A 71,166-nucleotide genomic window follows, 5' to 3' on the forward strand; every position below is an offset into this window, starting at 1 on the left:
CAGGGCAGGCCAAGATCAAGCACTGACTGATGACCCTGGAGTTCCTCAGAGGGGTCTACTCTGCACAGTGGACATCGGTGGAAGGGCTGCACACAGGTCTCCTCGACCTGTTGTCGAGCAAAGCCCCCCAACACACCAGCTGTGCCCACACAAAGGCCAGGCCCCTGGACTCCAGCCGCTGACCTGCTGTGGGTCAGCCGAGCTCTAGAGCTCTGCTTCCGACCCCGGGTCCACAATCGACAGCTCTTTCCCAGGGTAGCAGGGCCATTAAAGAGGGGACAGCGCGCTCGGCCAGGCCGCCCCGCGGTCCCGAACCACCCCGAATGCTGAGCCAGGACAAAGGGCCGGTCCAGACCACGAACGGACACTCGGGTGGCTCCCGGCCGTCCCCGCAAACCGCGCGGGCCTGGAGCGGCGACCCCGGACGGCTGCGACCCCCTGCCCTCCGCGCTCCTTGACCCCGACCCAGCTCCCCCTGTCCTCACCTCGCCCGGTCCCCTCGGCCCCTTGACCCTGTGAGCCACGACCACCCTCACCCTGCGCGGCGGCCGCCGGGAGAAGCAGCAAGAAAAGCGCAGCGCCGCCGAGTGTCGGTCCCCAGCGCGGCGTCGGCCCGCGGACTCCGCTGGACGCCATGGCGGCTGCGGCCTTGACGGTCGACCGTCGTCTCCTCAGTCGTCTGGACGCGCCCCACCTCGGACCCAGGCCAGGCGCCTTCGCCCGGAAGAGCCGCACGCCGGAAGTGGGCGGGGCGACCGCCGAGCCACACAGCAACAGTGGCCCCGCCCATCGCCCTCGGGCCTGCTCCCAGCTGTTGGCGATCGCGCCTCAAGGTGTGCGGCTCAGTGCGCCTGCGCGGCGGGAAAGCGGCCGGCCGCGGGATCCGTGCGGCTCAGTGCGCCTGCGCGACAGCGAGGGCTGGTTCGGCTGGGGCTCCCCCGCGGCCTTGGCACACAAGGGGTGCAGCAGCTCTCCAGGAGTCAGGAAGTGGCGCTGCTTCCTGGATTGGTCTCGCTGGCGGTGCAGAACCAGCGCGCTAGCCCCCCACTCCCGCCCGACACCCAGATCCTCGCACGCCCCTCACCTCCCCGGGGCTCGGCCGCGGCTGGCCCTCTCCTGGGAGGTCTGCAGGCTGCCGCTCCAGACCCGATGGCCTCAAGAAATGATAAAAAATGTATATTGCAAGAGTCCAGTTGCTTTCTTGTGTTTGTGTTTGAAAAAGTACAATGTGGCTTCGGGGATGGTACAGGGAAACCAGAGACCCATCAGCTAAGTTTCCGGGGTCCCTGACTTGTGGCTTCCTGGACCAGTCTGGTAAGACCACCTCCCCTGGTAGAAGCAGTGCTGAGATCAGGGTTGGAGCTTCTGTCACAGGGTGGGGTGGAGGTTGTGGGGCGGGGGGGGGGGGGGTAGAGTCTCTGTGAATGAAAGTGAAAAGTCACTCAGTCTTGTCCGATTGTTTGCTACCCCATGGATTCTAGTCCATGGAATTCTCTAGGCCAGAATACTTGCCTTCTCCAGGGGATCTTCCCAACCTAGGGATCAAACCCAAGCCTCCTACACTGCTGGCGGATTCTTTACCAGCTGAGTCACCAGGGTTGCCCAAGAATACTGGAGTGGGTAGTCTACCCCTTCTCCAGCAGCTCTTCCCATCCCAGGGATTGAACCGGGGGTCTCCTGCATTGCAGGCAGATTCTTTACCAGCTGAGCTACCAGGGAAGCCCAGAGTCTCTGTGATCTTTGATCCCATTGAGGATCCAAGTGTAACTTACTGGGTCGTGTCCCACCACTGTCCCACACCTACCTCAACCCTGACTATTGCTGTGAAATCTGGGGCAGCGGCCCTGTAGTCCAGCATGGAATCTAACTGACACTGGGGAAATAGGTGGGGTGCAGACAGATGGCCTGCTACCATTTGAAGCAGGGTATATCTGTTCCCTGCCAAAGACTGAAATGGAGCCAGGGAAGGAAGGAGCGCTGAGTCCTAGCCACTAGACCACCAGGGACAGCAACCAATGACAAGGCCCTTGCCCAGCAGCTGTGTAAAAGGAATTTCCACATAGAAACAGAAAGTAGTGAAACAAGTCTTTATTAGAAGGAAAAAGAGTATGTGTGGATGGACACATAAGCAGGCTCAGAAGGAGATTTGTGGCCTCGAGGAAGCTTGAATCACTTTTACGAGTGTTTCTTCCTGAATTTCATTTGGGCAATCATCTTGCTTTGCCTGCTGCTGAGTCCATATTCGGTTTATCTCAGGGTGCTCCTGTGTGTGCTCACCTCTTAACCAAGATGGATTCCAGCAAAGAGGCCTGTGGGTAGGTTGACAACACATGCTATGGGGTGGCACCCCCTCCCTTTTTGACCTCCAACGAGCCTTTCTGTGCATGTCTAGTAGGAGAGTTCTTAACTTCGAGAATGAGGAATATGTCATCATTTATCTTGTCCTCCATCATCCTGCTATTTTGCTGAAAGCTTCAACTTCCATTTTAGGTTCAACGAATTTTGTTAACCAAAGAAACCACTCGTTATACACAAATAAATTAAATATTTAATAGAGAATTATCTAACTTACTTTCAAAATACTGTTGAGTGAAAAGATGCACAAAGTGAGAGTTATGAATTAAGTTTTATTTGGGGTAAAATGAGGGCTGCAGCCTGGAAGACAGCACCTCAGATAGCTCTGAGAGATTGCTCCGAAGAGGTAGTTGGGAAGATCAGTACATAAGATTTTGGTGCAGGAGGAGTTCAATGCAACCAAGCGCTTACTTTACAAAAGGTTTTCTACTAGGCATGAGGAACTGATGTCACCATGAAGGGATTCAGTGCTTTTCTAGATATGAAGAGAGTCAAGGACTGGGGTCATGAAATCAGTTTCTGAAAATACCTCACTATCTAAAGACCTGTTCACCAGTTTCCCTGGAGCCAGAGTGCCTCACTCTCCACTGTGATACTCTTCGGAGGTGTTGAAGATCAGCAGCTGCTGCAGCACAGGGTTCAATCCCTGCAGAGGCAGATGGCATTTGTTACTGTTATTGTCATTGTTAATTGTTGTTGCTCAGTCATGGCAAATGACCTTGGCAAGTGCCAATTTGTAATCGACAGGGCTCTCTCATGGTCATGCTGCTGCTGCTGCTGCTGCTGCAGAGTCGCATCAGTCGTGTCCGACTCTGTGAGACCCCACAGAGGTCGGCAGTCCACCAGGCTCTTCCATCCCTGGGGTTCTCCAGGCAAGAACACGAGTGGGTTGCCACTGCCTTCTCCAATGCATGAAAATGAAAAGTGAAAGTGAAGTCGCTCAGTCGTGTCCGACTCTTCACGACCCCATGGACTATAGCCCACCTGTCTCCTCCGTCCGTGGAATTCTCCAGGCAAGAGTACTGGAGTGGGGTGCCATTGCCTTCTCCATCTCGTGGTCATAAATTGGACCATACTTTGGGAGGCATTTCATGATCATTTCACCCCCACATTGCTAGGAAGGCTCATTCCTAGTTCTGGAGAAGATTTTGCTGACAGGCCACTCAATGTGCTTTTACTGGACTAGGTCTTAATAGTCAAAGATCTCTGGACACCTGTCCTCTAGTTACGGTCCAGAAAAGTATAACTTCTCTGCATCTTCCAATACTGTGAGCTATACCATGACAATCACATTTGATCAACTGCTTCAAGTCTAGTCCTCATTATTTTCATTTGTGGCTCAGTCATATACTTGGTAATACAAGAAAAAATAATCTTGTAAAACAGGCAAAATACAAATAACATAGCTAATAACATTAGTGGAATTATGAGTAAATATTTCAGCCATGAGTCTCCCACACCAAACCTGTCATTTTGCTAATCTTTGTGAAGCCGCCAGGTATCCCATTAAAATATTTATCCAAAAGTCCTTTCTATAAATCTTGAAGAGAAAGCATTTTTGCAAAAATTGGTTACCACTGTGACAACACTTTAAGATAGTAACTAAAATTATAACTGGTAACATTTTACCAAGACATATCAGAATTTTAGAAACTAAGACTTCCCAGATGGTGCTAGTGGTAAAGAACCCATTTGTCAATGCAGGTAGGTGTAAGAGATGTGGGTTTGATCCTGGGTCAGGAAGATCCCCTGGAGGAGGGCATGGCAACCCACTCAATATTCTTGCCTGGAGAATCCCATGGACAGAGGAGTCCAGCGGGCTACAGCCCATGGGGTCTCACAGAGTCAGATACGACTGAAGCAACTTAGCAGGCACATAATTTCTAGGATATTTTTATTAGTAATATTTACCATACTATAACCTGAGGAGATTTATTGCTCGTTTGACAATACTTCCCAAATAATTTGACATACCAAATGAAACTGATTAGTTTAATATCTCTCTTTGGGATGTTTCAGGGGCCCTCTGAAGCATCCCAAAGTTACTGAGAAGTCAAAAGTGTTTCATTAGTTTTTGACTTAGGAAGTTTTGTCAATAAATATCAAAAGAGTTTAGAACATTCGGTCAGATAGGATCATAGGTCACGGTGACAATAGCTATTTACTTAGCCAAAGTAACCAAAAAAGATTTCAAAGGCAAATAAAGAACAGATTATTTAAGAGGTAAAGAAACTTAAATCTGTTATTAAAGGCAGTTCAACATCTGAAGAAAGCATATCCTCTTAATGGAGAGAAAAGTCAAATTCAAGTTTTTACACCAACTTACTTTTAAATTCATTTAGAAGTAAACTTAATTAAATTTATTTTAAACTTAGTCTGTCCTGACCCTACCCAAAACTCTTTGCTCAGGGTCCACTATCCACAAACCTTCGTATCATTTTCTGTACACATTGATTTGTTCTGACATCCTGAAACAGCCACTTGTGAGTCAGACATACTTCCTTTTCCCTTCATAAATGCAATCCATTCCTCATACCTTCTTTATCAAAAACACACAACCTACTTTCCTTAAGCAACCCAAAACTGACCTTAACATTGGCATTCTATAGATTGGTGAGCACAAATGTTGTTGTTCAGTTGCTCTGTCTTGTCCAACTCTTTACAACCCCATGGACTGCAGCACGCCAGGCTTCCCTGTCCTTCACTGTCTCCAGGAGTTAGTTCAAACTCATGTCTATTGATTCAGTGATGACATCCAACCACCTCATCCTGTGTTGCCACCTTCTCCTCCTGCCTTCAATCTCTCCCAGCATCAGGGTCTTTTATAATGAGTTGGCTGTTTGTATCAGGTGACCAAATTATTGGAGCTTCAGCTTCAGCATCAGTCCTTCCAATGAATATTCAGGATTGATTTCCTTTAGGATTGACTGATTTAACCTCCTTACTGTCCAAGGGACTCTCAAGAGTCTTCTCCAGCACCACAGTTCAAAAGCATCAGTTCTTTGGTGCTCAGGCTTCTTGATGGCTCGACTCTCACATCCGCACATGACTACTGGAAAAACCATAGTTTAATTAAACAGACCTTTGTCGGCAAAGTGGTATCTCTCTTTTCAATACGTTGTCTGGGTTTCTCGTTGCTTTTATTACAAGGAGCAAATGGCTTTTAATTTCATATCTGCAGTCACTGTCTGTAGTGATTTTGGAGTTCAAGAAAATAAAATCTGCCACTGTTTCCACTTTTCCCCCATCTGCTGCTGCTGCTGCTGCTAAGTCACTTTGGTCGTGTCCCACTCTGTACGACCCCATAAACAGCAGTCCACCAGGCTCCCCCATCCCTGGGATTCTCCAGGCAAGAACACTGGAATGGGTTGCCATTTCCTTCTCCAATGCATGAAAGTGAAAAGTGAAAGTGAAGTCACTCAAGTTGTGTCTGACTCAAGTTGTGACCCCATGGACTGCAGCCTACCAGGCTCCTCCGTCCATGGGATTTTCCAGGCAAGAGTATTGGAGGGGGTCGCCATTGCCTTCTCCAGTCCCCCATCTACTTGTCATGAAATTATGGGAGCAGATGCCATGATCTTAGTGTTTTGAATGTTGAGATTTAAGCCAGCTTTTTTACTCTCTTCTTTCACTCTCATCAAGAGGCTCTTCAGTTCCTCTTCACTTTCTCCCATTAGGTTGGTATCATCTGTATATCTGAAGTTGTTGATATTTCTTCCTGCAATCTTGATTACAGCTTGTGCTTCATTTTGCATGATGTACTCTGCGTATAAGTGAAATAAGCAGGGTGACAATATACAGCCTTGGCGTACTCCTTTCCCAATTTGGAACCAGTCCTTTTTTCCATGTCCGGTTCTAAGTGTTGCTTCTTGTCCTTGATACAGGCTTCTTAGGAGATAGGTAAGGTGGTCTTGTATTCCCATCTCTTAATTTTCCACAATTTGTTGTGATCCACACAAAGACTTTAGCATAGTCAATGAAACAGAAGTAGATTTTTTTTTAATTCCCTTTCTTTGTATGATCCAACGCATGTTGGCAATTAGATCTCTGGTTCCTCTGCCTTTTCTAAATCCAGCTTGAACATCTGGAAGTTCTCAGTTCACTTACTGTTGAAGACTGTCTTGGAGAATTTTGAGCATGACCTTGCTAGCATGTGAAAAGAGTGCAATTGTGCAGTAGTTTGAACATTCTTTGGCATTGTCCTTCTTTGATATTGGAATGAAAGCAGAACTTTTCCAGTCCTGTGGCCACTGCTGAGTTTTCCAAATTTGCTGGCATATTGAGTGCAGCACTTTCACAGCATCATCTTTTAGGATCTGAAATAGCTCAGCTGGAATTCCATCACCTCCACTAGCTTTGTCTGTAGTGATGCTTCCTAATGCCTACTTGACCTCACACTCCAGGATGTCTGGCTCTAGGTGAGTGATCACACCATCGTGATTATCTGGGTCATGAAGATCTTTTTTGTACAGTTATTCTGTGTATTCTTGCCACCTCTTCTCAATATCTTCTGCTTCTATTAGGTCTGTACCGATTCTATCCTTTACTGTGCCCATCTTGGCATGAAATGTTCCCTTGGTATCTCTAATTTTCTTGAAGAGATCTCTAGTCTTTCCCATTCTACTGTTTTCCTCTATTTCTTTGCATTGATCATTGAGGAAGGCTTTCTTATCTCTCCTTGCTATTCTTTGAAACTGCATTCAGATGGGTATATCTTTCCTTTTCTCTTTTTGCCTTTTGCTTCTCTTCTTTTCTCAGCTATTTGTAAGGCCTCCTCAGACAACCATTTTGCCTTTTGCATTTCTTTTTCTTGGGGTTGGTTTTGATCACCACCTCCTGTACAATGTTACAAACCTCTGTCCATAGTTCTTTAGGCACTCTGTCTGTCAGATCTAATCCCTTGAATATATTTGTCACTTCCACTGTACAATCGTAAGGGATTTGATTTAGGTCATACCTGAATGGTCTAGTGGTTCTCCCTACTTTCTTCAATTTAAGTCTGAATTTTGCAATAAAGAGTTCATGATCTGAGCCACAGTCAGCCCCCAGTCTTGTTTTTGCTGGCTGTATAAATACTAGTGATAATTTCTAAAAAACCTTTGCTTTCTTATAGAAAGCATCTCAGGATGGCACCAAGCATTTTTCAACAGCCCAAAGTTCCTCTGGAATTTTCAAGAATTTCAAGAATTTTCAAGAATCAGTGTTTCAGAATCTTATTTTCTTTGGAAATGACCTAGCTATTCAATAAGCTTTTATCACTCAGTTTGGCATAACCCTAGAAATTCAAGTCACCAAAATCTGTAGAGACTATTTTAGACAGACATTCCTAAAGTATAATTATTCTTAATAGAGTTTATCTAAAACTCCTATCTCGTTTACATTCTTTCCTGAGAGGTTTCTTTACTTGAGTTACTTTCTTTGCTGATAAACTTGTAACAGATATAACAATATTTAGCTTATATTAAACCTAGGCACAATGAAAATATTGTGCTTAATGTTAATGACTCTTAGACATGTTTGTATTAGTTAGATCAACAAACAAACATTGACACCAGGTATTAATTTAATACTGAATAGTTCCCAGTTCACACGAACCTGAAATTAATTTACGTTGATTTCTCTTGTATTTAGAATTGTTTGATTTGTAAGTGCTTACTTTTCTTTCTGCCAATTAGATTATAGCTCATTTACAAACTAACCTCAGCAGTCACCAATATTATCCAAAGACAAAGAAGCGTACCGAGACACATGTACATCCAGACACAAGAGATCTCATAGCTTTGTTTTCCAAACTTAGTTATGAATCTGATATCACAATATAAAGCTCACTACTTGTAAATAGCAGTTGGAATAAGAAAATTTTAAAAAGGCTTCATTCCCTTTTTTTCCTTCAGTTTCAGGATTAGAGATGGTCTAGATAAGTGATCCAGAGAGCTCTGGTCTCAAGGCATGATAGGAGTTATTTCCTCAGGGCAAGGATTCTAAAGAGATAATTTTTCCTTCAAACTTTCTCTGGAGGCTAAAGAATTTTGTGACCACACTGTCAAAAAGCAAATTTATTATTCTGTGGTCATACTTTCAGAGCCAAATTTTAGGCCAGATAGTGCTCAAATTGGCCCCGATAACAAGGGCAGACTGGCTGATAAAATGTTGTCTGTCCCAAAAGGGATTGTCCCTCTGAGAGGTGGGGGTCTTAGTTAGATCAGCTCCGGGCTGTTGAATACAGGGTAAAAGTCTTAGGCATAAGGGAACTTCAGTCTATTTTCCCATCCTATGGCAATAAAGATCTAATATTATTAGGCCATTCTTCCTTGGCATTGGATCATAATGTATGGGGTGATCAGTCATTTAAAATCTTTCCCAAAAGACTCCCAGGTGAGAGGTAGAACCTGAGAAAGAGTGCTTCCAGTTTTAGCATGAGCAGTTTGTACCAGATGTCTGTATGCTCAAACCAACCCAAACCAGAAGCTTACCAACCAGAAGTCACACTTCAAATAAAACAAAATGCAAAGAGATGCCCCAGAAGTCAATAGCCAAATGACATAAATCTCAAATGTGACTTCCCAGTCCCATTAGACCTGTGACCTGGCAGAGTCAGTGCTATGTGGCATTTTTTAGTTCTGATATAATTTCAAGCAATTTTATTTGATTTCCTGCAAAGAAGTTACTCTGTCGTTTCCTCTTTTAGAGCCTTCTAGATAATAAAGAAAGCATTCCATTCAGTCTGTTTGATCTTATGGCCAGTATTTTCTAAGTGTGTGCAAAAATATCAATTTTGGAATATCAAAAGAACTCCAATTTGGACATTTTTGTTGAGAGGTCCTTTAGTATAATTTCTCCAGTTAACTACATCTGTTAGTCACCCAATCATGTCTGATTCTTTGTGACCCCATAGACTGTAGCCCTCGGGGCTCCTCTGTCCATGGAATTCTCCAGTCAAGAATACTGGAGTGGGTAGCCATTCTCTTCTCCAGGGGATCTTCCTGACACATGGATCAAACCTGGGCCTCCTACACTGCAGGCAGATTCTTTATCATCTGAGTCACCAGGGAAGTCCAGTTAACCAGGTACTTGCAAGTATAAGCCTGTATATATTGTACATAAATCTAGTTGGGATGTTAATCAGAGGTTGAGTTTCTGATGCCCTTCGTTTCTGTTTTTGAGATACTGTTTTCCATTTTAAGTTGAATTTGTCAGGGACAAAAATCACTAGAGAAATTGTGGGGTGGGCCTGTGTGCTGCCTGTTAGCTTAACTCCTCCAGGAGTCATCCCAAAGTCATTTCAGCCTGTTTTACTAATCTCAGATTCTGCCTCTGGCAGTCCAAGACAACTGTGACTGCTCAGGTTTCTGAATGGCCAATTGTTATTGTGACCTCTGGACAAACAAGTGTTTTAATTAATGAATGGGTTTCCCCACGGGACCACTGCATGGTATGAGGACTAGACCTCCACCACTTCTGTAAATTTCTCAGTCACCTGAGAATACTGTAACCAGCTGGGAGGAGACTTGTCCCTTTTCTTTGTTCTCCTCACTTTTATCCCGACAAATTCTATAAAGGCAGCAGAACTGAGGAAAAGTGACAGATCAGCCTCTTACCTAACCACTCAGTCCTCTGCAACAGAGCGATGTTGGTATCTTTCAGCCAAGCCCCCAGTATTTCTGAATTTTTTTCAGTTGAGCCCCCTGAACCCAGTACCTTTCCACTGGGTGGGTATTCCTGTGGTATCTTTCAACCAAGCCCCACACAGTGTCTGGACTATGAGTGGGTATTGCTCTTGTTCAGTTGCTAAGCCATGTCTAACTCTTTGCAATCCCATGAACCACAGCATACCAGTATTCCCTGTCCTTCACTATCTCCCAGAGTTTGCTCAAACTCATGTCCATTGAGTCAGTGATGCCATCCAACCATCTCATCCTCTGTGGTCCCCTTCTCTTCCTGCCTTCAACCTTTCCCAGCATCAGGGTGCTTTCCAATGAGTTGGCTCTTTGCATCAGGTGGCCAAAGTGTTGGGAGATTCACCTTCAGCATTAGTCCTTCCAATGAATATGCAGGACTGATTTCCTTTAGGATTGACTGGTTTCATCTCCTTGCAGTCCAAGGGACTCTTGAGAGTCTTCTCCAGCAATCCAATTCAAAAGCATCAGTTTTTGGGTGTTCAGCCTTCTTAATGGTCCAGTTCTCACATCCATACATGAATACTGGAAAAACCATAGCTTTGCCTATACAGACCTTTGTTGGCAAAGTGAATATCTCTGATTTTTAATACACATCTAGGTTTATCATCACTTTCCTTCCAAGGAGTGAGGGTCTTTTAATTTCGTGGTGGCAGTCATTGTCCACAGTGATTTTGGGTATTAGTGGATGTACCCCAGCATATTTCAACTCCCCTCCCTCAGTATCTTTCAGCTGGGAGGGGGAGCAGGTAACCTGCTCCACCACCAAATAAAACCCATGATCTCAACCAATACAGGATATCTGAGAACCAGGAGAGCTCCCATGTGCACGCCCCAAGGAGGCGGATAGGCACAAGGGTCCCAGCTGCTGTTGGTACCAAAGCTCCAGTTCCTCATGAAGTTCAGGTGAAGGAGGGAAGTCAACTTAGTTCACTTCATTAGCCACCATAACTGTCGGCTAAAAGATGCACAATGTGAGCTTTGCAAGTTGAGTTTTACTGGGGATAAAATGAGGACTGCAGCCCAGGAGACATTACCTCAGATAGTTCTGAGAGACTGCTCCAAAGAGGTGGTAGGGGGTTGTAAGTATTTAAGATTTTGGTGAAGGAGGGGTTCATTGCAATCAAGTGCTTACTTTACAAAAGTTTCTCTGCTAGTCACGAGGAGCTGATGTTACTATGAAGGGATTTAAGGATTCTCTAGACATGAAGAGATACAAGGATTGGGATCATGAAATCAGTTCCTGAAAATAATCTAACTACCCAAAGCCCTGTTACACCAGTTTCCCTGGAGCACAGAGTGCCTCACTTTCCACCCTGATCTCCCTCAGGGCGTGTTGAAGGTTGGCAGCTGCAGCAGCACAGGGTTCAATCTCCACAAATGTCCTTGTTGTTGCTGTTCAGTCGCTGGCAAAAGCTCTTGGCAAGTGCCAATTTGTGGTTGACAATACCATCACTGGAAAAGATCCTGATGCTGGGAAAGATTGAAGACAGAGGAGAAGGGGACGACAGAGGATAAGATGGTTGGATGGCATCACCGACTTGATGGACATGAATTTGAGCAAGCTCCAGGAGTTGGTGATGGACAGGGAAGCCTGGCATGCTGCAGTCCATGGGGTCACAAAGAGTCAGACATGACTGAGCAACTGAACTGATACAAACATTAAAAAAAAGAGAAACTGTAGAGGAGACTAACAGCACATACATCACCAAACTGGGCCAACCAACATCCAGACTCAAACGGTGTGGGAAGTCCCATGTAGTAGCAATCTGGAGTCTCAATCGGGAAAGTGCATCTACCCCACGGGTGAGACTTGAAAGTCGTAATTTAGGGGCTTCCAATTATAATCCCAGGCCAGAAACTCATCAACAGTTTGTGAGCAGAAATGTAGCTCTGGTTTCATGTTGATCTCTTTTACACTGCTATTTTTCTTTTATCTTGTAAGTGATAAGATTGCCAGACCCTGGGGGATTGGCCAGATGCAGGGGCTCAAGAGAATTCCAGGACTCACTCCCAATCTTATCTACAGTGCCCCTGGCTTACAGGTAACAACTGGTGCCCCAGGAGCAGACAGACAGTCAGGGGAGTGTCCAGACAGGCCGGCAGCAAGGTTGGAGGCCTGCTCTGCTTCCTTGCTTCTGAAGCCTGAACAAGACTACTTCCATTAAATTCCCCTAACACTTGATTTTATGGAGTTTCTGCTACTAAGGTGTTTCTTTCCACAGGGAGAAATTGTTCAGCCAGTGGCCCCTGTATCTCTTGCCTCAAAGAAATCCCCCCGGCCCCCCAGCATGCTAGGACTCAGTGGCCTGGCCTTTAAAATCTTCCACATGCTCCCAAGACAGTCCCAACTGGTTGGGATGTAACTGGCCCTCAACCCCTAGGGTCAGTGTGGGAAAACTTTTCCTGGTCAAGAGGACGTGGTTGGTGCTTACCATGACCTCATTGTGCCCACTGCCGGGTGGGGAAACCTGGGCCCAGCGTGGTTCCTGCAGAAGGTCCCAAGCCAGGAGAACAGCACATCAGGGCTGTGAGCTGACATCCCAAACCCGCCACTTCCTGCCTCCATGACCTCAGCTGCCATGAGCTTTAGTGCCATAGCTCAGCACACTGCTGACATCACAAGGTCACAGGGTCACATGCTGAAAGGACTTGAGGTCACAGGTTAGAGCCCAGAGTTCATGTCCCTGCCCTTCCCTTTCAGGGCAGCCCCGAGCAAGCCCGGGTCCTGCTGCTGCTGCAGTGGGCACCAAGAAGGAGCCTGGCCCTCCCGCACACAGAGACCACAGGTATCTGAGGTCACATCAGTGTGACTGTCGAATGTTTTAACAAGACTGTCTTCAACTTTGCTCTGGCTCTTTGTAGAAGGACAAGTTTCCTTCCTGCCCGTCAGGCAGCAAAGGGCCCTTGACTGCGGTAAGTTGTCTGCCCTACCTCTTCCAGTTGTCGATTTAAAGAAGATGCACGATTACAAGTCAAGTTTTATTTGGGGCAAAATGAGGACTGCAGCCAAGGAGACTGCTGGAGATACTGTTGCCAAAATCTTGGCTCTCTGTGCACCAGTGCCAAACAGAAATATGGAGACAGAGTTATGGAGAAGAAGGAGAGACTAGATTTATAACTTTGCCAGGCGAAGCGGGAACACATTAGGCTAGTGCCTCAAGAACTGTGCCCTCCTCCCTGGTGAGCAGGGAGAGGTTATATAGTCAGGCAGGAGTATGTGAGAAGAATCAAGACAGTAACAGGCTATTCATTCTTCTGCAAGATTTCAGGGGCTTACCTGGTGGCTCAGATGGTCAAGAATACGCTTGCAATGTAGGAGACCTGGGTTCAGTCCCTAGGTTGGGAAGATCCCATAGAGGAGGGAATGGCTACCCACTCCAGTATTCTTACCTGGAGAATTCCATGGACAGAGGAGCCTGGTGGGCTACAGTTCTTGGGGGTCACACAGAGTTGGACATGACTGAGTGACTAAGCAGAGCATAGCAGAGTTTAGAAAGGGCAGTGTTGCTGACAAGGTGAGGGGTGTGCAGGGTCTCAGGTGGTCTGTCTCCTGATCTTGATGAATCTCTCTGGCCCTTCAGTCTGGCTGCAGTTGGTTCATTGCTGTTCCTCCTTTGATTAAGAACTGTTCTGCCTCTTGGAACTGAGAGGCCACGGAGGCTCAAATCTTACCTCAAAATGCAGGACAAAAAGGCCTCTGTGTCCAGGAGTCCCACAGGGCACTGCTTCACATCCGTAACTAAGAGAAACTGCTCCAAAGAGGTAGGTGGGAAGGTCAATATATGTGATTTTGGTAAAGGAGGAGTTCGGTGCAATCAAGCTCTTACTTTACAAAAGGTTTTCTGCTAGTCACAAGGAGGTGATGTCACCATGAAGGGATTTAGCAATTTTCTAGGTATGAGCAACGGAATTCCGGAAAAACATTTACTTCTTGCTTCATTGACTACGTTAAAGCCTTTGACTGTATGGATCACAACAAACTGTGGAAAATCCTTAAAGAGATGGGAATACCAGACCACCTTACCTGCCTTCTGAGAAACCTGTATGCAGGTCAAGAAGCAACACTTAGAACCAGACATGGAACTGGTTCCAAATTGGAGAAGGAATGTGTCAAGGCTGCATATTGTCATCCTGCTTATTGAACTTATATGCAGGTTGAGTTCAGTTCAGTTGCTCAGTCGTGTCCGACTCTTTGAGATCCCATGAACTGTAGCACGCCAGGCTTCCCTGTCCATTATCAACTCCTGGAGCTTGCTCAAACTCATGTCCATCGAGTCAATGATGCCATCCAAACAGCTCATCCTCTGTCATCCCCTTCTCCTCCTGCCTTCAATCTTTCCCAGCATCAGGGTCTTTTCCAATGAGAAAAGACCATGTATATGCAGAGTACCTCATGTGAAATGCCAGGCTGAATGAAGCACAAGCTGGAATCAAGATTGCCAAGAGAAATACCAATAACCTCAGATATGCAGATGACACCACCCTTATGGCAGAAAGTGAAGAGGAACTAAAGAGCTTATTGAAGAAGGTGAAAGAGGAGAGTGAAAAAGCTGGCTTATAACTCAACATTCAAAAAACTAAGATCATGGCATCTGGTCCCATCACTTCATGGCAAATAGATGGGGGTGGAGTGGGGAATGGAAACAGTGACAGACTTTATTTTCTTGTGCTCCAAAATCATTGTGGACAGTGACTGCAGTCATGAAATTAAGACGCTTGCTCCTTGGAAGAAAAACATGATAAATCTAGATAGTATATTAAAAAGCAGAGACATCACTTTGTTAACCAAGGTTCATTATAGTCACAATTACGGTTTTTCCAGAAGTCATATATGGATGTGAGAGTTGGACCATAAAGAAGACTGAGCACCAAAGAACTGATGCTTTCCAACTGTGGTGTTGGAGAAGACTCTTGAGAGTCCCTTGGACAGCAAGGAGATCAAACCAGTCAACACTAAAGGAAATCAACCCTGAATATTAATTAGAAGGACTGATTGCTGAAGCTGAAGCTCCAGCACTTTGGCCACCTGATGCAAAGAGCTGACTCACTGGAAAAGACACTGATGCTGGGAAAGATTGAGGGCAGGAGGAGAAGGGGATGACAGAGGATGAGATGATTGGATGGTATCACCAACTCAATGGACATGAATTTGAAGCAAACTCCAGGAGACAATGAAGGCTGGTGTGCTGCAGACCATGGGGTTGCAAAGAATTGGACACAACTGAGAGACTGAACAAGATATTAGCACCTCTGAATTCAGATGGGTATTTCTTTCCTTTTCTCCTTCGTCTTTCGCTTCTCTTCTTTTCTCAGTGCTTTGTAAGGCCTCCTCAGACAACCATTTTGCCTTATTGTATTTCTTTTGCTTGGGGATGGTTTTGGTCACTGCTTCCCATAGAATGTCACAAACCTCCATCCATAGTTCTTCAGGCACTCTACCAGATCTAATCCTTTGAATCTATTTGTCACTTCCACTGTACAATATTAAGGGATTTGATTTAGGTCATAACTGAATGGCCTAGTGGTTTTCCCTACTTTCTTCAATTTAAGTCTGAATTTTGCAATAACAGTCAGCTCCAGGTCTTCTTACTGCTGACTCTATAGCGTTTCTCCATCTTTGGCTACAAAGAATATAATCAATCTGATTTCGGTATTGACTATCTGGTAATGTCCATATGTAGAACTGTCTCTTGTGTTATTGGAAGAGGATGTTTGCTATGACCAGTGTATTCTCTTGGCAGAACTCTGTTAGCCTTTGCCCTACTTCATTTTGTACTCCAAGCCCAAACTTGCCTGTTACTCCAAGTCAAGTTACTCTTGATTCCTTACTTTTGCATTCCAGTCCCCTGTGATGAAAAGGACATCTTCTTTTTTTTTTTTTTTTTTTTTGCTGTTAGTTCTAGAAGGTCTTACAGGCCTTCATAGAACAGAAGCAGAAGATATTAAGAAGAGGTGGCAAGAATACACAGAAGTATACAAAAAAGATCTACATGACCCAGACAATCACGATGGTGTGATCACTCATCTAGACGCAGACATCCTGGAATGCAAAGTCAAGTGGGCCTCAGGAAGCATCACTACAAACAAAGCTAGTGGAGCTGATGGAATTCCAGGTGAGCTATTTCAAATCCTAAAAGATGATGCTGTGAAAGTGCTGCACTCAATATGCCAGCAAATTTGGAAAACTCAGCAGTGGCCACAAGACTGGAAAAGGTCAGTTTTCATTTCAATCCCAAAGAAAGGCAATGACAAACAGTTAGAACCTGGAACAAGGGACTAATTCCAAATTGGGAAAGGAGTACATCAAGGCTGTATATTGTCACCCTGCTTATTTAACTTAAATGCAGAGTACATCATGCAAAATGCAAGGCTAGATAAAGCACAAGCCAGAATCAAGATTCTCAGGAGAAATATCAATAACCTCAGGTTTGCAGATGATAAGACCCTTATGGCAGAAAGCGAAGAGGAATTAGAGTCTCTTGATGAAAGAGAAGAGTGAAAAAGCTGCCTTAAAACTCAACATTCAGAAAACTAAGATCATGGTATCTGGTCCTATCACTTCATGACAAATAGATGGGGAAACAGTGACAGACTTTATTTTCTTGGGCTCCAAAATCACTGCAGATGGTGACTGCGGCCATGAAATGAAAAGACGCTTGCTTCTTGGAAGAAAAACTACAACAAACCAAGACAGCATATTAAAAAGCTGGACGTTACTTTACCGACAAAGGTCTGTCCAGTTAAAACTATGGTTTTTCCAGTAGTCATGTATGGATGTGAGAGCTGAGCCATCAAGAAGGCTGAGCACCGAAGAACTGATGCTTTTGAACTGTGGTGTTGGAGAAGACTCTTGAGAGTCCCTTGAACTGCAAGGAGATCCAACCAGTCAATCCTAAAGGAAATCAATCCTGAATATTCACTGGAAGGACTGATGCTGAAGCTGAAGCTCCAATATTTCAGCCACCTGATGCGAAGAACTGACTTACTGGAAAAGACCCTGATGGTGGGAAAAATTGATGGCAGGAGGAGAAGAGGACAACAGAGGATGAGATGGTTGAATGGCATCACCAACTCAATGGACATGAGTTTGAACATGCTCTGGGAGTTGGTGGTGGACAAGGAAGCCTGGTGAGCTGCAATCCATGGGATTGCAAAAAGATTGATATGACTGAGCAACTGAACTGAGCTAACTTCCAATAAAAAAATTTTAAAAAGCCACATTTGCATTCGTAGTGGAGTAAATACCATCCTCAGCTTAGAACTACGACCCCAGATAGCAACATCTTTTTAAAAATTTATTTTATATTTTTGGCTGCACTGGGTGTTCATTGTGTCAGCAAGAGATTGCCAGTGCTTGCCAAGGGCACTTGGCATCCACCTCTGTGGTTTACTGAACCCTGTGCTGCTGCAGCTGCTGACACCCTCTGAAGGGAGTTCAGGGTGGAGTGAGACACTCTGTGCTCAGGAAACTGGTGGAATGCATCTTTAGATAGATATTTTCAGGAACTGATTTCATGATCCCAATCCTTGCACCTCTTCATATCTAAAAAGCACTAAATCCCTTCACGGTGACATTAGCTCCTCACGACTAGCAGAGAACCATTTGTAAGATAAGTGCTTGATTGAATGTACTGCCTTTTCACCAATATCACATATATTGACCTTCCCCCCCACCTCTTTGGAGCAGTCTCTCATAACCATCTGAGGTGCTGTCTCCTGGGCTTTGATCATCATTTGCCCCTTAGTAAAACTTAACACGCAGCTCTCACCTTGTGCATTTTTTAAAGTCGACAGTTGTCGCACGTGGGTTTTCTCTAGTTGCGTTGAGCTGGGGCCTCTCACTAGTTGTGGTGCTCAGGCTTCTTGTGGTAACTTCTCCTGTTGTGGAGCATGGACTCTAGACTCCGGGGTTCAGTAGTTGTGGCACATGGGCTTAGTTGCTCCTTGGCATGTGGGGTCTTCCTGGACCAAGGATTGAACTGGTGTCCTCTACATTGGCAGGTGGATTCTTAACCACTGGACTACCAGGGAAGTCCAGAATGCTGCATTTTTTTCATTCTAACAACCACACGACAACCATGTGGTGGCACTTGGAAGGACACTGGGCATTTGTCACATTAACTAAGACGCAGTATTCACCGCTGCATCTCAAATGCTGCCCTCAGCAAAGGCATTCAAAATCCATCTGAGGTTTTGGGATAATTAGATAAAGAGGAAGTTTAAAAAATAGTAACTAGAGCCCAAGTCCCTGTTTGAAAAGGTGATAGCATTATTAAACTTGACACATTCCATTGTCAAAGAGCTTCAAGCTGATGAGAAATGTGAAACACAGTGAAAGTGTGAAGTACAGTGACTTTGTGGAGAAACTGATTATTGTTTGCAATGTGGAATTTATTTTTGCAAGAACAATGGTTAAGGAATTATATTGACACAATCACAGTGGAGTCAACTTTGGGAGAAATAATTGCAGCACCCCAACAAGATGGAGCAGGCTGTCCACAGGCAGACCAGACCAGTCCCAGTGGGCTGCGATTAAGCCCTGGTGGCTCTGGAGCTCCAAGGCGCCCACCCCAGGAGTGTGCATGTGGGAGTCACACAATTTAGGCGTTTTCACCTGAGTTTGTTGAAGGAAAGGGGACCCTTCAGGGCCTGAGAGTGGGCAACACTTGGAAATGAATTGTCCAAGTAAACAATAGCTAGTGACAAAGCCAGAGACTGCATTGAGAAGGGGAAGCTCAGGCCGAGAGCAGCAGGGTAAGAGAACCCAGGAGGACCGCTCTGCCATGTGGCTTAAATTCTCGAGTTTAATGGTGATGGGGTTAGTTTCCAGGTTGTTGAGAATTCTGGGAGACTGGCAGAACATGTGGGCTGGTGTCTCCTCTCTCCTTTAAACCTTTCCCGAATCCTTCCAGTTGGAGGTAGCTTGTTGGTTCTGAGTTTCTTATCAGGACCTCCTGTTGTAATATAACTCACGCAAGTGGTTACTATCAGGCCTGGTCAGGACAGGCAATTTCCATCAGCAGTTGCCCTAACATGTTGTTTTTATTAGGTGGTTGAGCATGCCATTTGATTTTCTCATCATTGTTAGTATATTCTACAGAAAGGTAAAGAATGACTTCCAGAAAGGCTGTGTGGAAAGATGGAAGCTTCTATCCAGACAGGTCACATTTTAACCCCTGGGATTATTTTCAGTTCAACTGAGGACAAAGGAACCCTTGAGCACTGGGAGGGATCTTGGAAGGTCTGTGGGGCTCTTAGATAGGCAGGGGTCATTGGAAGGGATGCAAGAGGCAGAAGACTGTGCTGAGTGTCTGGAGCCCATTTTCCATGGTTGGGTTGAGAGACGGTACAGGCCATGCATGCACCCCCAGGTATGAGGATGGCTCCAAGGAGGGCTGCAAGCAGGAAGGATCCCCAGGCCCTGGCAGGCTGGGCCTCTCAGGGCCCCAGGATTTGTCCTGGACTGAGGCTGGGGTACTCTACCACCCACCTCCTCCCACGTGGGCAGTCTTGATCCTCAAAGCACTTCCTCTCAGGGACAGGAAGGGGGAGCTAGGGACCCCTCCACCAGTACCTCTTGATTTTTTTATTAAAAAAAATTAGAGGGCCATGCTGTGCGGCATGCATGCAGAACTTCTCTGACCAGGGATGGAACCCAAGCGCCTGCATTGGAAGTGTGGAGTCTTAACCACTGGACAGCCAGGGAAGTCCTCCACCTGCACTTTGACAAGGCAGAAAACAACTTTTTTTCCCAGGTCACGCCGTGGGAGGCAGGTTGGGCCTGAACATCAGGGTTCACCCCAGGGATCCACTCTCCTTCCTGGGGTCTCCATCCTACCAGGACAAGGTGGAAACACTTCAAAAGGCTTATTTGGAGAGTAGCTGAAATAAGTCACAAAAACAGGAAATGGACTGAGTGCAGCTGAGTCTACTGTTCAAATTCCTTCAGGCTCCTCAGGGGACCAGCCAGCCAGGCCCCACATGAGAGGCCGGGGAGGCTTCCTCCTCAGGCAGGCAGAAGAGGTGTCTGGTCTCTCCCTGTAGCCAGGCCTCTGGTTTCCTGGGAAGCCTGATGCAGAGAGCAGGGCAGCAGGAGAGATGATCCCTCTGAGCCTCCTCCTGGAGGGGAGGCATCACCTGTAGCCCCCCACAGAGTCACCTTAGATCCACAGTTAGACCTCCATTGACTTGCTTCACCCAACTGTACTTAGATTAAAGAATGTATCCGAATCACAGGGAGGACTTATTAAAACTTGGCTTTCCAAGCCTAAGACCGCCCCCGAGCATCGGGTTCAGCAGGTCAGGGACCCAGCCCAGCATCTGCACCTGCCAGACTCTCAGGGAAGCTGAGCCTGCCATCCAAGCCCCCAGCCATGGAGAAGTGTGGCCCTGGGCCAGTGGGCCTCAGCCAACCTCACCCCACCAGGTCCATTTAAAAGCAGCAGTGCCAGCGCTCAGAGACCACACACACACACACACGCATATGTGCCCACCAGCAGAGAGGTTAGAACTTGATGCGCCAGGTGTTGAAAGCTCCCCAGGCACAAGACGGCTGAGCCCCAGAGCTGCATGCTTCCTTGGAAGGCAGTGATGGGGTGATCTCAGGGAGCCTTAGTCTGTAGAGGTTTGGGGCGGGGGCCTGGGCTCTCAGCCAGAGACGGGCTAGGTCATGGCGGTGACAGCACCAGATCCTCGCCACTAGACCAGTGGTCAGTGACCAAGGCCCTGGCCCTTTAGTTTTGCTGAGAAGAATGCCCATAGAGATGGAAAGAGGTGAAGTAAGTATTTGCTAAGAGGAAAAAGAGTGTAGTATGGGGGGTAGACACACAAGAGTTCTGTACATGTGGGTGGACACACAGGAGTGTGATATGGGTGGGTATACACACAAGAGTGCGGTACAGGTGGGTAGACACAGGGGAGTACGGTAGGGTGGGTGGACACACAGGAGTGCGGTACGTGTGGACAGACACACAAGATACAGTTCAGGTAGAGAGATACACAGGCTGACTCAGAGGGAGAGCCCTTGAGATGCAGACTTGCTCCCTCGTGGCAGATTGGATTACTTTTATGAGGCATTTCTTCCGGATTTCCTCTGACCAGTCATTTTGGTTTCCCTAGTTCAGTTCTTTCTGGGTATATCTCAGGGCCCTCCCGTGTATGCACACATCTCTCAGCCTAGACGGATTCTATCACAAAGGCATATGGGTAGACCATCCCATGATATCACTCCCCTTTGACCTCTAAGGAGCCTTTCTGAGCACGTGTGGTCAGGGAGGTCTCCTGACTTCGGGAGTGAAAGATCTGTGGTCTGGGCAGGGCCCAGCTTCCTCTTTTAATTGTCCTGCTAATCTCATCCTGTAGTTTCAGTTTACAGGGAAAGAATGTCCAATGGCTTTACCCTGGTGGGGGCGGCATCTATCTCCTGCCTCAAAGGCATCCACTATTCTAGTTCCTCACCTGCCTAGGTCCCAGGTCTCAACAGTAAGAGGCCCTCAGCAGTTAGAGTTTAAAATAAAAGTAGGTGACTCAAGGGACCTGAGTTTGAGTAAACTCAGGGAGATAGTGAAGGACAGGGAAGCCTGGCGTGCTTATCGGGTTCACAAAGACTCGAATAAGACTTTGCAACTGAACAAAAGGGATCGAAAGCCGATGCCCTCTTCACGTGTCCCTTCACAGGTCTGCTTGGGACCCCGAGGATTCTGTGATACTTTGACATAATAAGAAATATATGTCTGTTCAAGCCACAGAGCTCCTAAAACTCTTGGAATTTCCTGAGTGATGAGTGATAAAGGTGTGTCTTGGTTACTCACAACAATACCCTTTCAACCACATCAGAGTTTGTTCATGCTGTGACCTTCGGAAAGTAGCTCTGGATGGGGGCCAGCTGCCAGGAGAATTTCCAGTCCCCTTGGTAGTCCAACCTCCAGGGAGGGGAGAAGGGCCAGAGAGATGTGATCAACCATGCCTAGGCCTATGTAATGGAACTATTATGGGAACCACCAATCAAAACTGCCTGCCCTGGCCAGACCTGAGAGTAACCATTTGCGTACAATGGGTGGTCCTGGTAAGGAATGCAGAACTAACAAGCTACCACCAATCAGAAGAATTTAGGAAGATCAAAAGGAGAGAGGTCACTAGACCACATGCCCTTCCATAATCTCCCAGAATTTTCCTCACTGGTACCATCTTGGCTGAGCCATGCGTGGGCCACCAAGAAGGACCCTGAGTCAGAATGACTGGTCAGAGACAACAAGGAAACTACTCCCATCACCATAAAACCCGAGACTTCAAGCCATATGGCAGAGCAGTCCTGGCTTCCCTTAACCTGCTGCTCTCCGGCTGGGTGTCCCTTCTCAATAAAGTCTCTTGCTTTGTTAGCATGTATGTCTCCTCAGACAATTCATTTCTGAGGGTTACACAAGCAGGTCCCCTTTCCTGCAACAGAACCGCCATAGAAACCCAAAAAGGATAGGGTTCGGGGGGCTTCCAGGGCGAGGAGAGTGGGCTCAGAGAGCGCGGAAACCCTGCGGCCCTTCTGGCTGTTCATTCATTACAAAAATAAACTGGTCATCTAGTGAGTAAATTGTTTTCCAGTTCTGTGAGCCCCTCTGGCAAGTTAACCAGGTCTCTGAGCAATAGCTGGTCCATCAGAAGCACAGGTGACCTGGGACGGGCAAGGATGGGGGTGGTCTGGTGCGACTGAGCCCTTATATCTGTGAGATCTCCAGGCAGATGGAATCAGAATTGAGTGAAATTTGTGGGACGCTGGTCAGAGTCCTCAGGGAACTGAGTTAATTGCTTGGTTGTGTGGGAAAACACAGATAGCAGAAGTGGCCCACTGTCCAAACTTGCCCAGACCGCAGGATTTCCCAGGATAAGGAGATTTGAGGGTTAAATCAGGACATCCCTTGGGACTTCCCTGGTGGTTTAGTGGTTGGGACCCCGACCTTCCACTCCAGGGCACTCAGGTTCATCCCTGGTTGGGGAACTAAGATCCCGCATGCCATGTGGCTCGGCCAAAAAAAAAAAACAAAAAAACCCGGGACATTCCAGGCCACCCTAGATAGTTGGTCACTGGGCCTGGCTATGAACCAGGTTCCCACATCATTCTAATACCCTCCCCCCCCCCCCCCCGGCTTCCCCCCCCCCATGTGGGCCACCTCCCGAGGGTCACAACCTGCCTGTATGGGAACCCGGTCCTGAATTCTCCACTTGGGTTGTGTGCTTGCTCTGCCATGGTTCAGAGCTTTTCATAGCACAACCCCCTGGGGGGGGGGGGCAGGCGGCAGAGGTTGAGGGAGGGCCCCCACTGACCTGTGTCCCTAGCAGCATCTAGCTCCTTCCCAGGTAGTATCAGTGCTGGGATGGACAGGGCTAAGGAGATAGGATGGTGCACGATGGAGGTGTCATTGTTAAAGGATAGAACAAACCCACAAAATTAGCTGGTTGAAATGCACCCACAGTCTAGAAACAAACATCCGTGGAGTTGCCTATATAAGCGAGGTAGGATTGTGATTCTACCTGAGTCTCTAAATCCGTGTTTAAAGCAGAGTGAAGGAGAACACTATAGGATCTGGAGGGTGAGGCTCCAGCTGTACTTTTTGCTGGTCCACAGGCTTGTGCTGCGGAAGGAGGAGGTTTAGCTGGGGGTTTGGGGACCAAGGGGTCAGGGCGTCCAGAGAGGACTGCACCTTGTGAGACAGAGGGAGGAATAAGATCACCACTGCCTGTCTGTGTAGACGCCGATGCGCAGCAAGGGCAGGGGGACCCCACCCAGGGGCCGCACCCCGGGGGCCCCAGAGGAAGCAGCCTCTTGGGGGAGGTGCCAGACGTCCTCGGACTTGCCTGTCTGACTTTGGGGGGTGGGGGTGGGGGCGTCTGCAGGGCCTGGGGGCTGGAGTGGGGCCCCTGAGTGTGCAGACCAGGTGTGAGGAGGGGCTCGCCTGCCAGGGTGGCAGGGAGGGTAAGGTCAAGACCAGACACACGCACAATCACCCACATAAACCAGGTGGGGAGCTGGCATGACCCGCGGCCCAGCGTTGTCTGGAAGAGAGTCCATGTTGTTCAATCGGGTTTTAACATTTTGGAAAACCACACTCCTGGCCGCAGAAGGATGCGGCACCACGAAGGAGGTAGAAGGTTGACCTTCGGCTGCTCTGTGTTAAGCCTGCGTACTTATGAACAGGGCAGGAAGGAGAGACGCCCGGGCGCTGGAGCGAAGGCTTCGAGGCGGGAGCGCGCCCGGGCTCGCCACGCTCTGTGATTGGCGGCCGGACAGCGAGGCGGCAGAGGCCCTAGATGGGAGGGGGAGCGCCCCCTGCAGGAGAGCAGGCGGCAGTGCAGGTTACTAGCGGCAGAAATAACCTACTCGACTAGTGGTCGAGATGTGCGTGGGTGCTCAATCGCGTGCAACTCTGTGCAATCTCACGGACTGTAGCCCGCCAGTTCCCTCTGTCCAAGGGGTTCTCCAGGCAAGAATACTGGAGTGGGGTGCCGTTTCCTCCTGCAGGGGATCTTCCAGACCCAGGGATCGAACCCGCGTCTACTGAGGCGCCTGTACAGGCAACCTCCCTCTTCTGCCACCTGGTGGACGACGTGGGCAGTTTTATTTCTTTAAAACCTTGGTCTTTAGAAAAGACCCTGACGCTGGGAAAGAGTGAAGGCAGGAGAAGGGGACGACAGGACGAGACAGTTGGATGGCATCACTGATTCAATGGACAGTGAGTTTAAGCAAGCTCTGAGAGATGGTGAAGGACAGGAAAGACTGGCGTGCTGCAGGCCATGCGGTTGCGAAGAGTCGGACACGACTGAGTGACTGAACTCAGGTCTGGACCATGTGCCCTTCCATCTCAGCGTGCATCCTTTATCATTTCACACCAGCAGGGAGGCTATCCTGCGTGTACCTCCGTGAGGGCAGTGAGCGTCTCTCCTTGCTCAATCTTCTCTGCTGCTGCTGCGTCGCTTCAGTCGTGTCCGACTCTGTGTGACCCCATAGGCGGCAGCCCACCAGGCTCCCCTGTCCCTGGGATTCTCCAGGCAAGAACACTGGAGTGGGTTGCCACTGCCTTCTCCAATGCATGAAAGTGAAAAGTGAAAGTGAAGTCACTCAGTCGTGTCCGACTCTTCACGACCCCATGGACCGCAGCCCACCAGGCTCCTCCATCCATGGAATTTTCCAGGCAAGAGTACTGGAGTGGCGTGCCACTGCCTTCTCCAATCTTCTCTGCAGTGACTGGCAAAGGCAGAACTCCGTAAGTGCTGTTTGAATGAACTGATGTTCTTTTTAACAAAGCATTATGCTGGGGTTTTAATAAAGAATTATATATTTTAGGGAAAAATAAGGGCAAATATAATATGAAACTATGTCTATGCATTTGAATATATATTCACAAACACGCACTCCATACTCAACATCTGTCTGCCTCTCTTAGGTCTGTGTAACATGAAGAGAGCCAGCACCGGCAGGGTTTCAGAGGATGTATTTTTTTGTTTTTTCAATTTTGGCTGTGCTGGGTCTTTGCTGCTGCCCAAGGGCTTTCTCTGGTTGCCCTGAGCAGGGGCTCCTCTCTATCTGCAGTGTACCTGCTTCTCTTGTTGCAGAGCACAGGTTCTAGGGAGCCTGGGCTTCAGTAGTTACAGCACATGGACTCAGCTGCCCTTCGGCATGTGGGATCTTCCTGGAGCAGGGAAGGAACCTGTGTCCCCTGCACTGGCAGGCGGACTCCCAACTCCGTGACCAGGGAAGTCCCAGAAAATATTAGCTTACAGGAGTACGGCCCTTTCCTTGGGATCCAAGGACTGCCCCATCCTCACGGGCTCTCACTGGCCACACCTGGACCCTGACCCACACCAAGCCTACAGAGACTGGCAGATACACACAGATCTTGGTGATCACAGTGGGACCTTCCCAATGCTGTCATCACACATCCGGTCAACATGACCTCCAGGTCACTCTAGAAAACAGCCCACAAGAAACACACTCAAACTCTGTCCCATCATTAGGTGAGAGCAGGTGTAGATAGCGGAGTGGGGTACAGACGCCCACTTTCCCATTTTGTTTCAGCCCCACTCAGGCACCTCAATGGGACCCCCTTTGGGGTGGGGGGCGGCTTCTCCTTCTCAAAGCTGCTTATGAGGGGGACCCAGGTAGGGACAGAGAGAGGCTTGCATGGGCAACAGGTGAGGAAGGAGAAAAAGAGAACCCTACGCCTTGGCCCAGAGACTGCGTGGACCCTCAAAGTGCAGTGAGGGAGGAGCAGAGCCTGGTTCCCACGGAAGCTTCTGCACAGGAAGATTTTATTGATTTTTTTTTATTGATTGGGGGGCAGCATAACCAAGGGGATATAACTTCATACCCTGAGAAGTTCACATATAAATAATTCTTCATCAGACTGCTGTGCTAATTTTTACAAAAGACCGGTGTGTAACCATACAAAATGTAGGCAATTCCTTGTCTGACTTGCTATCAAAAGTCATTGACAACAAGGGGGAGGCTGGCCCTTACCATAAGCCCATAGGATCATCTGGTCACGCCCATCATTCTGGGGCAGGAAAAGCAGTGCATTTTTGGTTAATAGTGGAGTTGTCAAGCATCATCAGCCACGTCCACAAGACAGCGGGGTCATGGTCGGCCTGCTGGAGGGGACGTGGAGAGGGGGTGGTCCCATCTGGGTGGTGCAGAAGGCCTTGTCTTCACCAGGCACCCCTAACTCTCGGCAAACTTAGGGTTCATGACTGTTGTGGTGGCACTCTTGAAAAGAGGGTTGTCCTGGTGAGAAAAGCAAACGGTGGTTTGTCAGCACAGAGAGGAAGACGCTGGGCTCTGGGCCACAACAGTGTCCACTGGGGGTGGACGGGGTTCAGGGGTGGGAGATGGGGACGCCTCGGCTTGGAGGGTAGGAGGTGGGCCTTTGCGGGGGCCCTGAGGCCACTCACGTTGTTCCACTGGGACTTGAGCTTCTCCTTCTCGAAGCGATGGTACTCCCGGAGGTCGCTCAAGTGTGTCAGGGCCTTCCAGATGACCAGCAGGAGGATGCCGACCAGCACAACTCCCGCCACGGTGCCTCCCACAATGGCAGCGATGTTGGGGCCCTTCACACACTCTAAGGCAAGGAGATGCACAAATGGGGTGTCAAGACTGCCCCAGCTCCCAAGCCCCAGGTTTCGGCCCAGTCCCTGCACGATGTCGAGGTCCCACTGCCAGATCTCTGTGGCAGGTAGTAAGCAAACCAGCCCCAGCCCCAGCCCCCAGCCCAGCAGAGCCCAGAGCTGAGCACAAGGCCAGGCCCCATGGTTCCCAAGGAAGTCGAGAGGGTCCTTGTTTACAGAGAAGGAAAGGGGGGTCCGGGTTGCCAGTAAACAGGGCCAGACTCTAGCCTCCCACTCGGATCACACTGTATCAGAGTTTAGGGGGGACTCTCCTCATGCAGGCATTCCCGGGGAGACTCACAGCAGCAGCCTTTGGAATGGGAGGCGGGGTCCCAGTGCCCAAGGGGGCTGCACCCAGCCTCCTGCTGAGCTCAGGTAGGGGTCTCTAGACTGCAACATGCCCACCCTGGCTGCCGACAAAGGCACAGGACTCGATGCGAGCCCCTCCCTGTCTGCCTGGCTGAGGGGCTCCCTCGTTCATCACCCCTGGAGGCTGGCCTGGAAGCCTGTGCCTGGACCCTCAGCCTCACTGAGTGGGAAGGGAGGGGCACTCAGATCTGGTGTCTAGAAGGCTCTGGGCGCTGCTGCTCCAGCCCTTACACCCATCCCCTCAGGCGTCTGTGGCTCTAAGTCCCTCCTCTCGCAATGTCATCATCATTCAACGTACCTCCTTGAAACTGACCTGCCCTCTGCCCCTACTTGTCACCTGTCACTTCTGATCCTGCCCAGAGTTGCATGACAGAGCCCCAGGACCCCAACCCAGCCCTGCTCAGTGCCTGAACCGGGCAGTGGCCCTTCCCAGGTGTGTGTCTGGCTCGTGAAAGCCGTGTGCTCCTCTGAAAGCTGCTGGCAGCCTCCTTTCATGTCTGGGAAGAGACCTAAGGCTCCCCTGGACTCTCAGGGCTCCAGTAAGTGCCCAACCCAGCACCTCCGACCTTTTCCAACTGTCTGCAACTGTCCTCCTTAGAGATATCTTCTGACCTCTGACCTCAGAGACAGGCCCAGCTGGAGTCTTTGTCCCTCAGAACCTGTTCACATGTCCCCAGCCTGTGTCATGGGGGGACCTATGACGACTGCGCTGGTCTCTGGGTCGTGGGCAGAGCCGGGTGACTGGTGGGTAGTGGGCATCTGGGGAAGACAGCAGCAGCTCTGCCGGCCCCTCCAGGGCAGGGGCTGGACTTGGGTCTGGAGGTCCCCACGGTCCCCTCCGCTCGGCTCTCAGGACCCGCTCTCCAGACGCGCTCAGCTTGGGGCAGCGCTACTGTGGGACAGCCCACCGCCCGCCCGCGTATATGACCCCGGCAGGCTGAGAGATGAGGTGGGGGCGGGGTACGGTGGGGATGCGGCAGGGGGCGGGCTGAGAGATGCGGGGCCCTGGGGCGGGGAGTGAGGGCGCGGCGGGGACCCTTCCCGATGTCCCCCGATCCCCGGGCTCACCGCGCGTGTCGTTCACGTGCACGTCGTATCTGTCCCGCCCGTCGCGCTGCACCAGGGTGTAGGTCATCCAGCAGCCCTCGGAGTCGCGCTCCTTGCACTTGCGGCCGGGCAGTGGGTTGGACAGCAGCTTCGTCTCCCCGCACGCTGCGCTGCAGTTCTTGGCGAAGGGGCCCTTGTCGAACTTCAGGCACTCGGTGCAGGGGCTGCGGGGAGCCGGGGCGTGAGCGCCGGCGGGGTTGGGAGGAGTGGCCGCCGGGAGACGCGGGTCTGTGCAGGACCTTCTGGGGAGGGCGGGCCGCCCGCGCCCCGGCCCCGCGCCGGGGGCCGGGCAGTGGTTCTCCCCACCCCGCAAGCAGGTGCGAGCCCGGTGGGGCGGCAGACACTCACGCGAAGCCGGCGCAGGGCGCGGGGCAGCCCGGGCACTCTATGCACAGGGGCGGCTGGTAGCCGGGGTCGCACTGGCACACGTTGCAGCGGCACCGGCCGCGGCCGCTGCACTCGACGCCGTTCAGGTTGAGGCAGCCCTGCGTGGACTTCAGGCACTGGCACGCCGAGCCCTCGTACTGGTCCTGGCACCTGCAGGTGCCGCAGAAGCAGAGCCCCCTCTCTGGAAGACAGCGCGGCCGCGGACTCAGTCCCGCCCCCGCCCCCGCCCCGCCCGAACTCCCCCGTCCCGGCCCTGAAAGACAAGGCCGCCTCGGACTCAGCCTCTCCCGAACCCCGCCCTGGCCAAGGCCCCCGGCCCCGTGCGGCCGAGGGCCCCGCGGCCCCCAGCACTCACTGTCGCCCCCGCAGACTTGGCCGTCATAGCGCTCGCAGTTGACGTTGTCGCACTCGCAGAACTGGCCGTAGATCTTCTTGTTGGGCACGTCGCTCGTGTGGCACACGCACTGCCCACAGATGCAGTCCCCCAGCCCCGAGCAGATGATGGAGCTGTTGTCCTTGCGGCAGCTGCCCTCCAGCTCCTGGCTGCTCCGGCCCTGCGTCTGGCACTCGCAGTTCTTCCCGATATAGCCGGCGTCGCACCTGCGGGAATGCGGGGTCAGAGCCCTCGGCGAGCGCGCCCTGCTTCCAGGCGCCTGCTCGGGGGCGGGGCGGGGCGGGGCGGCGGCCTCACCTGCAGACGCCGCACTCCATCGAGCCTCTGCCACCGCAGACGCTGCGGTCCCTGCTCGCGTCCCGGCATTGGCACTCGCACAGGGGGAGGACCCGCACGGTCACCGTGTCCGTAAAGCCCAGCGCCCGGATGGTGAAGGACTGCTCCTGGATGCACTCGGTGGCTGTGACCTTCACCTGGAAGGTGATCTGTCATGGGAAAGTAGAGCTCAGGTGAGCACTGGACCCCGGGGTCATGACCCTGCTCGGATCTCCTCTGGGCAACATGGACAAGGGCACAGCCTAGAAGGGTGAAGGCCACCATCCTCCGCTAGCAGGCTGGTAGGGTGCTGCCTCTGCTGGGCCGGGGAGGGACTGGATGGAGGTGGGAGAGGGGAAGGACACGGACATTCCAGGTGGCTCCAGGGCTCAGGAAGGGAGATGAGGGAAAAGAAGATGAGAGCTGGAAACTCAGAGATGCTGGAACATGCACCCCCACCCAGCTCCCCCCACCCACCATCCTCAGGTGGCCTGGACTTGCACAGGAGGTGTCTTTAGAATTTTTTTAATCACGCATCTCTTAAATGGATTTTAAAGTGATTTCGTATTAATAAATGATGTATATTTTCTCCAGGTATTTTGTCCTGAAGCCCGGAGGCTAAGATGTCAGAATACCACAGGAAGTCCTAGGTTCTGCCTGTGACGGTATATCTTGAGCCTGAAAGCCCCAGAAGAACTGAGCCGGCAGCGCAGAGTGCCCCCCACCCACACTGCTCTGCTGCTTAGCCTGCAGGGAGCTTCACGGAGCACCTGCTCAGCCTCACTGCCGGTCAACGTAAGTGAGTCTCCACCCAGTACTTGAGGACAGAGAGGAAACATCAGGGAGGAATCAGGCAGTCAACACTGAGTGCATTTGGGTATGGATCCCCCAGTTAGAGGGGCAGACGTTTCAGTCAAAAATTCACATGCATTTAAATCACATATTTAAAATAATTTCAATGTCATTCAGAAATAAAAGCGAGTATTTTGCTGAATATTAATTCACAGCTGGTGAAAGAAAACATTTAATCATTCCTGGTCATGACAAATTTAAACTATTAGAGAAATAACTCACTGCCTGCTTGTAATCATCTGTGTGGCCCCTGCTTTAATGTCTTTGTCAAAAAACAAGAATACAGGGACTTCCCTGGTGGTCCAGGGGTTGAGAATCTGCTTTCCAATGCAGGGGACTTGGGTTCCATCCCAGGTTGGGGAAATAAGATCCATGTGCCAAGGGTCAACTAAGCCCGCTCGCCACAACTGGGGAGCCCACATGCCACAATGAAGACCTGACACACCCAAATAAATAAATTCATAACAATAATAACAATAAACAAAAACACAAAAATCAGGAAAATCAAACCAAAGCAAATGCCCAGAAGGGAAGGAATGCCCTCTTTAGGTGTGTGGTGCTATGCCCAGCATCTGCCCCCAGGGGGCGCTGCAGTCCTTGCAGTCAGGGGTCTGTCCACACCAGGCCACAGCGTTTGTGGACTTTAAAGGGAAGGAACTGGACGGAAGGTGGACAGGCCCAACCTCTAGCTGATCCCCCGTAGGCTGCTGGCCAAAGCACACCCTCTTGCTGTCCCAGGGGAGCCCCTTCCAGAGGCTGGGAGGGAACCTCACCGGGACGTTGATCTGGACGCCGTCGCAGTCCCCTCTGGGCTGGTCCACCTTCGACACCCCGTTACTGCAGAAGGAGTCGTAGGTGACTTTCAGGGTGTCAGGGAGGGTGTTGTGATCCAGGAAGACTCTGGAGGATAGTTTCTGTGGGGAGACATTGGCGCCATCAGACTCATCTTGCTGCCCTGGCCCTTCCAGGCCACAGCTGGCATGCCTCTCATCCCCCCCACCCACCATGCATCCACAGAGAGCTCTATGGGTGCCAAGTTGCCCATATCATGCCCCCCAAGACAGGCCAGTGGAGGGTGCGGATGTGGAGACAGGTCCCAGCCCCATGAGAACGGGAGCTCAACTGTCCACTCACCATTGAAACCCCAGTGCCTGGCACAGGGCAGGAGCTGGAAAAACTGTTTAAGTGAATGAGAGAGAGTGAGACAGACAGAGAGAGAGACACAGAGATAGATGCAGAGAGCTGAGATAGCCCCCCCGGACAGCACCTGGAGTTTGGGAGGGCCTGCTGGGGCCTAGGGCTCCAAAGGGCAGGAGCAGCAGACGGCGCTCCCCCACGGGGCTCCGACTTCACCCAGCGCCACCAGCGCTTCCTGGTGTCCCTAGCGAGCTGTGCCTGTGAGGCCCTCAGGCCCTGCGGCTGTAAGAGGGCCTGGTGCTCGTGTTCCAGCAAAGTGCAGGAGGGCCTGGGGTGGCACCTACCGCACCATTAACCATGGAGGACATTACTGCCCCGGGGAGGCGCCTGAGGGTGGCCCAGGCAAGGCCGGGGCTCTCCGCACCAGACCACCCTCCTGTTGACCTGTGGGGGGGGGGAACCCTGTCTTTGCTGACTGCCCAGGGACTCACATTGTAGGCACTCTTGATAAGTTCCACCACATTCCTGGAATCTTCAGACAGCTCCCCGACTGCAGACTTGGGGATGATCTCCGTCAGCTTCTGTCAGGGCAGAACACAGGTGGTTGTGGCCAGAACCACGGGGCCAAGGACGCCTCAGTGTCCACCCAGTTCTGTCACACCCCCAGGGGTTTCCTTCCTGCTGGTGAGATGGCCCAGACAACCCCCACTTGACTTCTTACTGTGCGCATGGTCAGTGTTGTGTGGGCAGACATTTACTTGGTATAAATACTTCCCCCTGGTCTATTTCAAGCTGGTCACTGAGGGCAGAGCCGGGAAGATGTGCCACAGCTAGGGGCCCGCCCCACCTCGCAGATGTGACAGGCACAAACGAACCAGGGGCACAGGTCATTATAAAATGTGGCATAAAGTCAGGAAGCGCCATGCATCGAGCGTGTGCATGAGTTGACATAACTTCAACAATGGCTGCGTTAAATAACAGCATGCCGGTTGACTCTGATAGGCAGGGCCACACCCAGTCCAGGTACACCTCTGGGTAGGCAGGCCGGAGCACCGGGTCATGCAGGCAAGCCTGGGGCCAGCCTCTGCCCCCGCCTCTGCCCTCTGCTTCTTTGTGCCCTCTGCCCCCGCCTCCCCCCAGCTTTGCTTATCTTTCACAGGAAATTGCACCATCACTTTATCTTGCAGAGCGGAGGGCTGGGTCATGTCCCTGCCCCCAATCCTGCTGTGATGCCCTGGAATGGAGTCCAGTCCCCTCCATTTGTGGCTCACGAGGACCATCACAACCTGGTCACCCACCTTGAACCTCCATCACCAAGTGGGTGATGCTCCTAGCTCCTAGCTCAAGAGCAGGAGAGCAGGTGGAAGTCTTCCCAGCCACCTGCTCTCCACTCAGAGCAGAAACATATACTGAGGAGGGTCCCACACAAACCCTGAGCCTCCTAGGACCCTCTGGGAGCCCCAGGAATGGGAGTCAGGAAGCTGAGGCTCAGCGAGGCCTGCAACTGCCCGGGGCCTCGTCCTTGCTGTCGGGGAGCAGGGTCCAGGGTCCATGTCTTCCATCTCCAGCTCCTGCCCTCTCACCACACTGCCTTCTGGCACACGGCTCCTGCTCCTCAAAGCAAAGTGCTGGGACCCATGCCGCCACTTGGTGAGGAGAGACTGCCGCGTCCGGTAATGCAGTCGGGGACACAGCGACTGGAGGTTCTGACCTGCCGGTGCTCAGGCAACTTGTCCAGACGGTGGTCTCTCGGCCGCACCCAGCCATCAGCCCTGCACTGTCCCTGTGGTCTGGCCAGCTCCCACCACCCGCCCCTGGCCACTTGTCTCTCCTCCCTCGGTGTCCCCTGCATCCTGTGCCTGAGGTGGGGCCCTGAATGCTGACGGTGGGTATGTCTGGTCCCACTGTTGGGCCTGCAAGTGTCCCACAGAGGCACAGCAGGTCACAGGCAAGAGGAAGGAGCCTGGGACTTAGGGGAGGAGAGGGGCCAGGAGGCACCCACAGCCCATCGCAGCCAGAGAGGCCGCCACGCTGAACCCAGCAGGCGGAAACACAAGACAGCAAGTAAAACAGCCCTCCAGTGACGGGCAGAGGGGAGAAGAAGTGCTGATGTGCAAATACATGTGAACACAAAACAAGGAACTTTTCCTGATGTGAAGAATGGGACCTGCAGACTCGAAGGGTTTGCTATGTTGCAGCAAAAGCACGATCACTGAGCCACAAGGACCTGTCAGCTCCTCCTCCGCAGTGCTTACTGCCTGGGGCCGCCCTCCTGGCCTTGGCCAGCACACCCAGCGTGGAAGTAGCACTCAGTCTGATCACCCCAGTTTTGTCATTCTTCAGCTGCAACACCTTGTCCTGCCAGCTTGCTTAAGCCCACTTACCTCGTATGTTTTCACCATCTTCTTGGTTACCGCAAAGATGGGCTGGATGTTGCTTTCTGCCAGTTTGTGTGCCAGCTGGCCCACCGATGGGTAGTCCTAGAGAGGAGACCCCCGGTCAGATGGCCCTGAGGCTGGGGACAAGCCATCCAGGCCACCCGTCTGCTCCTACAGGCAGAAGTGACTGCCCAGAACGCAGAGGCTCCGCCCTGCTTGCGCTGTGATGGGGCTGTTCCCAGTGATGTTTGCAAACACGTAAGAGAATGGGGTTAGTAGGGAGAGAATGGGATTAGGAGGGAAACAGACAATACTGAAATACACTCAAGAAAATATTAAAAGTTGTGGTGTGCTTCTTGATCAATGCACCAAAAAAGAAGTCCAGTAGCAAGTAACGATTCACAGACCCTCAATGTGGAGATGAGTGAGCAGTACTTTGCTGCGTCTGAGCTGTAGGGCACTGGGAAAACCCCTCTGGAAACGCTGGGACTGAGATCACAGACGCTGCCCCCCAGCATGCGCTTAGTCACTGAGTCGTGTCCAACTCTGTGTGACCCCATAGACTGTAGCCTGCCAGGCTTCTCTGTCCATGGGATTCTCCAGGCAAGAATACCAGAGTGGGTTGCCATTTCCTCCTGCAGGGGATCTTCCCAACCCAAGGATCGAACCCGCGTCTCCTGTGTCTCCTGCCTCGCAGGTGGATTCTTCATGCACTGAGCCAGCGGGGAGCAGCACAGTGGCACCTATTTTCATAGCCGTCTCATGTACGGTTTCAGACAGATGCTCACAGGAACCTCAGATGTCACATTCATCCTGCCCCAGGCGGGCTCCTGAGAGCTGCCCCCCCCCCCCCCCCCCCGCCTCAAGTCTGCAGGCTGCAGGTGGAGGGCCCCAAGAGTCCCATCTCTGAAATCCTCTGCAGCTCCAAGGATTACAATGCCAGCAGGCCAGGGAATTCTGCCCTCTTGGTGCCATCAAAGCGCCTCCCTGGGAGCGAGGGCCCCTTCCCGCCCTCTGGACCCCAGGCTGGGAGTGAGTCTGCACCCCTGCTCCCCTGGGACAGACCCACAGCCTCCCACCTCCCACCCCTGGACCCTGCACTCACAAATTCGTTGCTGCTTTTGTACAGGTTGTCTTCCAGGTGGCAGCGGCCATCGTTGGGGGTGAGGATGGCACCCAGCTTTCCATCGCCCGCAAAGTGGAAGCCATCATCCGTGGCAAACACCAGCAGCCTGGTGACATTGCGCCAGCCGATTTCCTCCTGACAAGGAGATGGTGGGAGTGACCCGCCTCGGTTTACCCAGCAGGGCCCCCACAGACTGCAGGAACAGAGGCTGAGCTTGCTATGGGGGCCTCGTGTGCCCCCAACATCTGGGTCTTCTAGGGAGCATGGGGACCAGAGAAGGTCCCAGCTGCTCAACTCAGGGTCCCGTGTCTGCTGCAGATTCCAGCGCCCGGCGTATCCTGAGAAGTGTCTCCAGGGTGACAGCCTCCCTGATTGCCTGGGCGGGTGTGGGACGCCAAGGGGATAGGAATGCATGTTCACATCTGAACACTGCATGCTCCATGCCCAGTCAGCTCAGACTTGGGAGCACTTCCTAAGGAGATGCTCCCAAAGAAGAAAAAATACTTAGAAATGTTTATCTCAGTGGAAAAGCACTGCCAACACAGAGGAAAGCGGCCATGGACACTGGGTTACCTCAGTGTCAGTGTGTGGGGGTGATGGAGCCAGGGCATGTCAGCAACACGCAACATGAACCGTGATAATCACACAGACATGAAAGTGTGGGTCTATGAGGCAGGGCGGTGTGCCCAGGGACCAGAGTGCCTGGAGGGTTGGGATCCCATCTGTGAAGGCGACAGGACTGCGTGGCTAAACGGGACCGATGTGCTGTAACGTCACAGATACAGAGGCGGGACAAGACCACGTGGGGAGGGGTCAGCAGCGGCCAGGGGGTGGCCGGCACTGACACTGAATCCACATAGCTGGGGGTGAGCCTGGCCAGGACACCCTTATTCTCTGAGGGGCTCTGGAAGTAGGGGGACTACCAGGATCGGGCGGCAAAGGGGTCTTGCTTCCCAGGGTCATTTCCTTGTATTTGGGCTTCAGGTGGTTTGCTCAGGATGAAGCCTCACCGGGCACGCGGCCACCTGCATCATGGCGTCCAGCCCTCCCTCGGGGGCGTCCAGGTTCCCCGAGATCAGCTGCTTCCCGACTTCTGTCTCGAACTGTTTGGAGTTGTTGGTGAGCTTCAGCACGTGCCTGAAGGCGAACGGGGGCTGGCACTGCTTCTCCTTGTTGGGGCAGGGGTTCCGCAGCTTCTCGGGGTGTGTGTTGACGAAGGGGAGCACCGTCTTGTCCACAAAGGACCCGAAACCTGGTGGACAGTAGGGGGCCGTGAGCCTTGACTTCCTTACCTCTTACCAGCATGAGGGAGGAAGGCCCGGCACGTGGGGAGGGGCCTGGCGCCCTGCCTTCAGGATACAGGGGTGCAGAGGTGGCTGGGACCAGGGCTTGGGGGTTCGGGGGAAGAAGGAGTAGCTGCCTCACCGATGCGGCCCGACTCAGTGATGTCATTGAGGGCCCGGAGCAGGTCACCCCCCAGCTTCTTGACGTTGACGAGGTCGTCCACCATGGAGTAGGAGAGGTCCATCAGGTAGTACAGGTCGATGGGGTAGCCCTTGGCCCTCTGGAAGGTCACGTTAAACGCAGCTGCCTGACCTGCCAGGATTTGGGAGAGAGTCAGGGTGCACCACCTGGTCTGGGGGTGGGGGGTTTCGGGGGCACTGTTGCCTGTGCACGCCTCAGAACCCTCAGGACTCCCCCATTCTCTGAGGCTGGTGGATAAGATGCAGGGTGCCTACTCAGATCCCGATTTCAGGTAAAGCGCACTGACATAGAAGACCATCTGGATACAAGATGTGCTGGATACAAGAAGATACAAAAAGTGCTCATTGTTTATCTAGCACTGTTGAGATTCAGATCCACCTGGATCTCCCTGGGTCTCCCTGGCAAGGCCTTCGCTACCACCAGCCGCTAAGCAAACCTGTCCTGTGCCCAAAAGGGCTCCCTGGCCATCCTGGGGACACCCCCCGCTTTCCTCAATCACAGCCCTGCCGGCTTCTGCTCCTCATCGTCTTAATCACTGCCTGCACATGTTATGACTTGTTTCCTGTCGATACAAACAGCCTGTGTCCCCAGCTCTCAGGTAGGTGCCTGGCACACAGCTGGTGCTTGACAAAGCCATGATGAATCAAGTCCCCTCTGCCAGCCCGCCTTCCAGCATCAGCTCCCCCATGTGGCTGCCCCGGCCCTGCCCAGGCCCGTCCACCATCACCCCCTGCTGCTCCACCATGCCACCTTCCTGAGGGTGTTTCTTGGAGCGCTAACAGGGAGCTGTGTCCTAAACCTGGGTATGTGGTCAAGTCAGGTGGGCAACACTGATTCAAAGGTTTACTTGGGTTCCTAGGTTACAGGCCTTATCAGAGCCTTCACTCAGCCAAAAATAGCTCATCTTCTGAGGGAGGGATAGAGGAGTGTTTTCCAGATGGTTTAGTTTCCCTTTTTTAGGACGCAGAACTCAGTGCTAAAAGCAAGACTAGGCGCCGGCTGCAGGCGGGGTGCTGGGACATCTTCCTGGGGCAGGGACACGTGGATACACGCGCCATCAGGATTGGCCCACCCCTAGCCAGCCAAGCCTACCTGGTCTCAGGTGGAGCGTCACTTCCTGGGGGGACAGCTGCTTCCGTCCGCCTGCCTGGCTCCTCCCGGTCTCAGCGAGGCTCCTGGGTTCCATGATGTCATCAGCGGCACAGCCCTTTGACAGCAGCTGCGCCCGTGTGTCACAGCGAGCTGAGTCGGGCTCCCCTTGCCCTGTGAAGTTCTGGGGGAGGCAGGGGCCAGGGGTAGCACAGAGAAGATATGGGAGTCCACGCTGTGGGTGCCGTGACAGGCTGACCCCCTCATCCGCCCCGCTGTTTAGGAAGAGGTCCCTGGCGGGGGGGGGTGCGGGGGGGGGGCGCGGGGATGGGGGGTGCTGGGCAGCCTCTTCACAAGGCTTGGAGTCCCAGGAGAGCCTGGCGCCAGCGGGCTTCTCCCCACAGCCTCCAGCAGTGGAAGCAGCTCAGGGCCAGTATCTCAGCTCCAGGCGGACCCATGGGTACCCTCCATGGCCCATCGAGCATCTGGCCCAGGTTTTCAACCCCTTCCTCAGCAGTGTCTTGCTGGGAGGGAGAGGCTCTGTCCTGAGGGAACACGGGTGCCCCTCTTGGCCCACCAGTTAACGCCCAGGCACCCTGGGAATAGAGGCCAGGGCTCTGGGCCAAGCAGATCAGAAGGAAAAGGCAGGGGGGAGCATGGGGGTCCTGGGTCCAGGGCACTTTCCTCATGACCACTCTGCCCCCATGTAGGCCCCCTGGATGTCGATGCAGCAGGGAGAGCCAAGGGGCCACATCGGTGGGTCCAGCTTCCTCCCACAGAGGGAGACTAGGGGATAACAACCAGACGGGAGGCCTGATAGGAGGCACTCAACATGCTGGCAAATTTGGAAAACTTAGCAGTGGCCACACAACTGGAGAAGGTCAGTTTTTATTTTAATCCCAAAAGGTAATACCAATGACTGTTCAAACTGCTGCACAATTGCACACATCTCACATGCTAGCAAAGTAATGCTATAAATCCTCCAAGCTAGGCTTAAACAGTACATGAATTGAGAACTTCCAGATATTTAAGCTGGATTTAGAAAAGGTAGAGGAACCAGACATCAAATTGTCAACATACGTTGGATCATAGAAAAAGCCAGAGACCTCAGGAAAAACATCTAGTTTTGCTTCATTGACTACGCGAAAGCCTTTGACTGTATGTATCACAACAAACTGTGGGAAATTCTTAAAGAGATGGGAATACCAGGCCACCTTACCTGCCTCCTGAGAAGTCTGTATGCAGGTCAAGAAGCAACAGTTAGAACCGGTCATGGAACAATGGACTGGTTGCAAATTGGGAAAGGAGTACATCAAGGCTGTATATTGTCACCCTGCTTATTTAACTTATATGCAGAGTACATTGTGCAAAATGCTGGGCTGGATGAAGCACAAGCTGGAATCAAGATTGCAGGGAGAAATATCCATAACCTCAGATATGCAGATGACACCACCCTTATGGCAGAAAGTGAAGAACTAAAGAGCCTCTTGATGAAGGTGAAAGAGGAGAGTGAAAAACTGAGTTAAAATTCAACATTCAGAAAACTAAGATCATAGCATCCAGTCCCATCATTTCATGGCAAATAGATGGGGAAACAGTGGAAACAATGACAGACTTTATTTTCTTGGGCTCCAAAATCATTGCAGATGGTGACTGCAGCCATGAAATTAAAAGACACTTGCTCCTTGGAAGAAAAGCTGTGACCAACCTAGACAGCATATTAAAAAGCAGAGACATTACTTTGCTGACAAAGTTGTGTATAGTCAAAGCTATGGTTTTCCCTGTAGTCCTGTATGGATGTGAGAGTTGGACCATCAAGAAGGCTGAGAGCTGAAGAATTGATGCTTTTGAACTATGATGTTGGACTTGAGAGTCCCTTGAACTGCAAGAAGATCAAACCAGTCCATCCTAAAGGAAATAAATCCTGAATATTCATTGGAAGGACTGATGCTGAAGCTGAAGCTCCAATACTTTGGCCACCTGATGCAAAGAGCTGACTCATTAAAAAAGACCCTGGTGCAGGGAAAGATTGAGGGCAGGAGGAGAAGGGGACGACAGAGGACGAGATGGTTGGATGGCATCACAGACTCAATGGACATGAGTTTGAGTAAGCTCCGGGAGATGGTGAAGGACAGGGAAGCCTGTCGTGCTGCAGATCATGGGGTCACAGAGTCAGACATGACCGAGCCCCTGAACAACCAACATGGAGGCCTGAGAGCTCAGGGGGCAGGGCCAGACTAAAGGGGCGTGGCCACTAGAGGGGTGGTGCTTCCTGAGCTGCCTCTGCACTGTCTTCACTTTTGAAACCCTATTAGTGCTTTAATTGCTGCGTGCCTGTGAGCATGCTTAGTGGCTCAGTCGAGTCTGACTCTTTGTCATCCTATGGACTGTAGCCCGCCAGGCTCTCTGTCCATGGGGTTCTCCAGGCAAGAATACTGGAGTGGGTTGCCGTTTCCTCCTCCAGGGGATCTTGATCCAGGGATAGAACCTGCATCTCTTGCATCTCCTGTGTTGGCAGGCAGATTCTTTTCCCATGAGTCACTTGGGAAGCCCACTTTAAGTATTAGGGAAATAAAATTAACAGGAACGGGGAGGGAAGAAATCCCTAAAATGGAATCTGCTCAGAAGCAACTTAACCTAACTGCGTTTCAGATGCAAAGGAGAAGCTCACAGGAGGGAAGGGAGAAACCCACCTGAAGGAGGGACTTGCTAGCTGGTCTGTGACTGCATGCCAACAACAGAAGAGCACGCAGACCACACCCATCTCCTCCCTGCAGTGCTGTGGGTAGCAACTCTGTAACCACTCTCCCAGAGTCAGAGGAGGAAGTGGGGAAATGTATTGTGGATGTTGGGAGCCTGGCTTCTCATGAAGGGAACCAGGAACCCTCTGGTGGTGGCCAGGCAAGTGCCAAGTGGCCAGGAGCGCCTGCTGATCCCAGAGACAGAACTCAGGAAATGATGCTGGGATGTGCTAGTAGAGCACAGGGCCAGCCCCACAGCTCCCATGGCCAAATGGGGAACAATTTGAGGTTCAAAATGACAAATTGAAAGTGATAGCATATAAACTACCGAGTAACATAAACATCTATGGGTCCACACCAATGAGAAAGAGAGAGGGAGATTGCAGGAAGGAAATATTCCTCTTACATTAGGAGCCATTGGAGGGAGTCATGAACAGGGATGTCACCATTCTGCAACCATCCCAGTGATAACTGATTCAGGCTCCCATCAACCGAGGGACGCTAGAGTGAGTGGGTGTAGGCTTCAAGGGAAGCAGAGTGCTTCCTGGCTTCAGAGTTTCTCCCCACAAATTACTTACTAATTGCAAAGGGAAATACTGACATCATGGTGGAGAGTCTAGCAGACGTTTCCCTCAGATGAGTGGTCTAGGCTATCATTGCCCATATTAGGACAGAGTGCCCTTACTAGGAGCCCTGCATGGGGTTCCTGCTGAAAGGCCCACCCCGGGCGCTGTCAGAGGAAACGCCAGACAAACCCACACGAGGGACATTCTGCACAACTGCTGTCTGAACTCTTGAGGAATGTCAAGGATGTGAAAGACAAAGAAATCTGAGGAATGTTCCAGGTTTGAGGAGATAGTGACATTCAAATGCAATGTGTGATCCTGGATTATAATATTGACCAGTGAGGCAGGGATGATAGCAAAGACATTATTGGAACAACTGGCAAAATTTGTGCAAGGTGTGTAAGTTTGTATTTTTATTTTACTTATTTATTATTTTGGCTGCACTGGGCCTTTGCTGGGTGTGGGCTTCAGTAACTGTGGTGCACGGGCTTAGCTGCTCTACGGCCTGTGGGATTTTCCCAGATCAGGGATTGAATCTGTGTGCCCTGCGTTGGCAGGTGGACTCTTAACCACTGGGCCACCAGGGAAGCCCCGAGGTGCGTAAATTTGATCAGAGTAAATTAAATTTACAGAGTAAGTTAAATTTCCAGGCTTTGATAAATGCATTATGGTTTTGTAAGTGAATACCTTGTTTTTGAGGAAGTCCCTGGAAACCTTAAGGGACAAAGGGGCTTGTGTCTGCAACCTACTCTCAAACAACTGAGAAAAAATAATAATGTGTGTGCATGCATGTGTTTCCAAACAGACCTGCAGTGTCTGAACCTCAGGAATCTCCAGGAGAAGGGAATGGTCAGGATCTCAGGGTCCCCAGGGAAGCGGTCCTCCCCAGGAGGAGGTGGAGCTCCCCCACATCCTGGCTATCCTGGGCCTTTGCCTTTTTCCCCAGAAGGTCTCGAAAGTAAAACATGAAGTAAGGAGAGCAGAGTTCAGGACGCAGTAGGAAGCTTGCCCACTCCTCCCAGTTCGGTTCTGGAGCGGATGGCTAGCGGGGATCCGGGGCTGCAGCAGCTCCGCCCACACGTGTATCTCCCTTGTCTGGCCCAGGGTTCCTGCCTCCAGAGCCCAACGGGCTGCACCTGGCCCAACCCAGCGGTTTCACTTAGATCTGCCTCTGTCAGGCTGCCTGGGGACACCGCTGGGTCTGCCTGTCTGTCTGCCTCTCTGACAACTCTGTGTCCCTGGCCTGCTCCTGCCCCGCTAGGAAGCAGAGTGACGGGGCTCCTGGGGGCTGGCAGTTTCAGAGGCAGAGACGGGGCTCCAGCCCAGGAGGAGGGAAGAGGGGAAGGGCAGGCTGGGCGCGAGGACCTGCAGGGTGGCTGACACCATTCAGTGAGGCTCTTACCAGCTTCTGGCACCAGGCACAGCCGGGGCCCGACTCGATGCAGTCCCGGCAGGTGCTGACCTTGTACTTGGTGCACTCCTGGGACCGGACTGGGAGAGAGAGACAGGCTGGTGAGCCGGCACTGGTCAACCCCCCTCTCCCAGAAATGGTGGGCCCTCCAAGGGCAGCAATGAGGGGCTGGGGGCTGTGAATGGATGACCAAGCCTGCAGGCAGGGGTGGTGGAGAAGGGGGCCCAATGGAAGGATCAGGAAGTCAGGAGGAAACCAGGGCCCACGGGATGCTGTCTTCAGGAGGGTGGGCCCCAGGTCAGCCCCAGGTAGAGGGGCAGGGGAGGGGCAGAGCAGGGCCCTTCCTGAGCCCCTGTCCAGAGGGTGCGAGGGTGGGTCCCACTCTGCCCGGGAGGAGCTGCCCCCCTGGGACTCACCAGACTGGAGGGCTAGCAGGCCCGCTAGGAGCAGCAGCTGGGGGCGCTGGCGCAGCATGACCTGTGGAGGGAAGGGGCAGTGACACAGCCTCAGACCCCAGATTCTGGGCCTGGAGACGCAGAGCTGGGAGGCCGGATCCCTGCTGCCGAGGGGTGCTCACGGTTGGGGTGGGGCCGGCACAGGTCAGCCTCCCCGACCCTCTCACCCAGGCTATGCGACCAGCAAGGGAGGAGGCCTGAGCTGGTCACATGTGCTGCACTCCGCTGAGCCATCTGGACCTCCAAGGATGAGCAGGGAGTGGGCCTCCTGCCAGCGACACACACGCACACACACACACACACCCCACACAGGTGTGCCCGAGGGGTGGCATGCTCTGGGTCAGGGCCCTGTGTGCCCTTTGTGGCCCTGAGTCCCCAGCGAATTGAGCTGAGCTTGGAGCAGAGAGTTGGTGTGCCCAGGCCTCCTAGCAGGAGGCAGAAGCAGGATTTGGAGAGAAGCGAACTCAGCTTCTGCAGCACCAGGACTGTGCTGCCTGCCTGCTGGACGCCTGCCCCCAGGGCAAGCAAGTGTGACTGGGCAGGCCCTGCCCACCCCATCCTCTGCCTGCCTCTTGTTTACAGAGAAGCTGTGGTCTCCCAGGCCTCCCCTGAGTCACAGAACCTGGCAGGAGAATTAATGATCCAAAGGATGTGAATGTGCAGTGACAGGAACAGCAGTTGAGCCGGGAGAACTGGTAAGAAATTAAACAGTAATTCAGCCATGTAGCAGTCACAGAAGCTTTAGTTTCTCCCTGAAGTACCTAGATAACAGTCCCTGAGACACATTTCCTAGTTTGTTTTACAGATGCTAAAATCCCCACCAAACGGAAGAAGCTGATTGAATGATGACCATGAACGCCAGGCCCCCAGACCTACTGGATCCTGAGGACTGATAATGTTAACCCCTGTGATCTGGCCCCATTACCTCATCATCAACCAATCAGAGAACTGCACAAGGACTGATCGCATACCCTGCTAAGCCCCCCCCTCCTTTTGCCTTTAAAAATGCTTTGTTGAAATCTTTGAGGCGCTCAGGGATTTTGGGGCCTGAGCCACAGTCTCTTTGCTCGGCCCTGCAGTAAACTTTTCACTGCTCCAAGGTATTTTGGTTTGTTTGACCTCACTGTGCATCGGGCACGTGAGCTTGGGCTGGTGGCCAGCACACAGTCCTGCAGAGCCGTCACCTGCCTTACCTGAAGCCACCAGCTGTAGGCCACTACTATTGTGTTTTTCTTATTCCGCAACTGCTGTCCTGAAAAACCCAGCACCTGGAGTGAGGCATGGACGGCGAGTTGGGTCATCAATGACTGGTCCTGATGCTCCCGAGGCAAGATGGTGGGGGCGGGGCGGGAGGCTGGTACGCTGGTTCTGGCACTGGGTCTTGGAGGTGGACGCAGCACCTTCAAACCCACTGCCTGCTGCGCAGGACCCAGCCAGCCGGCCCTGCCCTCAGGGAGATGCTGCCCACCCCCTCCCTGGAAGTGCCCCAGGGATCCAGGTCTGGCCCAAAGTGACAGACCTCCTCCAGCTCAGCTTCCAGGAGGGATGGCAGGGCTTCCTGGGCACGTGAGCCTCCAGGTCTGAGAAACCTATAGGTCTGCGACCTCTTAATCTGATACCAAGAGAGTGGAGAGGGTGCTGAGAAGCCAGCAAACCAGAGGCAGCAGACAGGAAGTGGCTGTGTTTTATCAAAAACCAAGATCAAACCAAGATGAACAGGCTCGCCCTGAATACCTTGCCCAGTGCACCGCTGATGGTGTTGGCCAGCACGGTGGCCTCGGGGTCCCAGATCTGGGTCCGCAGAGGCTCCGGTCCAAGGTGTGCTTGTGTGGTGGGCCACATGGTCCCTGCTGTGGCCCCTGTTGTGGCCCCTGCTGTGGCCTGTGGGTCCTGAGTGCCTCTGGGGCTGGGTCATGCCCTAGCCTCTGCTCTCACATAACCTCTGCATGTGTACCAGGGGCTCTGGATGGAAGAGGACCCCAGGGCGCCCCTGGGAAGTCCCAGTCCTTTTGAATTCCACCCCACCTCACCCTACTGTCTTTTCAGAGGTGACCTTGCTCCCTGGTCCCTGCCAAGGTTACAGTCAGGAGCTAGAAGTGTCAAAATGCAACCGTGGATCCTTCCTGTTCAGGTCAAAAGCAGAACTCATGCCCTACTCTGGCTTCCAGGGTCACAGAGCAGAGCTGGGAGGAAGGTTTTGGTTCACTGCACGCCCACCCATTTGTGAAAGCCCGGAGTTGCCACAGAGTTCTCCCAGTCCCCTCAGGTTCCGTAGCCCGGTGGCCTGCAGGGCCCGTGTGTGCCCATGACCTCGGCTGACCAGGGCACTGCCAGATCCAGGTGGCCTCAGGAGGGCACCCCACATCTGAGCCAGAAGTGGCTCCAAGTAGAGGAGGGGAACTCCCCACCCCAAGTGCCGCAACCATGCATGTGGCCCGGGAGGGAGGCTATAACCTCAGCTCTCCACGCTTGCTCCTGTGGCCACAGATGGAACCCCAGAGGGTCACAACTGCTGGCAGGGAACCCCCTCCTGGCCTGGGGAAGCTAAGGTCCCTCAGCACCAGGCTGCAGAATGTGCTGCTCACAGCTGGAGCCCCTCCCACACAGGGGGGATGGCGGGGGTGGGGTGGGGTGGGGTGGGGAGCCAATCACAGCTGGAGGGGTGCCCCTGGAGCCCCTGCCACCTGGAGGGAAGGGAGTGCACCTCGGTGAGGCAAGACAATGCACAGGCCCTAACCTTGACCCCAGGAAGCTAGTGGGAGGGGTCTGTCCCCACAAAGTGTCATCCCCACTCAAGCATTGGGTCAGTCACTGCCAACGGTTCCACCCTGGCCCCGGTGTCCACAGCCCCTCAGGGACAGGACACTTGGACACACGGCAGCTCTGGGAGCTGAGGGAGGCCAGCCGGGAGCAGGCAGAGGCGGGGCCTGCAGCCAGCCTGCTCTCAGCTGCAGGCAGAGGTCACAGCACCCGCGCCCCGCAGCCAGGACTGGCTATCAGAGCCCCGATGCCTGAAACCAGCATCATAGGACTTTGCAGACCAGGGCCCCTCTGGGTGCCGATGGCTCAGGTCAGCGTCAGTCCGGGTCCCCCAGCGACACACGGCCTCATCTCTCTGTGTGCCTGGAGGGGCCTGGACCAGCTTGAAGAGCCCTCATGTACTTGGGGTGCTGACTCAGCCGGGACAGCTGGTCCAAGAGCAAGGAGGAGGGCGTTCCAGCTGGCTACCGGAGCCCAGGTGTGCGGTGCCTCCCTGATGATGTGCCAGCCCGCAGGCTGCACCGCACGCTCCTCAGATCAAAAGGCAGCCCAGCACCAGGACTCGAGGTGCAAAACCCCAAGTCCAGGCAGGTTCAGAAACCCAAGGCCACCCCAACCCCACCGCCAACCCCCAACCCACTGCCACCGGCAAGGATTTTGCATCAGTCACCCTTGAGCTTGACCCTGCCCAGCAGGGGGGCACTGGGGCAACTGAGTACCACCACAGGAAGTGGTTCATCCAGAGACCCCGGGCGCCCTGAGGATCACCCTTCACAGTGGACAGAGCTCTGAGCTTCAGGGACCGAGACTCAGAAGAAAAACTGAATCTCTTCCTTTTAAACCCCACACATGCCACAACACCCCATAGTTCACATTTGGTAAAAGACAAGAAAAAGAGGAAACACGAACAAAAAAAGTTTGAGCAAGAGGCAGTGAGAGGCCCACATCCGAGTCAGGGTGAGCTGATGTTAGATCAGCTTCCTGTCAAAGACAAAGGCTCTGCCAAAGTGCAGACCCTCAGACGAGGCCCCTCTGACTGCCATCAGAGCCTTCCTTTGACCAAGGTCAGGCCATAAACCCGGAGGCATGGCCAGTAAGTGACGAGGAACAGAAGTGTTCTGGGGAGGAGGTTACAAGAGGAGAAGGCAGAGTCCAGAATTCATCCTGGGAGGTGAGGATTCAAGCCTCTTTCATGTAGAAAAAGTGTTTACATCAACCTTTAAACAGGTATCAACCTTTTAAACCAAAAAGACAAAGTTAAGAGTTAGCTGTGTCTGCTTTATGTAGAGACAAGAAAGAATTGGACAGAAGCTGGTTGCAGCAGAGGCTGGAACCCCCACCCCCCACTCCAGGACGTAGAGTTTCAGACAGACCATGGAAGAGGGAACCGAGGAAGAAACAACCCACCGATTCTCCAATCCCACACATTCTCAGGTCCATGAAAATCCACCACACATGTTCACAACTGCTCAGTTCACTGTCCGTGGCAGAAATTTTAAGGGCCATAGTTTCTGGCCAAATGGAAAAACAAATTGATGCCCCCCCAACATGCACTTGCTAATTGGAACCTTTAAGGCGCTCTGCTCAATATCACTTAAGTCCAAGAGGAAATCAAGTTTAATGTTTACAGACACGTCAGAAAGGAGAGAGCGCAGTGTTCATGGACCAACACGGTGACAACCTCTGTCCCCGCGGAGACAGATGCCCAAGGGCCTAGGTGGCTTTGTGCTGGATGAGAAGGAGTGAAGTGTGTCATCACACACACCTGCAGGACAGAGAGCGCGAGGGGAGAGCGAGAGCCAAGGGCTCAGGAAGCAAGGTCAGGGAGGTGGGAAACAGACAACAGAAGAAGCTGGAGAGTCTGGTGACAAACACAAAAGCTAAAATTGATAAAGACACCGAAACCCATTTCTTTGGAAAAAGCCATCTACTAGGTCATCTGGAAGAGATTGTGTGCGGCAGTTGCCAGGGAGCTTAGAAAGGGAGGGGGCGTGGCGGCTGCCGGCTGGGCAGTGCCAGCTGAAACTCATCTAGAAAGCTTTGGGACAGAGTCGGTGCTGTCCCGGCCCTCAGACCAGCGGCCAGGAGAGAGAAGTGAGCGGCAGGACTCTGGTCTTGGAAGGTGCAGGGCAGAGCACGTTCCTGGGGAGACGTGCCCCCTTCACATCCCGGGCCAGGTCAACCCAGGTGCAGGAAATGAAATGATTAAAGGAATGAGAGACTCTATATTTCAGAGTGAGGATGCTGAGCATAAAAACTAAGGGAGAAACTGTTAAGGAGATAGACTCTAAGATGAAAGCCCTAATTTGAAAAGACACATCCCAATTGCTTACTACAGTGCTGTTTACAGTAGCCAGGACATGGAAGCAATGTAAATGTCCATCAATAGAGGAGTGGATTAAGAAGATTTGGTACATATATAAGATGGAATATTACTCAGCCAGGAGAAAAGATTGCCTGGAGAAATGTCAATGACCTCGGATATGCAGTTGATAACCACCCTTATGCAGAAAGTGAACAGGAACTAAAGAGCCTCTTGATGAAGGTGAAAGAGGAGAGTAAAAAAGCTGACTTAAAACACCATTCATGGTATCTGGTCCCATCACTTCATGGCATATAGATGGGGAAACAATAGAAACAGTGACAGACTTTATTTTTGGGGGCTCCAAAATCACTGCAGATGGTGACTGCAGCCATGAAATTAAAAGACAGATGTTCTTAGAAGAAAAGCTATGACCAACTTAGACAGCATATTAAAAAGCAGAGACATTACTTTGCCAACAAATGGCAAAGTATGGTCAAAGCTATGGTTTTTCCAGTATTCTTGTATGCATGTGAGAGTTGGACCATCAAGAAGGCTGAGAGCTGAAGAAATGATGCTTTTGAACTGTGGTATTGGAGAAGACTTTTGAGAGTCCCTTGGACTGCAAGAAGATCAAACCAGTCAATCCTAAAGGAAATCAATCCTGAATATTCATTGGAAGGACTGATGCTGAAGCTGGAGCTACAATAGTTTGGCCATCTAATGCAAAGAATTGACTCATTAGAAAAGACCCTGAAGCTGAGAAAGATAGAAGGCAGGAGGGGAAGGGGATGACAGAGGATGAGATGGTTGGATGGCATCACTGACTCACTGAACATGAGTTTGAGCAAGCTCTGGGAGATGGTGAAGGACAGGGAAGCCTGTTGTGCTGCCGTCCATGGGGTCACAAAGAATCAGACCCGACTGAGGGACTGAACAACATTACTCAGCTGTAAAAAGAAGGATATAATGCCATTTGCAGCAATGTAGATAGACCTAGAGATTGTCATTTGAGCAAAGTAAGTCAAAAAGAGAAAGACAAATGATATGAAACCGTATCATATCGCTTATATGTAGAATCTGAAAATTGGTACAAATGAATTAATTTACAAAACAGAAACATATTCACAGACATAGAAAACAAACGTACGGTTACCAAAGGGGAGAGAGTGGGAAACGATAAATTAGGAGTTTGGGATCAGCATTTACACACTACTATATATAAAATAGATAAATAACGAGGACCTACTGTAGAGCACAGGGAAGGGAACCATATTCAGTGTCTGTAATAACCTATAATCTATAGCGGGAAGGAGAAGGAAATGGCAACCCTCTCCAGGATTGTAGCCTGGAGAGTCCCATGGACAGAGAAGCCTGACAAGCTAAGGTCCACAGGATTGCACAGGGTTGGACACGACTGAAGCAACTTAGCACGCCCGCACGCACGCATAGTAGAAAAGGAACTGAAAAAGGATGTATACATATATTAATATATATATATAAATGAATCAACTTGCTGTGCACCTTAAACAGTGTAAATCAACTACACTTCAAAAGATTAAATAAAAAAGAAGACTGACTCTAAAAACAAAGTTTGTAGAAAAAAAATTGAGTAGATGAAAACATTCAGTATTTGTCTCATGCAGAAGGTGAATGGTAATTTTTGTGTCTAAGGAAATCTCAGGAATAAAAGCAAAAAGGCAAATACCCCATAGAAAAGTCTCTTGTAAACATAAAATTCAGAAGAAAAGAAATGAAACTTGTGCCTGAGGATCCAGTGTATAACTTGGTGATTATAGTTGATAAAACTGTATTATAAATGACTCAAACTAGCTAACTTGCTAAGAGAACAGAACTTAAGTATTCTCATTAAAAAGATAGATAAATATGTGAGGTGCGATGGATGTGTTAATTCTTGATGGTGAGAATTCTTTCACAACATATACATATAGCAAATTATCATGTTGTATGCTTTAAATATATTACAATTTCATGTGTTAATTGTACCTCAATAAAGCTGAAGATTTTTTAAAATGTCAATACAATAATTAAACATTTTCCAAACAATCAGTCCTTCTTACATGACTACAATGTGTTCAATACCTAGAAGCAGCTTTTCCAAACGAACTCATCAATAAACATAAAACATAAAATGAATTGCTCTAGTGTTTCCAGACACCCTGTCTAAGCCAGACCACCCTAGGACAGATGATGATGTTAATTTGGGTCCAATTCAGGACTACATAACATAGAGTTACATCTTAGGTGATGTCCCCTCAGGCAACTTGAAGCTTTCCAGGGTCAAAGATGCCCTGCCAAAACCTAAAATCAATAGGGCCATTTAAATGATGACATCCCCAGTGGGTAAAGATATTTGATTCCACACATCAACAGCATGAGCTACTGTCCTGGGCATTCATCAATAGGTCCAAGATCCCATTAAAGCTCTTTAATTTCTGCTTAGTGGTATTAGGATTTAATTGATGGCAAAGACACCGCTAGCCACTAAGCAATGATGTTGTGGCAATCAGTAGAAAATGTCTTACACATAGGCCTTTCCAGACATGCCAGGTAATTCTACTGGCCGCATTTATGGGCTTGGAAGTCCACTTCGACTTTCTGGCTCCGCGAGACCATCATCCATATCTCATCTTCTTTTACCAGCAACCCAATTTTCCTTTCAGAAACTATCCACCCCTATTGTTGGCTTATGATATTCAGGAGGGACTGAAGCCACTTACAGCTTCAAGAATAGGCTCATGACCTAGATCTGGTCAATCACCTTTGATCAGTGCCAGTAAGATGGAAATTTTGAACTTTCACTAGAACTATTAGAAATACAAACTTTACTGTATCCTACTGGAATTATTGAACTGGTTGCATGGAATATGTTCCTGGGAGCCCTCTTGCCATTAGGCGAGACAGTGCCTTAGATAAAACAATGGATAGATCATTGATGTTCTAGATCTAGCGATTCTAGATGACATTTGTCAGTGTTTTTTCAGTATATAAGCCAATAAAATACCTTTTTTTATTTAAAAAAAAAGAATGAAACTTGTTATCAAACATTTGAAAAGGCTGCTCTGGATGATAATCAGGTATTCTAATCAAAATATCTAGATTCCTGGTCTAGTTATCAAACTGGACACTGTTTTTAACAACTGTGATACTCACGAGTTGAACCTACACAGCGTGAAAATGTGTGAACGGTGAGTCCAGTTCAATTTTTTCAATAAAATGTTGCTGTGTGAAAAATAACCAAACGAAGCCCTGTTTCTGCTGGATGGTAGCACTGTAAGTGTTTTCAATTTTTTTCATTATCCCGGTTTATATTTTTCAAACCTTCTACAATAAACATATAAACTTATTTAAAAAAATTCATACATTTAAGAAAATTTCAGTTCCATGGTGGTCGATGCATTGCTTTGAAATGTCTCTGGATTCCCAAAGTGGTCAGTTTTTCTGTCCCCAGTGAGGACAGAGGGCAGTCCTCAGTCCACAGACTGAGGGCGAGTGACTCTCTGCTGGGATGCTGGCTACCAACTCGGTAACTCATTCACTCATTCTCGGAACAAGTGCTACCTGTCTGGTCTCTGGCACTGTTCTCAATTCTAGGATTTTGACTTCTGTCAAGGCCTTGTGGCATGCCACACCCCTGTCCCTCCCCCAAACTCCCATTACCCTGAAACCCTCACCACTGCAAAGCCAACGCACAGCCACATCCATGGTGTTTATAAAATGAAGTGGGGACTTCCCTGGTGGTCCAGTGGCTAAGAATCCGTGCTCCCAATGCAGGGGGCCCGGGTTCAATCCCTGGTCAGGAAACTAGATCCCACATGCCACAACTAAGAGTTTGCTTGCCGCAACTAAGAACTGGCACGGCAAAATAAAAATAAATATTAAAAAACAAAAACAAAAAACAACGAATTGGTGGATTTTCATCACTAGGTATTCAACAAGGGGCTCCAGAACACTGTTGAATGGTTCCAACTCGCAACTAATTATAAAGTGTTTACTTTTTGTCTTTTGTAACCGTATATAAATAAACATGTTTACAAAGTAAAAAAATAGATTGGTGGAAGCACTGGTCCCACTAGGCTTTCTTTCTGTGTGTCCCCGCCCTTGGAGCATTGGAAGAGGATGTGTGCCCCATGTTTGGGGTGTGCCCCATGTTTGGGGAGGCCCCTCAGGCAGGAACCCTGGCCCCACTGAGGTCTCACCCCTCAAGGAGGCTGGCCTCAGTCCCTGACTTTACTCCTCATCCAGCCAGGGAACACTTCCAGCTACTTCTAGCTACAGCCCAGGGCACAACTCCCCTGGACGACCCTCCTCTGGAAGCTTTCAGAGTGGTGGAATCAGACTGCATGGGTGCAAAGTTCTCTGCATTGCAGGCTGGCCAGATCTGAGCACCCAGGAACCTGATCCCATATTGTGTGGCTCTGTGGTGACCCCTGGGCAGAGGGTGGAGGCCGTGAAGGCCTGGGCCACAGCAACCTGACCACGGCAGACATGGCCAGTCTTCAGGGGGAGCCTCAGGCAGCGGGCATGGTCCCTGCCTGGACAGTCACTCAGGACCCAGAAGACCAGGGCTGGGTGATGCCCACAGCAGCCTCCCTGCAGGCCTGGCTGCCACTGACACCCACAGCCTTGATTCAGCAGCAGCTCCCTGGCGTGGGGAGGCCAGACCTGCTCCCATTCCTAGGGATGGGGGGCCAGACCTACTATCCATTCCCAGAGGTGGGGGAACCAGACCTGCTCCCATTCCTAGGGGTGGGGGAACCAGACCTGCTCCCATTCCTAGGGGTGGGGGAACCAGACCTGCTCCCCATTCCCAGAGGTGGGGGAACCAGACCTGCTCCCATTCCTAGGGGTGGGGGGCCAGACCTGCTCTAGTTCTCCCAGGGGTGGGGACGGTGGCTCTGAGGGTCCCTAAGCCCCACAGCCAGGACAGACGCCAGGCCTGGGGCCCCCATCAGCCTGACCCCAGGGTTGACATGCCCAAGTCTATGCCCAGTGCCAAGTGACTGTGGACAGGTCACAGTGACTTCCCCTTTTGGACCTTGGTTTCCTCCCAGTCACAGAGAGCCAGGGGCGCTGTAAGCGTGAGTCTCATGTGCCAAGTCCACGGGCCCAAGGACCCAGATGTTTGCTCAAACTCTGCTCTGAATGTGGCTGCAAAGATGTCTCTTAGATGGAGTCAACATGCATCAGTGGACTCTGGGTAAAGCATATTGCCCTCAATGCTGTGGTTGGGCCTCATCCCACCAGTTGAAGGCCTTAAAGGAAAGACGGTGTCCCCCAGGAGGAGAGACCTCTGCCTCTGGACGGCCTGGAGCTCCAGCTGTAGCATCAGGTCTCTGCGGGTTCTCCAGCCTGTCCTGCAGACTTGCGGTCTGCCAGCCTCCATAGTTTCACAGGTCAGCTCCACCAAATCAACCAGTCTGTACATATACATGCAAACATGAGCACATGTCCCATTGGCTCTGTCTCTCTGGGGAGCCACACTTCATAGTTCCCAGGAGAAGCACCCCAGTTTCAGGGAAGCTGCTGGAGGCAAATTTTGACACCACTTCCAGGTAGGTGGGCACAGCTATGCCTTCCTGCTCTGTGTGTTTCAGAAGCGGCAAGGGTGCCTGGCTCCCACATCTCTCTGCCCCCAGCAGAGCCCTGCAGTGGTGGCACTCCAGCCCCGAGTCCATATGCATGGTTGCAGACCTGGCCTCATGGGGTGCCATGCTGAACAGGGATCGAGCCAGTGCTCATGTGGAAGCTTGGGTCTGCTGGCTCCCTGGCATCCTCAGCCCTGCTGCTTGACTGCTGGGATGGTGAGCAGCCTGGACAGACCTGGCTATTGGGGGGGAGGTCCCTGGAACAAGCAGGAAGGCCTGCCCAGGTCACAGACTGGCAGCTTGGGGACTTGATTGCACCTACTGCATCACCAAGATGCCCACTCACCAGTGGTGGGAGTGATTGGAAACCCCAGGCCCGCCCTAGGGCTGCCCTCTGCATAGCCTGCCCTGCCCAGGGTCGGGGGGTGAGTGGGGGAAGGTGGGGAAGGGAGAGGTAGGAGAGGTGGGGGAGGGGAAGGCGGGGGACATGGCTCTTTCTGAACAGCCCAGGTTTCCTGCTCACTGCGGTAGCTGGACATGGACTCCATCAGCCTGACCATGACCCCATGTCCAGGGACGGGGCCCCAGAGGCCAGGCGGGTGACAGGTGGCAGCACAGCTGGGACAGGTGGGGTCTTGGCCTCCCAGGGCCCCTGGGGCTTGGCCCCCACCCCGTTGGCCACTTGCTCAGTAGGGGCGGGGGGTTTGGGTGGCGCCTCCTTCAGACCTCAGCTCCTGGCTCAGGTGGGATTGGGTGAGATGACGACAGAACCCACAGCCCATTTTAGGTCCTGTTTGAGGAAAAGGGAAATGGACAAGGACCACATTAGCATTGCAGCCCCGCCCACCTGTGGTGTCACTGGGACTTCACTGTTCCCAGAACTGGCATTCTCAGCTGGCCCCGCCGCCCACGGGGGCACAGTCACTAGCTCCTGGTAGCTGTCCCCGTGACGTCGGCTCCAGAGGGACAGAGGGACAGGCGCAGTGACAGGGGTGCAGGCTACCGGGCCCTGCCCCACACGCCCTCCAGAGCAGCGGGGCCAGAGCCATGCAGGGCCGCCTCGGGCTCCATGCTGCCCTGCCCACGGGGTGAAGACCTCTCCACAGTCCAGTAACCAGCCAGACGTGGCTCTGAGCTGAACCTGTGGGGCCCTAGGGACACAGGCCAGCCTTGCCCACATCGCCACCTCCCAGGGAAGTGATTTTTGAATCACAATTCAATGAGACAGTCAGCTGGAGTGTAAACTACTGGCCCATTTCACAGATGGGAGGCCAAGCAACCAGCCTGTCCCCTACCCGTCCAGCCAGTGTGTGGGGGGCCTCTCCCATCCCCTGGACAGCGGTGCCCCCTCTGCTGAGCTTCTGAGAGGCCCCTGACTGCCTGGGGTATCTCCCCTCAGAAACCTCCAGGAGCTGACTGTGACCTGCCCCGGGGCTGCACTGGCTTGGCCCAAGCCAACAGCTGTGGGCAAGCAAGTTCACGAGGATTTCAGCTGAGAAACCCGAGGCCGGCCGAGCCCCCAGGAAATACCTCGATTCACCCCCGTCGGGACAAATCCCAGGGCAGTCAAGAGACCCCTCTCCCAGGGGGACAGGCCTCCAAGGGCCTGGTTGTGGGAGATTTAGGTCACATACTTAATGACCCCCTAAAACTTAACTGTCTCCCCGCATTTTCACATCACACAGACACACAGACACACACATAGACATCTCCCCGCATTTTCACATCACACAGACACACAGACACACAGACACATACACAGACACACACATAGACATCGTTAGGCCAGAACTCATGAGCCTTCTGGACCCTGGGAGAAAACGCAGACCCGCCTTCAACACCATGTACCGTGGACACACACACACACAGACACATACACACACACAATGTAGCATGGACACCCAGACACACACACACAGACACACAAAGACACAATGCATGGTGGACATACACACACACAGACACACAGATACACAGACACACACATAGACACAAACTCACACAGATACAAACACACACACACATACACAGACACATACAATGTACCACGGACACCCAGACACACACAGTCACAGACACACAGACACACACACACAGACATGAACACACACAGATACAGGCACACACAGAGATACACACATAGACACACAGACACACAGTCACACACACACAGACACACAAAGACACAATGCATGGTGGACATACACACACACACAGACACACAGATACACAGACACACACATAGACACAAACTCACACAGATACAAACACACACACACACACACACACACACACACACACAATGTACCACGGACACCCAGACACACACACCCAGACACACACAGACACACATACATAGACATGAACACACACAGATACAGGCACACAATGCATGATGGACATACACACAGACACGCAGAATGCACCACGGACACACACACAGACACAGATGCACACAGAGACACACACAGAGACACACACACACACACAATGTAGCATGGACACCCAGACACACAGTCACACAAAGATACAGACACACAAAGACACAATGCATGGTGGACATACACACACACAGACACACAGATACACAGACACACACATAGACACAAACTCACACTGATACAAACATACACACACACACAGACACACACACACAATGTACCATGGGCACCCAGACACACAGTCACACAAAGACACAGACACAAACACACACACAGACACACAGACACATACACAGACACACACATAGACACGAACACACACAGATACAAACATACACAGACACACACACAGACACACACAATGCACCGTGGACACACACAGAGACACAAACACACACAGACGCACACACAATGCACCTGGATACACACAGAGACACACACACACTCAGAGGTACCACACGCACGCAGACACACACAAAGTACTGTGGACACACATATACGCACAGACACACACACAAAATGCACCGTGGACACACAGACACATACCTACTCAGAGGTAACACCCCCACACACAGAGGGGCTCTGCTGGAGGACAGACCTGCCCAGCCAACCATGGAAGCATGAACAGAGGATGGGGACAGACCAGGGCGGTAAGAGGAAGGCACGGGGCAGGGTGAGGAGGGGGAGGCCCAGGAACCTTCCTGCAGAGCCTGGCCGTACCGAACCCGTACCCTCCAGAGGGGCCTGGCCTGCCTCCAGCCTCCTTCTGGCTCCGTGGGGTCTCACGGCCCCCACATCAGGGGCTCAGCAAGTGCCTGGGCCTTGCTGACAGACTCCCACAGCGGGGCCGAGGCTGAGGTCTGAGCGCATCCTTCCGCCATGCTGGTCCCATCCCCTTGGTTACATGCCTCCCAGCAGCCAGTAAGCTCTGCAGCAGTGGGCTCAGCACTTCTTGCGGGGTCTCAGATCAAGGGGCCTGGAGCGGACGACCGGGGCCACCAGGACCCCCGCAGCCTGGGCTCCTCGGAGCTGCTTCCCTGGGGAAAGACAGCAGCCAGGGCCTCAAGGCTGAGCAGTTCCCCTTCAGAGAAGCTAGCCCGGGCACAGAGGAGCCTCTGTCCACTCACCCACTGGATGCCCTGGAGACCTCGGCAGGGACGTCCCAGCTGGACTGGCAGGGGCTTCGGCTCTGCTCTTCACCAGGCTGGTGCTTCACGGGTCTGGGAAGACACTGGCCACTGGAGACCCCACTGGTGAAGGCGCGATGCTTCCTGTTCTAAGTCAGCAACTTGGAGGAAGTAGTTACATGTGGTTGATTACACCACATGGGGCCCGTCATCCAGCCCTGGCCCCTTTGCCTACACAGCTCCAGCCCAAGGGCTGTCAGAGGAACAACCACATGAGACATCCATTATACTTGCTCAGGGCGGGAAGCTGAACTGGGTGGGGTCAGATGGAGCGGGAGCAGGGCCCCTGGCAGCACTGCCTGCGCCCTCAGGGGATGGGTAACCCTGGAGGGCAGGGCTCAGGAATTTGCACCCCTGGAAGGGAGAGCCTGCAGCCTGAGCACACCTACCAAAGAAGAAGCAGACAGGCACAGAGGATCCTAACTTGTATCACAGAAATGGAAAAGCATCACAGGGCCCGAAGGGCAGAATTGAGAAGGTGGAGAGCAAATCAGTGGGCAGGCTGTGGGATCAGCTGTGGCGACAAAGGAACAGGGCAGAGGGCAGAGGAGCTCCAGGAGAGAACAAGAGGGGAGAAATTCAATCAACAGGGGAAAAGCTCCAGATCCAAGAGAAAGAGAGAGAGAATCCAGATGAAGGGGCTGCTGCTTGGCTTGGGAGGAAGGAAAAAGGGCCCCAAACTGGGTAACATATGATGTTATCACAGAATGTTAATGATAGAAAACAGTACAGATTCAGAGAGACAGGGCACACAGGAGGAAGGGGAGGATTAGGATGAGGAGGAAGAGAGGAGGAGAGGACACACGGACTGATTACATCCATAAAGAAACAGAAAGCAGAGTCTTCAGATGAACCAAGTCTTGCATACATAAACTACCCTTAACTCTGTTTGGAAGATGCAATCTCAAAGACAGACAGATTAAGAAATCCAAGAGGAATACAAGGGTGGGTGTGGGGGCAACAGTAACCAAAGAAATAACTAAAAATTGTTAAGCCTAAGTAACTGTTGATTAGGAAACATTTAACTTTAATATTTTAATTAATTTATTTATTTTAAAAATATTTTAATTTAATATTTAATTTTAATAATACATTGTGATTTGTTGTTCAGTTGTTAAATCATATCCGACTCTTTGTGAACCCATGGACTGAAGCACAACAGGCTTCCCTCTCCTTCACCATCTCCTGGAGCTTGCTCAAACTCACATCCATCGAGTCAGTGATGCTATTCAACCATCTCATCCTCTGTTACCCACTTCTCCTGCCCTCAATCTTTCCCAGCATCAGGGTCTTTTCCAATGCATTGACTCTTCACATCAGGTGGCCAAAGTACTGGAGCTTCAGCTTCAACATCAGTCCTTCCAATGAATATCCAGAGTTGATTTCCTTTAGGGTTGACTGGTTTGATCTCCTTGCTGTCCAAGGGACTTTCAAGACTCTTCTTCAGCATCACAATTCAAAAGCATCGATTTTTTGGTACTCAGATAGGAAACATTTAATTTTACATGTGGTAACTATTAAAACTCTTCTAAAGAAGAGAAATAGGAAGGTCTTCCCTGGTGGTCCAGTCCAATGCTTAATAACCTGCCTGCCAATGCAGGGGACATGGGTTTGATTCCTGCTTGGGGAACTAAGATCTCATATGCTATGGAGCAATTAAGCCTGAGCGCCGCAACTACTGAGCCTGCGCACCCTGGAGCCTGTGCTCCACAACAAGGGAAGCCACTGCAGTGAGAAGCCTGCAGCTTTACAACTAGAGAAAGCCCATGTGCAGCAACAAAGATCCAGTGAGGCCAAAAGTCAATAAAATAAGTAAGTAAATATTTTTTAAAAAGAATAGAAATAGGAAGTACACAGCTGAAGAAGAAGGAAATATGAGAAAAAAATTTTTTTAAGGCAGGAGCAATAGAACAACAAGAAAGGATTGTGAACTAAGAGCACACAGTAAGACTTTAGGAATGGTTTCAAAAATTCCAGAGAACCCAGAGTTCTAGGGTTGCAGTACCTGTGAACAGGCCACTCTCTCCCTCTTCAAATAAAGTCTTGGTGACTTTTTTTTTTTTTAAATAACAAGTTCCAATTAGATGTCTTCTGTAAATGGAACTTCCTCTTTATGGAACTATTCCAGAAAATACGAAAAAAAAAGGAAGGAGAGATTGAAAATGTCCCTGTGTCATGCCTACTGGTTTCTCACCAGATGCAGCAGTGACTGTCCCTGGCGGTGACCCCACAGAGACACGCCAGTCACAAAGACACCCCTGTCACTCACAGACGTGTCACCTGCTGCCTAGGCCTTGGAAAACGTAGCAACACACATTAAGATAATCATAAAGTAAATAAAATAATTGATGTCGAAGCTGAAACTCCAATACTTTGGCCACCTGATGCGAAGAACTGACTCACTGGAAAAGACCCTGATGCTGGGAAAGATTGAGGGTGGGAGGAGAGAGGGACAACAGAGGATGAGATGGTTGGATGGCATCACCGACTCAATGGACGTGAGTTTGGGTAAACTCTGGGAGTTGGTGATGGACAGGGAGGCCTGGCGTGCTGCAGTACATGGGGTCACAAAGAGTTGGACATGACTAAGCGACAGAACTGAACTGAACTGAAATAAAATAAAAATAACAATGTTTACTCTTGAACCCAAGTCACATCAACACTCTTATCTCTTGGGTGGGAACAAGGAGGAGAGGACTGGGCTAGTGGGCATGGCAGGGATGAGTGAGCATCTTTGAGGCTGGAGAGAATCCCCCAGGACCAAGAGCAGATTGCTTGAGAGAAGAGTAGGTGTGGGAACCACAAGAAAAGAGACTGGAGAGACAGGAGCCGCTTACCACGCCTGGACCACAGGACATTCACAAACTACTGTCAACAGCTTTAAGTGTGTTAAAGGTTCCGTGATTATCTTAAAGAATCATCACCTTTCAGAGTCCCAAGTTAAGATATTTGCACAGGATGTTTCGGGTTTGCTTCCAAACAATCAGTGCTGGGGTAGGCGGGAGAGAGTAGGCAGGGATGTAAATAAGACAAGATTAGCTGAGAATTGATCATTGTTGAAGCAGATGCTGAGGACACAAGGGTTCATTAAACTGTCTGGTCTATTTTTATATGTGTGAAATTTTCTGTAGTAAAATTTTTTAAGTCTAAAAAGAAGCATAAAGTTGCCTAATGGGGGAAGAGGTTCAGTTTTGCAAAATGAAAAAGTATTAAAGTATGGCTCTGGAGCTGTCTGTATCCACATGAGACGCCCAAAACCATAACACTGAGGTTATATTTAAAAACAAACTGCAGGAGAAGTCTTCCTACTACACCACGCACATTTGCTACAATCCCGGGAAAAATACCCACACACTCAGGAACCCACATGCAGGGCAGTGACTGCCTCTGCAGGTGAGAAGACAGCGGTCCTGGGAGATGGATGCAGAGGGCTTCAGTTTTGTGTTTTAAAGTTTTATGAAGAAGAAAGAAGAAAACTTCTGGGCACAGTAAAGCAAGTATTAAGATCTGATTAAGCTGGATGGTGGGTATATGAGTGTTGATTATGCTGATCTCCACACTTGTCTATAGACTCGAAATAATTTATTTTCTTTTTTAATGAGCATTTTTAAAACACAAATTTTATTTATTTATTATTTTTACAGTATTTATTATTTTTTACAGTTGGCCATACTGGGACTGGCCATACTGGGAAGTCCATACTGGACTTCCCCAACCAGGATTGAATCCTCTCCCCGCTGCATTGAAAGATGGAATCTTAACCACTGGACCACCAGGGAAGTCTCCAAATAATTTTTCTTTTTTTTTCTTTCTAAAGGAACTAACAGGGAGTGACTGCAAATAAACATGGAGATCTTTGGGGGGTAAGGGAAATACTTTAAAAATGGTCTGTGGTGGTGAGTGAATAAATTTGCAAATCCAACTAAAATTCATTATCATTAAATCATACACTTAATATGAGTGGTATTGGTTTGCAAACTCTGTCTTAATGCAGCTGTAAAAAATGAATTTAGATTAAGAATAAGAAAAAAAAAGGGCCAGTAGCTTCCAATTCCAGCTGAAACAGAGTAAGCCCACCCCACTCCATCTCTACAGTGACCACAGCTGAAAATATCACACGGGATAAGATGGAGCAACTTTCCAGACAGATTTGGGGGAGAAATCAAAACCTGGTGAAAGGCTGATTTCCTTGCAGATGTCTCCCACACCCACGGGTTAGATTCAAGGTAACTTGAACCCCAGGAGAGACAGGAGGCACGGCCAAGAGAACCTTTCCTTTGGTCAGCGGGCTGGGAGGAGCAATGCCCTGAAAGACAGAGTGAAAGAGATGCCCTGCTTCTTTTTCCTAGTCTTGCCCTAGAGGCAAATTCCTGTCCCAACGCTGCATGCCCAGGATGGTGGTAGTGGTAGCAGCAGCTACAGCAGCAAGTGTAGCTGATCACTTGGACCCAAAGGCGACCCAGCCACAGAAAGCAGAGGCTGAAGCTCCTGCCTTATAGCAGAGGCCAGGAAAGGAAGCCTCAGGAAGCCGGAGAGCTTGGGAGAAATTAATAAGAAGATCAAGAAGGAGAACACATAAAGCTTCACATGAAGTTCCAGACTCAACTCTGGGCTGGAAATGTATGGAAATGACCCAAAAGGGCAAGTCAAAGCCTTTGAGAGTTGAATCATGGTGTAGATAGACCACTGTCAAGGTTGAAAACTGGACCAGGGGGTGCAGATGTGAAGCGGATTCAAATAGCACTGCAGAGACTCTGAAAAGTAAACTCACATTGGAACCACATCCCACAGGAGGCAGATCTGAACTTGTGGTCTAACCCAACTAGGCTGATGGGTGGGGTGGGGGCAGGCTTGGGGGAAGAGCAACATCGGAGAACACTGGGGAAAATTTTGAGAGGATCATTAAACAATGTCCAAAATGTTTAAAACACAATCCAAAAGTTCCCAAACAACAATAACAACAAAGAAAATCTGACCAAATTGTAAGAGAAAAAAAAAATACTAGGTGCCAACTCTGAGATGATCCAAATGTTGAAATTATCATGTAAAGCATTTAAATCAATTACTTAAAATATGCTCTATTATGTAAAAAACACATCTTGAAACAAATGCAGCAATATGAAAATTTCAGCAGCAATATAAAAGCTATAAAAAGAAACAAATGGTATTAAAAATTAAAAATATTATAGAAATTACAAAATTCATTGAGTGGGCTTACTAGGAGGGTAGTGAAGACACCAGAGTGAGTGAACTTGGGGACCAGTAGAAATTATCCAATATTAATGACACAGAGAAGAAAAAATTGCAACAAATGAAGAGAGCCTGGGGACCTGTGGAATAATATCAAGAGACCTAACACTTGTGTCACTGGAGCCCCAGGGTGAGAGGAGTAAAGGGCTGGCCCACGAAAAGTATTTGAAAAAATAATGGCTGAAAAATGCCCCAAATTTGATGAAAAAAATATACATTTACAGATTTAAAAAACTTAACAAACCCCTAACAGGATAAAGCTGAAGAAAATCAAGCCTATACACACCCTACTCAGAATGCTGAAAACCAAAAACAAAGAAAAATGTCCTGAAAGCATCCAGAGTAAAATGACGCATCACATGTCCAACAGCAGATTTTCCACCAGAGTTCACGGATGCCAGAAGACAATGGAACAACCTGTACAAAAACTGTGAAAGGAAAGAATTCTTTTCCCTCAGCTGTGAATTCTATTCCCACCAGTGAAAGGGAAACAGACACATTCTCTGCTAAAAGCAGGAAAACTACTGCTCAGCAGATAAGCTCTAAGAGAAACCTTAGGATTTCAGGAGGAAATTATATCAGAGGAAAACTGGGAAACCTAGAAATGAAGAAAAAACAACAGACACAGTAAATAGTTGGTAAACATGTACGGTATTTCCCCTCTTCAGTTCAGTTCAGTCACTCAGTCATGTCTGATTCTGTGACCCCATGGAAAGCAGCACTCCAGGCTTCCCTGTCCATCACCAACTCCCGGAGCTTGCTCAAACTCATGTCCATTGAGTCGGTGATGCAATTCAACCATCTCATCCTCTGTCGTCCCCTTCCCCCCTGCCCTCAATCATTTCCAGCATCAAGGTCTTTTCCAGTGAGTCAGTTCTTCACATAAAATGGCCAAAGTATCGGAACTTCAGCTTCAGCATCAATCCTTCCAATGAATATTCAGGATTGATTTCCTTTAGGATTGACTGGTTTGATTTCCTTGCTGTCCAAGGGACTCTCAAGCGTCTTCTCCAACTACATGGTTCAAAAGCATCAATTCTTCGGTGCTCAGCTTTCTTTATGGTCCAACTCTCACATCCATACAGAACTACTGGGAAAACCATAGCTTTGACTAGACAGACCTTTGTCAGTAACATAATGTCTCTGCTTTTTAATATGCTGTCTAGGTTTGTCATAGCTTTTCTTCCAAGGAGCAAGTGTCTTTTAATTTTATGGCTGCAGTCACTATCCACAGTGATTTTGGAGCCCAAGAAGATAAAGTCTGTTACTGTTTCCACTGTTTCTCCATCTATTTGCCATGAAGTGATGGGACCAGATGCCATGATCTTAGTTTTTTGAATGTTGAGTTTTAAGCCAGCTTTTTCATTCTCCTCTTTCACTTTCATCAAGAGGCTCTTTAGTTCTTCACTTTCTGCCATAAGGGTGGTTTCATCTGTATATCCAAGGTTATTGATATTTCTCCCTCAAAGATTCCAGCTTGTGCTTCATCCAGTCCAGCATTTCACACGATGTACTCTGCATATAAGTTAAATAAGTAGGGTGAAAATAAAGGAGCCTTGACGTACCCCTTTCTCAATTTGGAACCAGTCCAGTTTTCCATGTCCACTTTTAACTGTTGCTTCCTGACCTGCACACAGGAGGCAGGCAAGGTGGTCTGGTATTCCCATCTCTTTAAGAATTTTCCAGTTTCTTGTGATCCACACAGTCAAAAGCTTTAGCACAGTCAATGAAGCAGAAGTAGATGTTTTTCTGGAGGTCTCTTGCTTTTTCTATGATCCAATGGATGTTGGCAATTTGATCTCTGGTTCCTCTGCCTTTTCTAAAATCAGCTTGAACATCTGGACGTTCTCTGTTCACATACTGTTGAAGGCTAGCTTGGAGAATTTTGAGCATTACTTTGCTACTGTGTGAGATGAATGCAGTTGTGCTGTAGTTTGAACATTCTTTGGCATTGCCTTTCTTTGGGATTGGAATGAAAACTGTGGCCACTGCTGAGTTTTCCAAATTTGCTGGCATATTGAGTGCAGCACTTCCACAGCATCATCTTTTAGGATTTGAAATATCTCAACTGGCATCGCATCACCTCCACTAGCTTTGTTTGTAGTGATGCTACCTAAAGCCCTCTTGACTTCACACTTCAGGATGTCTGGCTCCAGGTGAGTGATAACACCACTGTGGTTATCTGGGTCATGAAGATCTTTTTTGTATAGTTCTTCTGTGTACTCTTGCCATCTCTTCTTAATATCTTCTGCTTCGGTTAGGTCCATACTGTTTCTGTCCTTTATTGTGACCATCTTTGCATGAAATATTCCCTTAGTATCTTGAATTTTCTTCAAGAGATCTCTAGTCTTTCCCATTCTATTGTTTTCCTCTGTTTCTTTGCATTGATAACTGAGGATGGCTTTCTTATCTCTTCTTGTTAGTCTTTGGAACCCTGCATTCAGATAGGTATCTTTCCTATTCTCTTTTGCCTTTCACTTCTCTTCTTTTCTCAGCTATTTGTAAGGCCTCCTCAGACAACCATTTTGCCTTTTTGCATTTCTTTATCTTGGGAATAGTTTTGATCACTGCCTCCTGTACAATGTTATGAACTTCTGTCCACAGTTCTTCAGGCACTCTATCAGATATAATCCCTTCAATCTATTTCCCTTCTTAATGTCTTTACAATATGTTGATGGTAAAAATGATGACACTGTCTGGTGGGGTTTTCAACGTACATAGATGTTAAAATGAACTTCCTTGGTAGTGCGGAGGTAAAGAATCTGCCTGCAATGCAGGAGATGCAGGTTCAATCCCTGGGTTGGGAAGACCCCCTCTGGAGAAGGAAATGGCAACCCAGTCCAGTACTCTTGCCTGGAAAATCCCATGGACAGAGGAGCCTGGTGGGCTACAGTCCATGGGGTCACAAAGACTTGCACTCGATTTAGTGACTGAGCGTGTACGCAGATAACAAATAGAGGCAACTACATCATAAAAGGAGACCAGTGAGGAACACACAGTTTTAATGTTCCATTTCATTTCACTGAAATGGTAAAGTGGCCATTTCAAGTAGACAATGAAGTGTTTAGTATATATATTGTAATCCCTGGAGCAACTGCTGAAAAACCTATATAAAAAGATGTAGTTAAAAGCCAACTGATAAATTAGAATATAATACTCAAAACCCTGATACAATCCATAGGAAAGCAGGAAAGTTGAACAGAAAAGTGAAAACCAAAGAGCAAACCGCAAACAAAGATTTGAACAACATCTAAATCCAGTGATTTCAGTAATTACATCGTGTACATGATCTAAATACACCAATTGCAAGATAGATACTGGCACATGGAGTTTCTAAAAATGTGGCCCAACTATATGCTGCCTATAAGAAACACACTTTACTTAATTTTTTTTACTGAAGTATATAGTTGATTTACAGTGTTGTGCCAATCTCTGCTGTATAGCAAGTGACTCAGTCATACACACATATACTCTTTACCATTATGATTTATCATAGGATATTGAATATAGTTCCCTGGGCTATACATTAGGACCTTATTTTTTATCCATTCTCAATTTAATAGAGAAACACACTTTAAATACGATAGTATAGGTAGGTTAATAGAAGATGGATGGGAAAGACATACCATACACTAATAAAAAGAAAATTAGAATGACTGTGTGAATATCAAGCAAAGTACATTTCATTCACATCAGTGCACATTACCAGATGCATGGTGGGTCCTGACTTGACGAAAGGGTCTATTTAACAAGACAATACAACAGTTGTAAAATGTGTATACGTCTAATGACAGAATGTCAAAATATTAATACATGAAGCAAAATCTGAAAGAACTAAAGGGAGAAACAGATGATTACAAGAGGAGGCTTCATTACTTACTCCTCTCCCAGTAATCAATTTTTTAAAAAATTAGACACAAGATCAGCAAGTACACAGAAGACCTAAAAAACACCACTGACCATCAGGACCCAAAGGACATTCCACCCAGAGCAGTAGAAGAGGCCCACAACACGGTCACCAAGGAAGGCTGTGTCCAGGGCCTTGGAGCAAAGCAGAACACATTTAAGACAACTGGAATCATGTAGGGTATGTTCTCCAGCTGTATGACATTGCTAACTGGAATTGAACCAGACAGCAAGCAACAGAAAGACACAGGGCACTCTCGGAAGAAATGATGTACTTCTAAATAATCCATGGATCAACAGAAGCCTCAAGGGAAACTAGAAAACATTTTGGATGGAATGAAACAAAACACAACATATTGTGTTTGTAGGATGCAGCTAAAGCAATGTGCAGAGGGAAATTCATAGCAGTAAACGCATCTATTAGAGACCCAACAACATGAATGATTCACGAGCATTGTGCTAAGTGAAGAAAGCCAGGAGGAAACACATAAGGCTGGCCAGAGACTGAGTGTGCACAGGGGAGGTTAACATCAAAACTGCAGTGAGAATCCCTTTCCAACCATCACAAGGATGAATCTAAAAGACAAAGACTGTGAGGAAATGGGGCACAGCATCCTGTATTTAGGTATACAACACGCACCCCATTCGGTGTGCAGCACCCCAGCCTGACACCCACAGGGTGACTGGAGGCAGCATTTGTATGAAGTGTCATGAAATCCCGTCTGGTACCAGGGATGTGGCCTTGGCAAACCCGGGCACATCCATGCTAGGGGACTGAAGTGGTTGAATGGCTGGCAGCAAGAAGGCAGACAGGGAGCTCTGACAACGTAGAGCAGAGGACATCACTGGCTTTGGTGGGGAGTGACCAAGAGGGATAGGGCTTTGCATTGCAAGGAAAACTGAAGCCAGGGACAAGTGAGCTTCTTCAGCAGGATTCTGGGAATAATCTTCTCCCCTAGGTCAGCTAAGAAGGTCCATCTGCAGGCACTTTCGCCTTCACCTTCCAGGTAGTTGCCTTTATTTTATCAGGTGCTCATTGAGGACTCCAGGGCTGGGGCCCAACTCTAAGAACAGAGGGTACATGGCTGTAGGCTCAGAACATCAGGGCCTGTGAGAAGGCAAGCATGTCATGGTGACATAAAGCAGGATGAGAGGGCCCCCAGTGTTCCAGGCCTGGAGGTGGGCGGGCAGGAGGCAGCCAGGTGAGTATAGAAAGAAGGGAGAGATGCCTTCCCCTTGTGGTCCTGAACATCAGCCTGGGTGCCCCAGCCCCCTTCCCACCCAGTCATGTCCCCACAACACACACACTGAGAGCACGAGAAGTGGGCTCTTTTGCGACAGTGTGCAGGTTGAGAAATATTCAATGATGGAGCACCAGGAGAAGGGTTCCAAGTTCACTGTGCACAGGTTCCCGTGGGGGGCGCAGCTGGCGTCAGACACTACAGCTCATGAGGCTGTGCCTGTGGGGTGGATGAGGAGGCATGAGACCTGCAGAAAAAAAGAGCCTGCACCCAGCACCCAGAAGGCATAATGCAGTCCCTTGAGAACTCGCCCCACGTGACGAGCGGGCATTTAAGTAAACAGCGAGGCTGCCGGCAGCTCTTCCCCAGCCCCTCCCTAGCCCCCAGATCCTGGTAGGCAGTGCCACCATCTTGCCTCCCTCTGCCAACCTCCTCCCAGCTGGCCTGCAAGTTCCCCCACCTCCTCCTCCACTCCAAATTGTCTTCTCCAACCCTTCCCCCATCTTTGCTTTTGGTCTTTTTAAATTTCTTCCCACCAGTAACTTCCTTCTGAGTGTTGATTCAGCTGCTGCTCTTTTGTGGGGAGGCGGGGGTGGGAGGCGCTGGCAGAGGCAGCTGTGGAGAGAGGGGGCGGCAGGCACACGCCACTGAGGGTGGGGGGAGCAGAGCAGGAAATAGAGCTGGCCATGCAGGTGCTCTAAACAGTTCCTGCTCCTTTGAATCCCCACAAATCCACACCAACAGGCAGAAGTCACCCAGCCAGGGTGATGGAGGTGCCCGGTCTAATCCAGGCCTCGTGTGTGCAGTGGGGTAGCCAAGTGAGCCGAGAAAGGAGAAGAGATCTGAGAGGCGGGGGCTGTTTCTAACTCTCCTGTCCTGAACACTGGCCACGGCACCGCCAGCCCCACTTCCCACATCAAAACAGAGGGCCCTTTCTCCTTGCCTTCCTCCTTGTAGCTTTCTGTGTTTGTGGGAGGAAGTTGAAGAGGTGACTCTCTCTTTCCCTGGCAAGCCTGAAAGGAGGGTGTCTGAGCACCCCAGGGAGGCTGGGGTGGGGGCTGGGCTGGGCGGGGGTTGCTGGACCCTCATCAAAGCACAGAGATGAACTGACAGGTTCGACGGTGTGGAAGGTCATACTGAGAAGAGTCCCTGGTGGACAGAGGAAGATGTGGCTCCAAGTTCAAAGGAGACTTGAGCCAGCAGAAACGTTAAGCAACTATCAACTTGAGAGAAAACCAGAAAGCTGTGCCGTGAGGAAAATGTAATTATCGTGATGCACTTGGCTCAGCAGTGCATATTTACACAGTCAGAAGGAGGAAAACACTGAGCCAGGTTAAAAATAAAACTGTGATAACAGCTCGAGCCAGAGGCGAGGGTGGGTGGGGGTGTGAGGAGCTATCACCTCCTCTGCCAGAACAGGAAGGGCATAGTGCCTTCCCACACAGCTTCCCCTCAGCACAAAGGCCGGGCTGACCTGTGGGGCACCCATGGGTGGGGGGAGGGCATCAAATCCTAACCCAGTCCCCTGGATCATTCCTCTCCTTCCTGGGACTTGTCACATCACCGTTTCCTGCTCAGTTTGTGTTATCACTTGAGAAACGTCTTTGTGGAGGCATGCCCATGGAAAGTCCGGGTTGCCTCTATCTAAGCAGGTTTTGCATCTTCCATCTTGGATGGAGCAGCTCAGTTCCCACATTCATTGTTTGGGCTCCTCCTGTCCTGGAGGCCCGGCTGTGGGCCTGCAGGCTGAGTCTAGGGCAGCCCTTGCACTTGGGGTCTAACAGCTGGGCCACTAGTGGTGGAAGCTCAGGCCCCTCACCATGTTTTTTCTCTGGGCCTTGGTTTCCTACAATCTCCCTCTCCCCCAGGTTGTGAGGATAAGTGAGGACATGGGAAAGTGTCCTGCAGTGGGCCTGGCACACAGTAGGTGCCCAGTAAATGTAAAGATTAAATCATAAAGAGAAGAATGAGACGAGGTCCCAGCCCTCATGTAGCTTTTTTTTTTTAAATCTAATTAATTAAATAATTTTTGGCTGCGCTGCATCTTTGTTGCTGTGTGGGCTTTTCTCCAGTCGCTGTGAGCAGGGGTTACTCTCTAGTTGCTGTACTTGGACTTCTCAGGGCAATGCCTTCTCTTGCTGCGGAGCATGGGCTCTAGGGCATGTGAGCTTCTTTAATTGTGGCTCCCAAGCTCTAGGCACACGGGCTTCAGTAGCTGTGGTGCACAGGCTTAGCTGCCCCTTGGTATGGGGGATCTTCCCAGACCACGGACCTAAACCGTGTCCCCTGCACTTGCAGGCAGATTCTTTTTTTAAATTAATTAATTAATTGATTTATGTTTTAAAGTTAACTTATTTTTGGCTGTGCTGGATCTTTGTTGCTATGTGTGGGCTTTCTCTAGTTGCCACAAGTGGGGGATCCTCTTTGTTGCTGAGGTAACTGGGCTTCTCACTGAGGTGGTTTTCTTGTTGCAGAGCATGGGCTCTTGGTTGCAGGAGCTTCAGGAGTTGCAGTACACAGACTCAGGAATTGTGGCGTGCAGACTTAGTTGCCCCGCAGCATGTGGAATCTTCGAGGACCAAGGCTCGACCAAGGCTTGATGCTGCAATGGCAAGTGGATTCTTAACCACTGGACTGCCAGGGAAGTCCTAATTTATTTATTTTTAATTGAAGGATAATTGCTTTACTATATGGCAGTCAGATTCTTAACCACTGGACCACCAGGGAAGTCCCACTCATGGAGCTTTTGAAAACATTACAGATTTATTTTTTTGAGGGGAGGGTCTATATCTGGATTCACAGAGCAATTTCTCATTAAATTTCCTGCTTCTACCTCCTAATATTGAGCTTGGGGGAACAATCTAACTTCTTTGCATTGGTTTCTTTTCATGTAATAATAGGAATCAGACTCTCTACTCCTTCCCTCCCAGAAAGGTGAACTTGGCTCCATGAGCTGAGAGAATGTATTAAGGAGGAGGCAGAGGAATGTGTGGCAACTGAGGCCTTCCTGGGGGTGGGGGGGGATGTGGCACCACTGGTTTCTGCCCACCACCAGGAGATGGTGGGTTTGGGGTTGTGAGATTTCGGGGGAACACCTGAAGAATTCTCTCCCCGCTCCCTGCCAGGATCCCCGGGAAGGTCCGTGAAAGCCCACTTTCAACTCATTCTCCGCCACGGGGATCCCAGGCTTCAGCCACGTCTGATTACCTGCCACATCCTTGTAGTCATCTATATTGTCGCACCTGCATGGTTGGCTATGAGACCACCCCCCACCCACCCACACATTCCATCCTGAAGGGTCCCACCTAAACCCTGCTGGCCGGTGGACCCCTCGCCCCTGCTGCGTCCCTAACTGGTCAGGAGCTGTCCCTTCCTCTGGCCCCAGGTGGCACTTTAGAGGCAGGTGTCGAATTGGTTGTGCAGAGGTGAAGAGCAATGAGTTGGGTGTGTGGCCTGGGACTCGGACTTGAAGCCAG

At 50.4% G+C, this 71,166-nt stretch overlaps 2 protein-coding genes and 1 long non-coding RNA gene across 3 annotated transcripts in view; 1 reads left to right on the forward strand and 2 right to left on the reverse strand.

Moving 5' to 3' along the window:
• Positions 1-752, reverse strand: part of PTTG1IP (PTTG1 interacting protein) — a 16,476-nt gene extending 15,724 nt beyond the window's left edge. The window contains exon 1 of the mRNA XM_065942176.1: positions 537-752. Within this exon, the coding sequence (XP_065798248.1) occupies positions 537-636 (100 nt within the window). The 5' untranslated portion in view covers positions 637-752. The remainder of the gene's footprint in view (positions 1-536) is intronic.
• A 25,559-nt stretch (positions 753-26,311) lies between these two features.
• On the reverse strand, positions 26,312-57,394 carry ITGB2 (integrin subunit beta 2). The gene is made up of 16 exons (XM_065942359.1): positions 57,234-57,394; positions 42,956-43,016; positions 42,531-42,619; positions 37,825-38,005; positions 36,673-36,843; positions 36,258-36,499; positions 35,227-35,382; positions 34,128-34,223; positions 32,235-32,324; positions 31,380-31,520; positions 29,737-29,924; positions 29,401-29,645; positions 29,007-29,226; positions 28,620-28,822; positions 26,970-27,136; positions 26,312-26,802 (listed from the first exon to the last, which is right to left on the reverse strand). The coding sequence occupies exons 2-16, from the start codon at positions 43,011-43,013 to the stop codon at positions 26,740-26,742; spliced, it is 2,310 nt and encodes a 769-aa protein (XP_065798431.1). The 5' UTR covers positions 43,014-43,016; positions 57,234-57,394; the 3' UTR covers positions 26,312-26,739.
• Positions 41,334-43,976, forward strand: LOC136173079 (uncharacterized). The gene is made up of 3 exons (XR_010664174.1): positions 41,334-41,523; positions 43,577-43,689; positions 43,788-43,976. It is a non-coding gene; the product is annotated as an uncharacterized lncRNA (long non-coding RNA).
• Positions 57,395-71,166: the final 13,772 nt, after the last annotated feature.

The sequence above is a fragment of the Muntiacus reevesi genome, chromosome 8 (assembly GCF_963930625.1).
Source record: "Muntiacus reevesi chromosome 8, mMunRee1.1, whole genome shotgun sequence".
In the NCBI taxonomy this organism is placed as follows: Eukaryota; Metazoa; Chordata; class Mammalia; order Artiodactyla; family Cervidae; genus Muntiacus; species Muntiacus reevesi.

What these genes read in the sequence shown, in the direction of transcription:
- ITGB2 (XM_065942359.1), bottom strand. Translation starts at nt 43,013, where the DNA reads ATGCTGCGCCAGCGCCCCCAGCTGCTGCTCCTAGCGGGCCTGCTAGCC. An exon ending in TGCAGGTGGCCGCGTGCCCG is followed by an intron (nt 35,383 to 36,257) that starts GTGAGGCTTCAT and finishes TCTCCTTGTCAG; the next exon opens with GAGGAAATCGGCTGGCGCAA. An exon ending in TTATCAAGAGTGCCTACAAT is followed by an intron (nt 31,521 to 32,234) that starts GTGAGTCCCTGG and finishes GTCTCCCCACAG; the next exon opens with AAACTATCCTCCAGAGTCTT.